Source organism: Oreochromis aureus, linkage group 7, assembly GCF_013358895.1.
Source record: "Oreochromis aureus strain Israel breed Guangdong linkage group 7, ZZ_aureus, whole genome shotgun sequence".
Lineage (NCBI taxonomy): Eukaryota > Metazoa > Chordata > Actinopteri > Cichliformes > Cichlidae > Oreochromis > Oreochromis aureus.
This window is the reverse complement of record NC_052948.1, coordinates 12215020-12273718: the sequence shown is the minus strand read 5'-3', so window position 1 is coordinate 12273718 and position 58699 is coordinate 12215020. Positions and strand designations below refer to the sequence as shown.

The window sequence follows — 58699 nt, the reverse complement described above, 5'->3', positions numbered from 1 at the left end:
TTAATGTAGGAATTTAGTAGTTTTTCCTTCCCACTGTCACCAAAGTGCTTGCTCATCGGGGGTCATATGATTGTTGGGTTTTTCTCTGTACCTATGAAGCGCCTTGAGGCGACTTTTGTTGTGATTTGGCGCTATATAAATAAAATTGAATTGAATTGAATTGAATTGAATTTTCAGTCCACCCTGCTCCGTGGATCAGTGAAGTCTTTCCTAAAATGATATGTGTGTTAGTTTCCAGGACATTAAATCAAAATGATGCTCAGTTTTTTTTTCTCTGAGCCTCAGAGACAAAACATCTCACTGATATGAGAATTAGCATGTTGTTTACAAGGGTCAGTAATGACAGAATCTGTTTATAGGAAATGACCATCTGTGCTGATCAAGCTTGAAGGTTATTTCCTTTATTCGATAATCAGAATAAAACAATGTTGGATTTAAACACTGAGAGGTAAAGTTAAGGTCTGCAAAATGACAAATGATTGTATAACATTCTCCAAAATTTCTTGTGGTGTTCAAACAGCAGTTTGATAGTTAATGTACACTCGCCACTTTATTAGGTACAGATTGTTAGTATTGGGTTGGACTGTCTTTTGCCTTCAGGAATGGCTTAATTTTTCAACAAAGTGCTGGAAATCTTCTCTAGAGCTTTTGGACCATATTGACATGATAACATCACACAGCTGCTGCAGATTTGTCAGCTCCACGTCCCAAAGGTGCTCTATTGGATTGATATCTGGTGACTGTGGAGGCCATTTGAGTACAGTGACCTCACTGTCATGTTCAAGAAACCAGTTTGAGATGATTTCAGCTTTGTGACATCGTTCCTTATTCTGAAGCAGGCAGATGAAGATGATACATTTAGTCACAGAGGGATTGATGTGGTTGGCAATGATATTATATGCTGTGGTGTTTAAACAATGCTCAGTTAGAACTAAGTGATATTCCTCACACTATTAAACCCCCGCCAGCATGAACCATACCAACCACACCACCTAAGTTTCCCGTTCTTAGCTGACAGGAGTGACACCTGGCTGGTTTTCTGAGTTACTCTTGCCTTCCTGTGAGCTTGAAGCAGTCAGGACTTTCAACATTTTCAACCAGAGAACTGCTGCTCAATGGATATTATCTTTCATCCTCTGTAAACCCTACAGATGGTTGTGTGGGGAAAATACCAGAAGAGAACATCACCAGTGTACGAATACTTTTGCGTAAACAATCATGCCACATTCAGATTCACCTGGTTTAACTATTTCCCCATTCTGATGCTCAGTTTGAATTTCAGTAGCTCTTGACCATGCGTACATTACTAAATGCACTGAGTTGCTGCCATGGGATTGGCCGAGTAGATATTTGCATTAATAAGAATTTGAACATGTGTACCAAACAAAGTAGACATCTATAAGTCATGCAAAAGTATCATATACTCATATATGAGAATCAAAAACCATCAAATTATTATTATACTTTATTTTACAAATGATTTTAAAGACAAGTGAATTCTCAAAATTGCTTCTGGAAAGGGCCAAACTGACACCTGAAATGAAAACCAGGCCTTTTTTTGGTTTTAGACATGAATATATGAACATTAATTATTTTATGTTCCACATGTACCTATAAATTATATATTATTATTATTACTTCAGATATTATAGTAATGTATATATTTTTTAATGTTATAGTAATATGTTTATTGGCTTCCTGTACTGCAGGAGGACTATTAAAACAATAAAACACATTCATTTTAAACTGTCATGTAAAATCTGAAGCTTACAGGAAATGAAGTCGTTCTTAAAACATCAAACTCCATGTTTTGTACACTGCACACTATTTTTCACATGTGACATCCATCGCATGTAAAGAGAGCAGCGGTCATGTATCACTGTCAGCCTTGCTTGACATTGTGATCTGTGTCTGCACGCAGAAATGTGTGTACATGCGTGTGTGTGTGTGTGAGACAGAGAGAGAGTATTTGTGTGTGTCAAATGGTGTTTTCTGCAACAGCTCACAGTGCTGTCAGCAGAGGATGCTGCTGTGGTGTCCTCGTCCTTCCCTGAGCCGCCTATGAAAAGGCTCCAGTCCTAATTACATGATCCACCAGGCTTCTAATTCGCCATACTCCTCTCAAATGACATTTACTAATTACTCCTTCCCTTTTTAGAAACAGCTTTCTGGATTTTATCCAGCCCCCCTCATGCTCATTGTCATGTAGGAACAAACAAGTTGGCTGTTGTGGCAGTCACAGCCTATTTGATTGAAAGTGAGTAAGCAAACATACAAACAGACATCTTAAATCCCTTTAAAGCATGATGTTTTGTTAAACAATCTGGATTAGCAGAACAGAGGAATTGAATAAAAAGAGAAAGATGTAGGGGGGGAAATCTGCAATGCGGTGATACTGGGACGTAAAGCAGACGCCCTCTTCAAGAAAGGCAAGTGCACTTTCTTCCCAGAGTGCAACAGTCCTTCCCTATATGTCAAAGAATCTAACTGTCATTTGCACAATAAAATTATAAGACGTTAATGATAAAGCATATTTCTGATTAATTATTACAGAAATATAAACAGTCTTACAGTTTTACAATAGATTACAACACTCTCAGGCCGGCAGCTGCTAATTTATTAAATTCCTATTAAATTAAATTTGATCCAGATGTGCTGTGTCTTTCCCCACCAGTGGGTCAAAGATCAAAGAGATTGCTTGAGGTCTTACTCATTCAATGGAGTCTCAAGGTTCATGTAGAAAAACAGTATTAACAGGTACAATATTTCACAACTTGAAAACCCCACGGTTTATTTGATTAATGGTTATGATAACAATTAGTGGATGATTATATAAAGCATTGCAAAAAAGCTTATTTGAGAGCATTAGTGGGTACTTTCAGGTTGCATCAAAGTGGTACTTGAACTAAAAAGAGGAAACCTTTGGGAGTTCTTGGATTACTTAAGGACCTCTTGAGTGGCCCACCAAATAAATGGTTGAATATTTTAATGCTAATTTTCATGAATGGCACCAAGAGTGCAAGCATCGTCTGTGGGCACGTCTTCTTTTGTTTGATTGTTAGGTTTACCGCTTGCTGGATTGCCATACAATACAACACGGCTTTGGACTTGAGCTGGAATGGAGGCTGACACGTCTTGCTGATGGTCTCCAATGTGGCAGGCAGACATTGCTCCCACGGCTGCTCCCTCTCAACTCGGGCTGATTCTGCCGTGTCAAGCCCGGTTAGCTGGTCTGCCACTCACAGCTCATGAGCGGGGGGAATGGGAGAAGCTGAACCCGCGACGGCTCCATTATGTTCTGAGGGTACAGTGGTACTGCAACTCATTGTTTAAACCTTTAAATCACACACATCCAGGGCTTTGCATTTAAAGGAGATACACTTTGGTTTCCATCTTGTCACTGGAGATAGCTGCGGCCATATGTTGTTCACTGACACTCCTATCATTTACAGCTGTTGTGTAACAACAGCAGAGACATGTTGCAGGATCCCCCCCCCCCAAGGCCACCGAGTCGCGGCCACATACAGGAAGTCTGGATCTGTGCACATGCAGATTTCATGACTGCCTGGGTGATTCTTTACCAACCTGAAATACCCCCACCCACCTCACCCCAGTGTCACACTGCTGTCCAGTTGTATAAATTAAAGGATGACCACACAGCTGCCATACTGTTTAGCTAACATCTAACACGGCACAATTGCAGAGACATGCATCACACAGTACCTAACACCCAAAACACCTGAAACCCCAGTGAGCTCTCTCATGAAACTAAAAATATGCAGCTTTTTGCTCTACATGCATGCTTCTATTTTTGCAGGCACCGATGAAACAGTGCATACAATTTGAGTACTCTACTTTAGGCGCAGGACATGAATTATAGAGCAAAGTGGCCAACAATGTGTATTGCAATCCCTTTCTACTGACCTGAGTGCATTGAGAGAGAGACAGAGAGAGAGGGAGAGAGCGAGATGCACAGAAAGCGTCTGTGATGAGTGACCATGAGCTGCTCTTGGAGTGTTGGTGGGCTGTGTGATGGCAGAATCCCAGCTCTTGGCAGCAGCCCAGGCCATTGTGATTTGTGCTCGCTGCTGCCTACAGGGTCGCCACCTGGCTGCTGCTTCCTCCAATCTCCCTGGGTTACACAGAGTGCATTCACAGCAGGTCTGTAATTGAATTTCACACATGTCACGGGCAGCTTAACTGTGTTTTCTGCAAGGCACGTGGACAGCACCTTCAAAAATTTTATCTTGCGGTGCTCGAGAATTATCGTGATGTTGGAGGGTGGATTTTAGCTCCTGTGCCCAATTTGAACTATGTTGGAGCTATAAATTCACTGCTTGTGGTACTAAAAGATGAAAAAAAGGAGAGTTGACCTTAATCTGCCAAAGGTACAGTGTGCAATTTATTTGGATATGTTAATAATCTTCCTTTCATAGATACTGAATCCTTTACCAAACCACTTAAATTTGCAACCTTTGCTAAACCCTTCTTTCTCATACACAACATACGACAATCAGTGCATGGATAGAAGGACATACTGCTCTGCACCAAACGGGTGAGGTGAGGCTTTTGGGCGTTACTGGCAGTTATTTCGGGTAACCTCGGTTCCATTCAACCCCAACAAAATGAATGTATGTCTTTGAATAGAAATAGTGGTTCTTGAAAATGCTTTTATGTCTCCTTTTTTGTTTTTTCAAATACTGATTTTGGCAGAAAGTATACCTAAAAAGAAAAGGCTGAATGTTTGCCAAGTTTTGTTTTGTTCCTCTTCCCCTCAGATTGAACGTGCTGCAGGTGGAGGCCGGATGTGAGCTCTGTGTGAAAGAGAGGTGTGCCTCGAAGGTTTAACTTTGTGCAAAATGTCCCTTTGCTTGAGCGTTTCCAGCTGTCTTTCTAAGGTGTTAGCTGATTTTTTTTAACCTTTCGGCATCTACATTACCAAAGAAAGAAATAAAACAAAGAAAGCCTATCTTAACCATATCTTCCATCTTAACCATTTTTATGAAATGCAGAGTTTGAAATCTTTAGAAATGAAGCACAGACCACTTATGCTGAAATCTCTCTGATACTGACTGTCCAGTAGAGGCATAGGAGAAACTATGAAAGTGTGTGTGTGTGTTAATCTGAGAAAAATTGGGAAAATATGTGGATAATCACAGTTAGTAACAGAAGTAGTGACAACAGTAAAATAAAATTCTGTTTTTAGCTTCATTGACTGATTATAAGAAGAACTGTGGTAACTTCAGGGCAGTGAAACAAAAAGTCGAGAGCATAACCTGTGAAAACAACCCCACAATCCTATATTAAAAAATATAGAATCAAAAGGTTTAAGAAGTATTTTCCCACTTCCTGATTTCTTTTCTTTTTTTTTCTCTATATTTGCCACACCTACATGTTTCAGATCATCAAACAAACTGTAATATTTAAAAAAGATAACCTGAGTAAATACATGATAATTAATATGATAGGATGATATGATTAATATGATATGATAATTAAATGATAATTTGATTTATTAAGGGCAAAAAAGGCTATCCAAGCCTACCTGACCCCAGGTGAAAAAGTAATTAGGACAGTAAAAAGGATTCTTATGATGAACATTAGATCTCCTTTGGGTCTTATTAGCTGCTGCTAAGCTAAACACTCCACCTTGCTCACCATTAAGTTCCATATTTTGCAGTGTGAATCACTGTAAAGCATTTTAAAGAAGTGAAACTCAAAACATAAACGAGTGCTGTCAGTCGAACAAAAAAACGACTGACCTTTGGTTGAAGAATTAGCTCAAAGTCATCTTATGAAAACAAGCTGGATATAAAACAACAACTCAAGAAGTGTGAAGAAAACGTCTTCCAGCTTTGTAAATGTGCATGAGTGTGGACACTTAGCCATAATCTTCATTGTTAATATTGTTTTTATGATTAAGGTCAACAATAACAACATTGGCTTATTTTGAAATTAATTTAAGATACACAGCTTTAGCCATCCTTTCTTCCATCATATATGTTTTCTTTAAACTATGATAAGGATGAGCAAAGATCTCCACCCAGGCTATGGTAGCTACAACATGAGCTGGAGCTGCTGTGGGTCTGCACAGGTTTATAAGTTATTTAACTTCAACACTTGTGTTTGCATGTTCAGCTAAGTGGAACCTTAGGACAGTGGTTGCCATCTCTTTTCCTTACTGTACAACTCTACATAAGAGACCAACACTCGCCTCAAAGTAGGCCAATTACCAGTCACTATGAATACAGACATTAATGCAATGTGGCAGAGCCCAAGAAGCAAAGGCAGGGTGTCTTCCTTCAGCTAATATGAACTCAGAGGGGACATGTAAACAAGTCCTTCCATTACATAATCAGTCCCTTTCTCCTTAAAGCATCTTCTCTTATTTTACACTCACATTCCTCCTCGTATTTTCCGTCTTAGTCACTGATTATTGCGGAGACCAATGTTCAGTTCTGTACTTCCCCTGGCATTCACTGTGTACTCCTGCCACACTGACCATCCATTGCTCACAGGCAAGCACAGATCTTTGCTGTTTACAGCAATGCAAACACTTGATCTACAACTTTGGATAAGAATGAGTAATCTTAATAAGTACAAGGTGGATTGCTATTAAATTTTGTGCAAACAATATTGGAATCAAAGTGAATTTAGAAAGCCCTTAACTTTGTTTTATACAATTTAACTAAGTCTTCTTAAAAGGGAGTTTTTCCTTCCCACGGTTACCAAGTGATTGTTGAAAGGGGCTCATTTGATTGTTGGGGTTCTCTCTCTATTATTGTAGGATATTTTCGATATAAAGCATCTTAAGGCAACTATTGTGATTTGGTGTTATGTAAATAAAATTGAGTTGAACTGATTAACAATGGGAACCGTGCTTATCTATTTCAAACACTTACAAATAATAAAATAAAATACCGCTCTTACCTGAGCTTGGTGACACATGTTTTGAAGAGCAAATTGACTAAAAATGAAATTGTTTTTAAAGGGCTGTTATGGGAAACAAGCAGAATTTGACACAGCAGGTGAACAGCCCAGCATGAGACCCGGGCACAGGAAACAATTGTGGCATAAAAGGGGCGGCAGGCAGAGCTATCGTCTGGAAGGACGCGGGCTATGAAATAGCCTGCAGGGGTTATTGCCAATATGGTCTCCGCAGCACTCAATCACTGTTAAATTAAATCTAAGGATGACAGATGCTGCCAATCAGTGACGGGTTAGTGAGGTCAAATTAAGATCCATTTGCTGACCTTTTCCTTGGCTGCCTCCTTTCACAGTGCCTATCATCGGGGCTATCAATGGGGACTAATGAGTCTTAATGGTCTGATCCTGGCGGAGTGCCATCACTTACACTACAGCACAACGCTCACCAGGCTCAGGCAAGGTTATACAACTGTTGACGAGTGCTCTCAATAAAAACACTATTATCTCAGCTATTGCAGTGCATCAGCAACCCCTTCAACACAATTGGGCCACCCAGCAAGAACCTGCCCTCAAGCATCTTTCCTGTGTAGGGCCCCAGTGTTGTCTGAGTAAAATTCCACACTGACACAAACAGGTTAAGGCGAGAAGTATTTCTATTCTTGTTATTTCTGGCACATTGTGAGAAAAGACCAAATACCAACAATTAATTGGGTTTTAAAAGGACTGTCTGTCCGGACAAAAGCTCGCTCTTCCTTACTGTGGACTGCGGCTGTCGTCTAAAGACTATTAAAAACACATCAGCGAGGCACACTGTTGCACTGGCTTCATTATGAAGAACCTGGGGACTTTTCAGATCACACATTTAAACGGCAAAATGTGTTTTAATTCACACTTTGAAACAGTTCCCCTACACATGCACTATTTCCTCCACCATTGAGTAGCGTTAGCTAAAAATATGAACTGCTGAAATGATTTTTTAAAAATAATTTATACCTGAAGCTGAATGCCACAGATAGGGTCATGGAGTAACACCCTCTGCCCCCTCCAGGTAGCATCACCTGCCTTTATCTTCTTTGCACACAATTTCCAGCAGAATAAACAAAGTAATATAAGACACTGAAACCATCTTATCCTTGGCTCCTAAATCATCATTTTCCTGTGTCCGCCTTGTGGTCGGAGCTCTGTTCGTCACCTGTTCTGCTGACCTGCTATCCATTGACGGCAATCAGTGAGGCGATACTTAGGGCCAGCGCAGTCCTCCTTCTGCGGCAGTTTGTCATGGTAGTAACCAGGCCTCATTGCTTCTTGTCTTCATGTTTATGCTTTCTTTTGACCCTGATGTCCTTGTGCCTTCAGTTTCCTCGTCAAGCCACTGCTTAACTCAGCTGCAGCTTAGTAAGCTACAGCTGAGGCTGGTCACCTCTGAGAGATTCTCTGCCCCTCGGAATCCAAACTACTCACCACTCATGCCTGCCTGTCCTTCTGCCTGCACTCTCCTCTGAATTACTGGAAAGAAAAGAACTTCACTCAATCACGCTCACTCGGCTACCCTACCCGGAACCTCATGCTCTCCACCTGTAAGTAAGCCCCCAAATTCAGAAACCATCTTCTTCCCAGAAATAGTGCACCATGCTCAGAACCTAATCCCTGTATTGACTATTGACTGCCTCTGATCAACTCCACCTGTTAACCCATTCACGGGGCCACTATATTCACCAGCCTCAATCAACGCAATGCTTACCATCTGGTCCGCATCAGGGAGGAGGATGAATGGAAGACCACATTCAAAACACCCCTAAGACACTTTAAATATTTAGTTATGCCATTTGGCCTCACTAACACCCCAGCAGCTTTTCTGGCACTTGTAAATGATGTTCTGAGGGATTTCCGGAATATCTTCATGTTTGTGTAACTAGTTGACATCCTGATTTTCTCCAAGATGCTGAAGGAGCACTGAGTCCACTCTGTATTCCAACTTCTCTCTATAAGAATCAGTCATATGTCAAGGCAGAAAAATGTGAGTTCCATTCTTTTTCAGTCACCTTTCTTGGTTATGGCAGGAGGGCAGGTGAAGACCAACCCAGCAAAGATTTGAGCCATGAGCGAATGGCCCACTCCACGTCACGGAAACACCTTCAACGTTTCCTTGTTTTTGCCAGCTTCTACCAATGTTTTATTCAGATAGCTGCACCAGGAGTTGGGGCTGTACTCTCTCAACATTCATGGACCCAAGGTAAGCTGCAACCTTTTGTCTTTTTCTTGCTAATCAACCTGAGCCTGCAAATATCCTGCCACTTGCAATGTGGGTTCTGTCATCTGGGATGTTGATGATACCATCCACTAGGCCCTTCAGAATCAGCCAGACCCAGGTAACAGCCCACCAAATCACCGCTATCTACCATCTCCTGCCTGTTCAACAGTCATTCATTGGGTTCACACTGCCAAATTCACCTGTCAGCCTGCAGTAAATAAACCAGCTCGCTAATGAGAAGGACAATATAGCTGCCTATTCCACCTGTCCATGAAGAAAAAAATACCACTCACTGGCCATCAGGTTTGCTCCAACCACTAACCATCCCTCATAGATGCTGGTCACACATAGCACTAGACTTTGTCACCAACTACTACCAGCTACTCGTTTCCTCCAGGAAGACCATAATCTTCTCCATAATAGGTTCTCCAAGTTCTCCCATTTCATTGCTTTGGCCAAACTTCCTTCTGCCTCCAAAACTGCCAAGCTCCTTGCTGATCAGGATTTCAGGCTCCACGGCATCCCTACAGAAATAGTCTTTGAGAGAGGTCCTAAGTTCAATTCACAGGTTTGAAAAACCTTCTGCACCAGACTGAAAGCCAAGGTCAGCCTCATGTCTGGATACCACCCACAATCCAATGGTCAAACCAAGAGGCACAACCAAGACCTGGAATCGGCTCTCTGCTGTGTCACCATGCAAAACCTGCCTACCTGGTCTTCACAACTTCACAACTATTTACATAATTCCCTTATCTCTTCTGCAACTGGTCTCTCACCCTTTGACGCCTCCCTAGCTTACCAACAAACCCTGTTGAACAAAATCAACTTTTTGGGATTTACTTACCTAGATTATTGAGCATGCATCAAGACAAACCCTGTTCCCAGAAGCCGAGGATGATCTTGCTGTTCCCTCCGTTCAACACCTACTACAATGCTGTTGGTGCATATGGACCTGGGCTCCCGAAACGTTAATGGAGGACGTCGATCGACAGTGGCGCTATGCAGATCGGCTAAGGACCCCTGCTCCCAAGTACAGGAGCAGGTGTCCTCTTATCCCTCTCACCTCCTTCCTTTACAGAATGTCTATCTGAATTAAAATCCTGGTTTAGCTCTAATTTTCTAAATGAGGATAAAACTGAAATCCTTCTTATTGGAACCAAATCCAAATTTTCGAAGGTGAACCATTTCTCACTCACTATCGATAACTCCACAGTTTTCACTTCTCCTCAGGTTAAGAGCCTTGGTGTCATCCTAGACAGTTCACTTTCCTATAAATCTCACATCAATAATCTCATCCGTTCTGCCTATTTCCATCTACATAACATTAACAGATTACGCTCTTCTCTTTCCACCCAGTCTACGTCCATTCTTGTCCACAGTCTTGTTACCTCCCGTATTGACTACTGCAACTCTCTCTTGCATGGTCTCCCCCAAAAATCCCTCCATAAGCTTCAACTCGTTCAGAACTCTGCTGCTCGCATTATCACCAGAACCCCCTCCTACCAGCACATTACCCCTGTTCTTCAGGAACTTCACTGGCTCCCTGTGAAATTCCGGATAATATACAAACTTCTGCTCACCTTCAAGGCCATTCATGACCTTGCACCTTCTTACCTTTCTGATTTGTTAAGCTCTACCTTTTCTGCCCGCTCACTTCGATCTTCTTCTTCTATCCAGCTTGCTGTGCTTTCCTTCCGCCTCAGCACCATGGGAAGCAGAGCTTTTAGCTGCTCTGCTCCCAGCCTGTGGAACTTTCTACCCCCAGACATAAGAAACACTGGTTCTCTCCCCCAGTTTAAATCTCAACTCAGAACCCATCTGTTCAAATCTGCATATTCACTGTGAACCCACTGTTTGTTAATTTTATCTTGTGCTTTTGTTTTATTGTTCTTCATTTTGTCATTTTTCCATTATGTGTTTTATCTTATTGTAAAGTGTCCTTGGGTGGCTTGAAATGTGCTATATAAATAAAATTTATTATTATTATTATTATTATCTTATTATTAAGACAAAAGGTTTGGCTCACCACTAAACACATCCCCTTCAAATCACTCTCCTGGAAGCTCACTCCTATCTACATTGGACCATATGAAATCAAAGCCTTCATCAGCCCTATGGCAGTTAAATTTAAATACCCTGCATCCATGCACATTCACCCTACATTCCATATCTCTCAAGTCAAGCCATTGCACTGAAGTCCTCTTGTTGTCCTATTTATGCATTGCTTAAATAGGAAACTAAATAAACTCAACAGACATTTATTGGGTACACTTCACCATTCTTGAAGATTGTTTTTTTTTTTTCAAAAAAAGTTTCAAAAAGCTCTCTGTAACCTCGGTTCCTCTTCTTAGCTGACATGAGTGGCACCTGCTGTGGTCTTCTGCTGCTGAAGCCCATCTGCTTCAGTGTTCAATGTGTTGAGCATTCAGAGATGCTTTTCTGCACATTAATGTTGCCTTCCTGTCAGCTTCAAGGCCATTCTCTCACTCAGAAAACGGTTGCTCAGTGGATATTTTCTCTTTTCTGACCACTCGCTGTAAATCCTAGAGATGGTTTTGTGGAAAAATCTCAGCAGATCCGCAGGTTCTGAAATATTTAGACCACCCTGCCTGGCACCAATAACCATGTAATGTTCAGAGTCACTTAAATCATCTTTCTTCCCCATTTTGATGCTTGCTTCAGCAGGTCATCTTGACCATGCCTATATGGCTAAATGCACTACCATGTGATTGGCTGATTAGATATTTGCATCAACAAGCAGTTGAACAGGTGTAACTAACAAAGTCACCAGTGAGTGTAGCTTTTTACCACAGTGACTTTGATGTGATTAATTCTTCTTCTTTTTCTCATTCTTCTCTTTCGATATCTTCCCTCTCTGACTGATCCCAGCAGCGGTAATTGTGGAAGTAGAAACCTTGCTGTTTGCTTTCACCTCAGATGGCTGGTTATCTTTAGCTTCTTCTTGACTTTGAAACACTGTTATGAACAAATTTGGACACTTGACAGAGCTTTTATGTGTCCTAATGCAAATGTGCAAGCTCACCAAGGCTTGCAAAGAGTGATTGAGCCACGAACCGTGAAAATGTCAGGCCCTATTAATAACAATGCCGGTTCAAGCATACAGATCATAATGTCTGCACTTCATATTGTATAGTTAGATGGCCAACATTAGATGTCTATTTATTTCGCAGAGTGAGTGCATTTTTTTTTCAGATTGAAGCTGCAGCCCTGGGATTAATAAGCCTCTCTCGGTCTGCCTCAGTTAGACTCAAAGCCACAAAGCCACAAGCAAGCTGAGCAGCAGCCGCCTGCAGTGCATAACAACGGCTCCAAATCTGATAGAAATGGACAAGTCAGTGTGAGGGTGTAAAAAAAATCTGCTTCCATTTACATGTTCATGCACTGTGGCAGAAAAAAATGGGTAGTTTTGCACAGTTACAAATGACTGAATGATGGAATCAAAGCTTAAAAAAAGAAATTAAAAAAAGCTGAAAATGTACCTCGTGATTAATTATACTGTCAATCCCAACCACAGAAATTAGGTTTGGCATTACATAGGACAAAGCTGAGAAACTGGAAAGCAGAATTAGTAGCTGAAATCATAACAGAGCGTTTAAATATTAGACAATTAATCTTTTGTAGGCTAATTAATTTCATAATCTTTACAACATGCATTGAAAATATTGAGTATGTGTGCTTGTAAAACCCCCAAGGCTGTGGTCAGTGGATGTGGTACTGAGCATCTAAACACAAGAATCAATACTGCAGCTACAGACTGTAAACATTGATTTTTTTAAGGTTATAAATTAAGTAATTATATTAGATCTTTCTTTTTGCATGATGCACTAACCAAAACTCAGTGCTTCTTGAATATACTGGAAAAACAGACCTGCATTTTTGGAAGTAGTCACATCACATCTTGCCAGGTCAGATCTTTTCAGCTTTTCAAACTGGATTTCGTCCAATGGCTCTGATGCACAGCAATGCCATCTCGGTTCACTGGATATCTCCTTGCAGTATTTGGATGCATGCATGTATTTACTTGGGTTTGCACCGTGCACACCGTGCCCCAGGGCTAATTAGACTCACACAATTCTGAGGTCTTCTATTGTCACCTTTTGGAAGACCCCTCTGACACAATGGCATTAGAAAATAATTTGGTGAGAACTGAGAACAATCAGGCTTGTTGCTGACGATGCACATATGCATAGAAAGTTTAAAAAAAAAGTGCACAGTGTGTAAGAGTATTTACACGCAGCTCAGGGTTAATCATTAAGGCTGTTTATTAGTATGTGTGAAAGGCAAACGCATGCTAACATGCGTTGACACAAGCAGTGGGGACCATGTAAGATACAGAGGAGCAGAAAGCGACACAGAGAAGGAAGCACAGTTGACTTCCTCTGTCGTTACTCACACCTGCAGTAGGATGCAATCTCCATAGCAACAAGACTTGGCAACACTGTGCAGAGTTGATATTTGAGGTTGTGATCTTTAATACCCCTTTTCTCTCCTTTTTTTCCCATTTTTTTTATTAATGCAGTATGTTGTAGAAATGCATTTGTCCCTGTGCTTTTTCCCCCACCACCTTTGGTCTTGATGCATAAGAATTAGCCCTATGCTGATTTGCTGCTGTCATTAACCTATCATCCATAAAGGGTCATTAAAATGGAACAATTGCCTCAGATGAAGCTGTTTGACTGTTTAACATACAGGGATATGTAGATTAAATTAGCATGATGTGCTGGTTAAATGATATGATTTAATATAGTGTAATATAGTTTGCAACAAGTTAAACTTTGCTGATCCCAACCTTGAGTAGTGAGATGACCAGTCAATAGAGAAGGTATAATTAATATTTTCTATTTCATTTTCCCTCTTTTATGTATTTGCTACACATAATTTGAAATAGATTTCAAAATGCTTTATGCCATTGGAAAAAGTGCTCTATTTCATGAGTCTTACCAAGTAGTTAATTATTAGTTGCTGGATAGTCTGTAGCTGGTGTTTCCTCCTTTGTAGTCATGTGCAAAACCTGTGTGATTTCAAGATCTTTGCATATGAAATGTGACACTGTTAAAATGAACAACACTCAAAACACAAACCATATTCACACCTTGAAACCATCTATAACTTATCTGAAAGGAATACAAAAGCCGCTGCTGAGCTGAGAGCCTCAGGGGTGGCTGTCTTATTTCACAGTGACCTTGGATGTCCACTTCTTTTGAATTTGTTACTTCTCAGTTTGTTTCTTTTATTCCTCTTAAATATTCATGTAGTAACCTACATTTGCTTCCCTTAAGAAGTGCAGCCTCATCATGTGCTAATAATGAGCCTGGTGGCCACACAGTCCCAATCAGTTAATGGTTAACTTGACACTGCCATCTAGTGGTTGTGTAAAAGGAGCTTTTAATTAATTTTTTTTTTCATTTAAAGGATTTATCATTGGAAACTTTTTTATTTCCTTTTTTTTTCTCAGTCATGTAAAATCTAAATGACAAAAGAGATTTCCTCAGTGTGCGTTGGCATCTACAACTTTACCACAAACAGTTATGAATACACACTAAATTATATTTTATAATGTTGTACTTTTAGGAGTGTTGAATGCATTTATAACTGGCTTTGTGAAGGACTTTCAAATGTGCATTAATAGACAATAAAATTAATTTAATACAAAATTCATCAAATATTTGGTATTAACTATTCAGTCTTTATGAACACGTTATAAATGCTTGCAAACAAGCACTTTAAAAATATCCATGCATGTGTTACATATATTACATATTTATATCTATAAATGATCAAAAGGAGTGTTCAGCCTTTATGTTTGAATCATTCTCACAAGGACGTCATTATATCTGGTGCCACCATCCAAATGGAGTGAAGAATGCATTGATTAGAATCTGGTGCTTAAAGGCCAAAGGTTTCTATGACCTGCTAAACATGGTTTTGCCCATTATACATATATATGTATATATATATATATATATACATATACATATACATATAGATAGATAGATAGATAGATAGATAGATAGATAGATAGATAGATAGATAGATAGATAGATAGATAGATAGATGCCTAAAACATAAAGTTATGAAATCATGATGTCTAAAGGGATTAAATTCACTGTGACATTAACATTTTCTGCAAAAACTCTTGTCTGGCTAACTCAAAAGCATGGGGGTATCCATATTGCACTGTTGGCGTTGATTGAGTGTGTCCTCTTGGGCAACTGTGCAGATTGTTTTAATAAAATTTACTATATTACTCCTAATCTTTAGAACAGCTGCACAAAATAGAGTTGGTGCATTTAAAACTGTCTGTGTTCACATTCAATGAAAATATAAACTGCAATATGATTGCATTTTATGTTGCACACACCCATTTTAATGTTTTGGAAAAAAGAACACAAGTGTTGGCAAATGCATGAATAAAAATTATATTTGCTACACTCTGTTTATATTCTTAGTGATAATGGTGTTTGCAGCTATATTATGTTTTCTTAGTTGGACGCAGAGAGAATATAACAGAATAGAAATTATATCTGAGAATGATTTTTTATTCAGTTTTACAAAAGGTGATTATTTCATTTGACACAACACCTTAAATCACCTTAAAGAGATATTCCACTCTTCTGTCCACCTTCACCCTGAGCTTAGGTTTCTAGAGATCCAGAGAGTCAGTGACAGGTCAGTGCATGCACACCTGTGTTAAATGCATCTATATTTAGCCATCATCTGTAAAAAGAAAAAACACTGGAGAAAATCTCTGATTTCAAAAGAAAAAAAAAAGCTGTCACAGGAAATATAATGGTGATGTTTTTTTCTCTACAATTTGAATTGACGGCAAAATAAAAGCAGTGAAAAAAAGGATCTTGTCAGAATCTTGAGACATAGCAAATATCTTACATAATATGACATTTTTGGATAAAACGATTAGAAGTTTACCTCATGTAGGGCAGAATCCAGATATCTAAATATTTTTTTAATATCAAAATGCATTCCCAGTGGTGGCTTGGCATAGTGTAATTAATGAAGTCATTAACCTTCCTCTTTTCCCGGCATCTGAAAATGCATACCATTTCCTGTAAAAGCCATTGTGTTGTCATGGACACAGACAGAAAAAAAAGGTTGGAAAAAAAAAACGATAAGGAAAACATCATCTGTGTCCATGGCAACTGAGTCAAGTTTAGTGCTGCCAAAAATGGTTTAGGCAAAAAAATCTTCTCAGAGATGTGAGATATGTGCATCAGACTGGACCTTGCATGCTACAGCAAGCTACAAGTAAACAAAGTGAACACGTGCAATGTTTTAAAATTACCAGACTCAAAAGCACCTATTCTACAGCCAACAGAAAGGTCAGATTAAAGCTCTTAATGGTGATAATATTGCAATCAGTGCTGCTGATTAATAATGAGGAATGAATACATGCCTATTGTAAAAATCTCCTGCTAGTTCTCAGTCATAGAAAATAGCTTCTTTTCCCTGAAAACAGAGCAAGGCATCCTCAGGAAGCCTCTAATCCCCTTTAGAAATCTTAGTCAACTACTAAAAATAGAAAGCATCCATGGTGCCCTCTGCTGGAGATTAATTCAAGCTGCTGATGTGAACTGTACTCTATTTTGGAGCATCAGGCAGTGCTGCAGGGCTCTTCGCAGTGACTGTTCACTCTTCCATGTAAACAAGACTTTGCTGATTGGGGCTGGCAATTCTAATTTTACTGCAGGACTGATCTACTGTTGCTGTCCTCTGACAATGCTGAAAGCCAGTTTGCTCACCATAACCTGATTTTCTCTGGTGCATGACTTTATCGTCCTACTGTCTCGTCCCTACTTCCTTCCTCTCAGGGTTCAAGGTTGTAGGAATTACCTGGTGTCCCAAGAAAAAGCCCAATCAAGCCTGCTTGTTTTATTTAAGCTAATCATCTGTTTTTTTGTTTTTTAATGAGAAAGGAGGTCCAAGACAACCACTGGGATTTGTCCTCTTCTTTGCTCAGATAAATAGTGATAATTGGCTGATCATGGTAGAATAACGAGGAAAGCCTAATTTATTTCACCATACGTGGTGGAAATCTTTTCAAAAGAATCATGTGGGGAAAAACACTTCATCAATCAGAATAGGATTAAAAACTTACAGTGTGACCTATGGGAACATTTTTACAAAGATTAATGGTATTTTTTTTTATCCTTTTTTATTTGTTCAAAATAAGCTACGTTCTTGTATCATGTGTGCTGACCTCTGTGCCACCAACACCTCTGTCCTGTCATTGCAACAATGTAGCAACTTTTGAAAAGTTTTGTCGACCTACAGCATCGCACTGTCTCTTTTTGGTAACCATATGCATCGCAGTGAACCAGTGGATGCTGCTGTAAGCTGATTCTGGGCCTAAGTGTGTACAGGCTTTTGAGTAAGAGAGATAAAGCTTGGGACTTAGTGAGAAACAGTAAAGGTAAAACCAGACTGGTGTGAGTCTGCGAGAGAGAGAAAGACAAAGAGAAAGAAAAAGAATTTATGTGTTTGTTTGTGTAGACGACACTAAAGCTGCCTGCAGTGAATGTGTATGTGTGTGTCTCTGTGTGTGTGTGTGTGTGTGTGTGTGTGTGTGTGTGTGTGTGTGTGTGTGTGTGTGTATGATGGCCCTGGTGCTGCTGACAGTGGGAATGCAGCGCAGCTAATCCCAGAGGAGAGCAGAGCACTGCAGAGGAGATGCTCGGCAGATCTCCCCTCATCCGTGTGACTGCTGTTGGCGGCTGGTGTGGAGAAGAAATCCGGAACTGGATCAGAAAGTGAGTCAGCCGTGTTTAATTTGCGCGGGACTTTCACGCTGAAGAGAGGAACTAGGCAGAGATAACCAGCACCAAAGCATACAGAGATGTCTGCTGCCCTTCCCCTGCCAACTGCATGCCCCAGGAGTGACTATAGATAACAGCCAAAAGGGTCAAAGCGTGTCACATATTGGCTCACTCACCCCTACTGATCCCGATTTAAAAGACTGAGCTGCGATGACCTGCTGTCAGCTCATTTTAAATAATCTATGTACAAAATGTGGAAGTCATTTTTGATATTTATTCAGAAAATTATTTTTTTTAACACACACATTTCCTCTTTAGTTTTCTCCAAATGTGGCTTTAGGGTTGTTACTGACAACTTGTGCCAATTCTCCATGCGACGATTACACTGACAGCAACTGGATAAAGTTTGGATGAACATAGATGAACCGCCAGCGGTGCACTGCTATACATGACCCTAACACACTTAGTGTCCTCTTAAAGTTAGGGAGTTAAAACTTTCATGTATGAAATGGGTAGGGTTTTTTTTCCCTTTTTATACCTACAATTTTACTCATATAGCTATAACTGATCACATTTCTGTGTAAGTATTAGGAAAAAAAACAGTTAAACACAGATGACATTAAATTACCCAAAGGTCCAACATCCTGACCCTCAGATTACAGAGTAAATGAGTAACTACTGCACCTCTACACTCAGTTGTACATTAGTTGTGATCTTTTTTTGTGAACCTGAGGCCAGTCCCCTTTCACACTATCTGATAATGTCTGAGAAGGCACAAAAATTAGGGATTACAAAGATAATCTGGGTATTCACTTTTAACAGGACAGCACCAGGGATGAGGTGGAGCCAGACGGGCCTTAAAACTGCTGATGAGTGGTGTTCTCAAAGTTACTTCAGCGGTTGGATGCAGATGAATGGCAAACGGACAGAGTGGTAACACGAGTAGTTGAAGCTGGAATGCTGGTTTGGTTCTGATGCAGAGACGCAGCTCTCAGCTTTCCCCCCTGGAGACGTTTGATTATCAGCGTTAAACTGTGGACAAAAAAAATTCATAACAGCTCTGGATTACAGTTACGTGGCAATAAGGGAGACAATGTGAGACCTTTTTGTTGCTTTCACATTTCTTTTCCTTTGTAAGTCCTTCTAGAGGTTTGAGTTGCTTTTGCTTTACTTTTTCATGCGATCCTGTTGTTTTATTACAAAAAAGGCTTTAACATTGTCAAGCACATATCCTTATCACTTTTCCAGCCCAGCTATCTATTAAATGTTTGTTGGACGGAGAACTGATAAGGGTATGAGTCTGACACTTTCCATCACTGATAAGTAGAAGCAATATGCTGCCACTGGGGCCAAAAAGTTCCTCACAGATTTTAACCTTCAGCCGAAATATGCTTTAATAATCAAAAATGTATTTTGACCACATCTTTATGGCTGTCTTGCATTATTTTTATGATTTCTTTAATATTTCACTATTTCTAACCAGTGCTATGATATTCATTTTATGCTTTTTCTTTTTTTTTTTTTCTGCTGGAATAATTTTTCTGTCAAGAAAAATTTGCGAGGGTTTAAAAAAAATGTTTCATTTTGTGGTGGCATTTTGCCTATCAGGCTTGACAGGTTTGTACAAGCAGAGCACAAATGTTGTAGATATAGTAATAACAAAGTGTAATAATTTCAACAGATTGAAGGGAAAAAAGGCTGAAATAGTTGCTTGTTTTAAAAAAAGTGAACGTTTTGCTCTCTGTCAAGATACTGAAACCCAAATTTTCCTCTGGTGTTTCATGTGTTTGTGTGATTAAAAAAAGGTGTGAATGTAACATAAAGCACTCTGAAGGGCTGAAAAGACTAGAAAAGCAATACATAAATCCCCCTGTGTGGCCTCATATGTTCAAAATCACTCTCTGAGGCTTTTACTTTTTAAAATGTTTCTGCACAGATTGTGGAGGATTTTTTTTTGTTAAAAATTCCTTGTTTTGTTTTCAAATACTGACTTCAGTTTTCATGGAAGATGCTACGGAAAGGAGGATCCCTAAAAAGAGAAGCCAAATATGAAGTTTTGATTTCCTTTCCAAAACTTTTCTTTGAATTTGAAAAAAACTGTGTCATAACAATGTGTAATAACACATGTAAATATCATTATTATTATTAACGTATTTAAGGGATATGTTACTCTCATGAACTGAAATACTGGGTTAAGATGGGATACACAAATAAATATCACCTCTAACATCAGTGAGCTGTGAGTCTATGTGAAACTTTTGATTTTAAAGAACACGATCGCACTTGTGTTGCAGTGTAGATTACAAAGAGTGCGACTGCATGAGCCAACACAAGAGGGTATTCTTGCTCTACTTTGGCTGAGCAGCTGCAGTTGTCACATATCTGTGGAGGGAATCTTCTACACACAGGACACACCAATGATACACCCACAGCTCTACATTTAATGACATCCCTGAGAAGAGAGAAAGCAATCAGCATCAGATTAGCCAAACCTAACAAAATGACTATCGAGCATGTCAAATGTGAAGGTCAGCAAATGCTGCCTGAAGCTGATCTGCGGAGCTGTGCAGACTTTGGATGCACAGATTATTAACCTGTGCTTCAAGCATCCTCACCTGTCGCGTAAAGGACCCTTCTGCTTTTGTGGTGCCTGTTCAACCTGATTGGTTTGAGAAATCTTTAAAGGAACAGTCGTTCTCGATGGTCAAGACACGGCTTTTGGGTGTTTTCATGTCATCTCTGTGAGCTCCACAGAGCGAAAATTAAAGTGTGAGACCCCTTCTAACAGGAGAAACAAAGATGACGCCCTTCATTTAGGACATCACAGTGACACAAAGCAGTCTCTGCTTATGTTATGAAATATTATATTTTATACACTTTATTTTTGGACTGTGTTTATAGTTGCATAATTATAGCTCGAGTTTGGATTGTGAAGTTTCTCCAAATCGTTGTATTGTATTAAAAGCTAATAAAAGCATAGGCTCAAATAAAAAAAATAAAAAGGTGCTATGTCATGAAAAACAGTAACATGTTATCAAAATGAAATAGAAATCATGAAAGGCTGGGAAGCACTCCCATACAATTTCCAATTTTCCTAGCAACACACTGTGCCACGTTTCCGAAAAAGTATGCTGATATGATCTGGGAAAGCCTTGTATTTTTTAACACTTCCAAAAAGATTTATATTTCTAAAAAATAAATAAATAAATAAATAAATAAACTGTTTACTGACGCCAGCGTGTGCCAGAAAGGGTCACGCAGAGTTTCTCTATGAAAGAGTTTATCACAAGACAAAGAATCTTCCCTGAAAGCAACAAATCAAGAGTAGTTTGAATAAATACCAGCATGTGACCGCCCCTGTTTCTGATGCTCTTCGTTTCCATCTGCATGCTCTCAGTATGTTGTAGCTGCATGCTTGCTTCTAATTAAAGATTAACTGTTTGACGACGACATGGGGAAAGGTATTGGGAGAGAGGTGTTCTGTGATCTGAAATAGTCAATACATCTAAAGCTCTCTCTTTAATTAGACACAAAGACGAAAACCCATCACCATGACGACACAATGAAGAGATAGAGGCGAATGAAGACGGGTTGGTCTCTAAGAAGCAGAAAGGGCACTGCATATTGCCATACATCAGGCTCCATATTTTTCTTTTCAAACTCGGCTTCATTTTTTAGATTTGCTGCTAATGTATTTTAGACGTGAAATCGGCTGTGGGCTCAGCGTGACACTTGATGTCCGTTTGAATAGAATGCTGTTCTCCCTTAGTCAAGATGTAAAACAGCTAATGAGATATGATTACGTCTGGGATATAGAAGAGCTGAAAAATAGCCTGCTCACTATTTTATTATGGAGAAAAAGAGGAGAGAGAAAGCAAGAGAGAGATGAAGCACACCTTTAAGCGAGTGAAGTGAGAAACACACAGCCCAAACTAACAGCTGACCTGTTTGGACCTCCACGCCACCATCTGTTGCCATGTGGCAACTGTTTACCAATGGATCCAGCACCTCAGATGCTTCTCAGACCTGCACCATCTGTACACCGGCAAACCACGGGGGACCGGCCGACCGACGGGCCTTCTTGAAACAAAATGGGTTCAGGACACCTGGGTGAAGGAGCCCGGCAGCTTTGTCTTGGCGTGCCACACTGCATGTTAGGACTAGTTTGTTTCCATGTGCTTGATGAGGAGCTCAGCAGCTACTACGGCTTGACATGGAGCAAAGCGACTGCCGACACTAATTGCTGTGAGCTCCTGATGATGATCTATGAAGATGAAGATGAATCTGCGGAGCAATCAAACTGATAGTAGAATAAACACCAGACTAGAATGACTTTATTCACTTTAAATACAACTGGAGGCCCGTGTAGCTCCATATTCATTTCTGTGATTTGTTCCAGTTTCTTCTGGATGCACGCAGCGGTCCCCTGTTGGCTCGTGACTCTGCTGACAAGATGTAAAAAGGTGGCTCATGACATACCATGAGTGTATCACCACATATGCTGCTGTACAAACGGTGCCAAATGTTCTTATTATATACCGCTGTTTGCCACAAGCCCATGAACTGTGATAAGGCGATGAAAACAAATTCACACCCAATGATGAGCCAGCACAAAGGCCCTACTGAAACGACAGTTCTCTCTGATTCCCACTAGTTAAGGAAACAAACCAGGATGCAGGGCATTTACCGCTTATCTTCATGACCTTTCTAAAACCACAGCTCCATGTGACATACACGGGACAGGTGGACAAGTTCTGTAAGTCTGCAAACTGGCACAGTTCTCACAGTGTAACACAACACAAAAAATGTGAAATATACTGTTTCAGCAGTGCTACAGAGGTGTGTGTCTGCTGTAATTAGCAAACTGAATTTGGGTAAATAGAATTCAGGTTTTCCTTTTACGCCTGCCACAGATAATGAGAAATGCTGTAACATCATTTGACAGTAGCACAAGTGAAGCAGAGTAGTAAAGTTGTCAGACATTACAAAGCAGTCTGTCCCTGATGTCAGCGAACACGCTTTGCTATCCTTACATCTGCAAGAGGAAACATAGTTTCAGCGCATAGTGCGTCTTAGTTTAATTAGTTATAATGATTCGAACTGGCAAACTACACTCTAAGACAGGCTGTCCACTGGGTTGGCGGTGCAAGCTCCACAGTCCCTCTACGTGATTGACAAAGACACTGAACCCCAAGCTGCTCTGGTGTGTAAATGCATGCGTGTGAATGAAAAACATTTTGCAAAGCACTTTCCTGAACCTAGCTAGGGTTAAAAGGCGCCACATAAGAGCAGACCATTTACTGTTCGTTAGAGTTAATTAGAGATTCATAAGAGGACATGAGTCACAACCTCTTTTCCAGACATCAAAAAAACGGGCAGCCTAATGGTCACTAAAAGGACGCAGTTGTTATAAACACTTAACGTGTAGGAACATGGCTGTCACGTGCACACTCGCTCCAAACCATAAAGTTATTTAATGAACGGCATTTCAAAACCCAGCTGTGTAAAAATAATGACCGCGCTTCATACTGTGCACTCGCTTGATAGCACACTGAACCTACTAGCTGTTTAAGAAGGCAGTTTGCTGATGACATTTACTGATAACAACTGGCAACAATTAATAAATGAATAATGAAAATAGGTTAAATGAATTCTTCTATAGCATTTTTCTAGTCAACTTGCCTCACTGACCCATTCATAGAAGCACTCTTTCGACACCTAAGTGTTTTCAATCAACTTCTATTCACACTCAAAAGAATGCAATGGAAAGTAAATTAGGATTCAATTTCTTGCCCAAGGATACTTTGGCTTGCAGACTGGTGCAGCCAAGAATCGAACCACCAACCTCCTAAATATTTGGTGACCTCCTCTACCTGAGCGACAGCCACCCAACACAATCAGAAACTGCAGATAGTGTGCCAGCTGATGGTTATGTGGCTGCAAGTGTCCGTGTTAACTTTTGTGAGTCATGAACCCAAGTGTAGGGGAGGGAATTTAATGATTCTGACTTTATTATCGATATCACTTATCAGTTTGATTCCTTATCATTTCTCATTGGCTCCATTTTGAAAGTCACCACTATGTCTAAGCAGTAAAAACATTACATTAAATTAAATTAATTGCAAATGTTTGTGCATGTTGGAAGTATTTTCCCTCCTTGTTTTTGATCAGTGTTGGGGACATCACTCAAAAAAGTATTACACAGAGCACTTTTCTCAAAAGTAAAGCAGTACATGTAGTAGTTACACACTGTTACACATTATTTTCACATTTCTGTGTAAAATGAACTGAAATGCATTGTCTCATAATTACCATTTAACAACATAAACCTATAGACTATAGTCCCACACACCAGAGGTGGCAAAAATACAGATATCCTGTAGTACAGATACCAGTGTTAGAAAATACTTCTCCATCTCTGAGTGAAGTTAGCTCTCTTTCTTTACTCTCCCTGTGAAATACAGCAGCTGGACCTTTAGCTAGCAACACACTGTGCCACAAATTGTACACAAACTCTTACTCCTGTTATACTCATTCACGTTTACAATCTTTCTCTTAGTATTTAGGTATAAACACAAAGCCAGAAACACAAAGCATAAATAAAATCCGTTAAAAAAAAGAAAGTGATCAGCACAGTGATTCTGCTTTAGAAACATGAACAGGTAGAAACGGAGGCTGCGGCCTGACTGATTATCTGTTTCTCACCTGTTCAGGGTGTGGCTGCTGGCCTGGGATCGGCAATCACTCAGCACTCTGGGTTCTTGACTAGCTTAGCATTAGCATGCTGTCTGCGCAGGTGCATGCAAAGAGCGAAGTTGTGTTAGCAGTATAAGTATAGTTGTTTCTGTCCTGGAAGCAGTTTGCACTTTACCATCATGCTCTTATCCATTTGTGAAATAAAAATTAATGTCAATATCTACAATGTAGACTGCACCACCATTTTCCTCCACAGCTGATTGTACATCAGCTGATTGTAGCACATGTGCAAGTGGAACTGACTGACAGGCAACCAGGCTAATGACCGGTTCTTCAGTCCCATCCCGACCTAAGTGTACGTTATACGTGACCATAGTGAAGACATCACTGTTAGACGCTCAGTTGGGATTCATGGGAATTTTCACTACATTTGTATCCTTGTTTATTTTTTTGTATTTTTTGGTCACTTGGGTCAGATTGTTGGAGTTCAAGTTTTAAGGTTGGTGTTATGACACAGTGAAGAAGCACAGTAATTGCTGCAGGAGCAGGCCAGCGGTATAATACTACTCGAGTTGTTTTATTTAAAACAGGTTCTTTTCTTTTATAGGATGGCTGATAGGATGCATTCCTATCAGCCAAAAACATGTCCAAGATATCAAATATAGATGTTACGTTAAAAAAAAAAAGCACAAGAATAGTGAAAAACACTAAAACTGCATCAGAAATGTACAACTGAATGTTTATGACTACAGCACCCAAACTCAAATTAAATTCCATTCATATCCTTAGCTTGCTACAGCTTGCTGTCCCGCGTTATTGTCTATATATTCTGTTTTACACCAACAATAAAAGAGCACAACGGCTCTGTGTTTAATTTAATCAAAAATGAGCTGATTAGGAGGAAACCAGCTGCAGTTCCAGTAACAAAAGTGCTTGATGTCACAGCTGGGTGTCAAACATCTCTGAGGGATCAGTGTCAGCACAACACAGGACCATCACCTCTCTCGCTTCTCAAAATTAACTAGCCTATAAATATAGACTCTCCATAATTTACCATCAGGTCTAAAAGACTCTCATTTCTTTTAGTCAATACTGACTAATGCATCTCATCAATAAAGTAGCATGTGTTCAATTTTTGCAGCATTTAAACTCCTGCTGTTAAGAATCCTTTCTGGATCTTAGATCTACAGCCCCGCATTCTTAATGCTCCTGTTTTTACTTTTTTTCTTACCCAATACCTGCGGTAGCACAAAATAATTATCATCAGCCCTGAAAAATATATCAACACTCAATGATTGTGGATTAAAAAATACTTGGAAAAACAGCAGACTTGCACAAAAAAACAGCAATGATTGAAAAAAATAAAAAAATCTCTTGTCTTTTTGAGGATTTTTTTTTACCTTTTGGAAAAATGAGCATTGTCTATTGGAGCCGATAGATTGCTGACATATGCAGAGAAACAGACAACAGTTTTCCTCTATGAAGGTTTTTCTCTTGTAAAATCATTGATAAAAAATCATTTGGAAATAGATATGTATGTATGCTATGTGTACCTTGCCTCTCACCCTATGGTACCTGGGATAGGCTCCAGCCTCCTGCAACCTTGAATTGGGTAAGTGGAGGAGAATGGATAGATGGATGATTATGTTAAGTTGTAATTGCTCTCATTTAGGCCCTCTATGTGGTGCAGTTATTTTCTCCTTTCAAACAACTTCCAACTGCCAAGATGGAGATAAAACTGCAACAAGACAGAGTCAGTCTGCTACCAGTCTGCAGTCAGTGTGTGGCTGAATGAGTTCATGTTGGTATTTGACATGCAGTTTGTTGCTCTTTGTTGCAAATCTGTTGTTTAAAAACACAGAATTTCACATAAACTACTTACAGTCAGAGTCCAGCCAGAACCTCATAAATTTGAAACAGAACTTCAGAAATTCCTCCACAAATAGCAACGTAGTTGCTGCAGGATTTAACTGCGAATTGTCTAGCATGATGTATAACATCAGCGCAGACTGACCCACACTGATTGCAACGTGTTGGCAGTCTGTCTATTTTTTAAATTACATAAAAATCATCTGCAGACCTTCACCAATCAACAGGCTTAGTTGGGGTACGATTGTGCAATTGCCTCTCAATCGATAGTGGGTGCTGCAGCTACTTGCAATCGCAACTGACTTTTCCCAGTTGCGAGAAGCTGAAATAAGGAACACTAACTGCTGGGAGCTTGAAACTTACCATATAGGCATAAGAGAAGTATGCATCTATAAATCTGATGCTTGGCAGGAGTCTCAATGAAAAAAATTACAGAAATATCAAAATATTTCATATTAAACATTAAATACCAGTTTCTTTTAATTTCCCAATTTACAATTTTGAAAATTCTGTTGTGGTTATGTATGAACACACACATTGTCTAGATCAATAATAGCTAATGATTTGTTGCGTTTTCCGATCCAACAGTTATCGTGGACGCTGTAATATCCTTGTGTAAAATGTCTCTAGATGACTATTTGTGCGAGAGAGGGGTAATGATAGCTTTGGCAAGCTAACACATCATTAACCAACAATAGATGGCTGATAGATGTTTTTTTTTCTCTTTTTTCTTTTTTTCCCTGAGATTGTCACCATGACAATTGACTGTAACACAATACAGTAAGTGGTTTTTTTTTTCTATTTTAAAGCCTGCATACACGCCCGGGTTTCTGTTTGCAGAAACAGATTGTTTTGCTTGGCTGCTGGCTCTGTGTGTTTCTTGGTGGTCTTGCCTGGATGCGTGGTGCTGCATGGTCATCTCCCCTCAGAGACATGATCAGAACGATGCTTCTCTCTAATGATGCTGGGCTGACTCACCTCCCAGTTGACAGACAGTGCTTTATTAGTTTCTTCAGGATAAACGTCTGCCTTTCCAGCCTTTCCAAAGCCACATCTCAGGGGTCACTGACGCCACCGTTTCTTTATTTGGTTTATTTATAAACCCTGTCCCTGTGCCTCACTGAGCTTCACCACACACCTGGCTGTGCATGGCTGATCACATTGATCAAGTCAAACCTCTAATAAGAACAAGCACTAAACAACAACAGCAGCACCAGCAGCATACACCCAGCACTTCAAATCCAGCGTCTTATTTCTTTTTTTTTTTTAATGTCTGTACACAAAACGTCAATAATAGCTGTTTATTAAAAATGTCAGTGGCACATTTCTTGAGTGTTATATGCAAGGCCACATTTTTGACTAAAGCCGGCCTGTCCCACAGCTCTAGAAGCACTCATCCGGAAGGATGCTACAGCATTTCATTTAACTTCCACTAAATTACGGGTCCAGGTAAAAACGTGTGGTTAAAACAAAAACAAAGGCGAAGATGTGATTCTTCTATTTTAGCTGTGTCCATTGTTTCCTGAAGTGCACAATAACACGCAGCAGGTTTCTGTCTGACTGTCAGAGCCAGAGGGGGAAGAAAAAACAGCAAAGGTGAAGTTTGGTGACATCAAAGTGCTACAAAATGATCAGAGAGACGTGGGATGGGTCAACAAAACATAGGCAGTTACTCATCTAAACACCACTGACTGCTCAAATGGAAACACGATGCATCATACTGTTTGTGAAAATCCTGATTATGGAAGTTTCAGTAGTTAAGTGAAAGTCACAGGCCATACTAATAATCCTAGACACAGCTGTCCCCTGATTCTGCAACTTTATAACAGAGCTTCACATCTGATGCACCAGATGGTTTGTTCCATAGAAAACCTGTGATCGCGCAACTCTAACAAGGTAAGCTGAGTTTCAGCTTGGTTTATTTATACATCTTGTTCAGTTTATTTATAGCATAGTTTTTGGTGTCAGCAGGCAGCTGTTTTCTGAGTTAACGCTGTTACGCAGCCTGCTCAGCACCAAAAAGAAGACAGACGCAGACACTACTGGTTAACATATTGGAGCATTGAGTAGCTAAAGCGCCTTATATTTCCCTTTGGAGCTAGTGGAGAGGAAAAACAACTGCAAAAATAAATAATTAATTCACGACTTACCAGCAGTGACAGAGTCTCTAACCTTAACCTTAAAATTTACATGAAGGAAAAAACAAAAGACAAACATATTTAATTCCTCTAAAATCTAAAAACACAAACGCATATTCACTGCATACACCAAACACATGATTTTTTCTTTTGGATGACCCCATTCAGTTCTAGCCACAGTCCCTTAAGGATTGTGTTCTCTAGTCGGCTGTCCTGGATTGGGAATCACATTAATCATCCCTAAAAATACACAAAGACATTACTCTTGCTGGTGTTCCTTCTGCTGGTGTGAAAAGTTATTTTTGTAATCAGCACAAATACACCCAACTCTGCGGACCTGATTTTTATTTATTTATTTATTTATTTTGCGTGAAGAATGAATATGAGTCCCCTTTTCTTTCTAACTTCATGTTTCAGCAGCTTCTTCCTTTGACTGCGAGGACAGTTGCGTGCTGGAGAGAAGAGTTGTGCATTGAAATACACGAACTGTTCGCAGCTCGCACCAGAAACCTCTTTGTGCTGACTAGTTTGCACTAGGAACATTTCAGTTGAGGCATTTGGGCTTTAAATGAGCAATTAGATCAATAGCATCAGTAGAAGCAGCAGGAGGAGCAGGAACCCAGCATGGCTACTTACATATTTATTTAGGGCACATCCCCTCCATCTGTGCCTGTATTAACATGGACACTGTAAACCGGTGACAGGAACAGACACATCTCGTTGCCGTCAAGGAGCAACACTTATGATACAGATTTTTAGCTGACACATAAAACAGCTTTTAACCAGTGATGCATCAAAACATTTATGGGTTTTTTTTTTTGCCAATTCTGCCAACCTTCTGGTGCACATAGTGCAGCACTCAAATTCACAGCAGATGTGAATGCAGTTAATTCTGCAGTAGCACCAAAGTGGAGCTCCTATGATGTGATAAATCACAGGTTGGAAGCTGTTTTGTTGTAACTGCCCTCAAATGTACTCCCTTATATCTACTAAAACCCCGATCCTTTGTCCAGATGTACACCTCTCAAAACTGTGCATAGTTTAAATGCCTGTGCAAGCATGCTTGTGGAGATATTTTGGACATACAGGAGTGTATGCAAGGCTAAATAAATGACTGAGATTATCTTCTGTGTTCTGTAATGTCTTAACTGCTGTATCATTTCCTTGGAAACACAGTTCATTGTCCTCTCACTCAGATCAGATCTGTTGCTGTGATATCACAGCTGCTACCGATTATGCTCTGTGACCATTTTGTCAAGGCACACTCGCACAATGAAATGCGATGAAATGAAACCTTTGATCAGCACTAATTAAATCAGGTTCCCTCTCCATTTAGCATTCATCGAGTCCTACTGAATAGAGAACAACATCGCAGGCTTAGTCAGAGGACAGCACACAGCTAATGTGTTCCCAGCAGTGAAAAGATCATGACATTCAATTTTTATTAAAATGGACTGATTAAAGACACCGAGTTCTAACGTAAACACAAACACTGACAAAGATATTGACATATACACTCATGATTTTGGCCAGATTCATCAAAACTCACATGAGGAGGCGGCACAACAGGCGAGAAGATGATAAACATGACTCACTACATTGTGATACTGACACAGTCGTGCCATGGAAAACATCCCAGCAGCATCCTGGGTGTCTCCAGCTCCAAGGGATGTGTGCCATTTGAAGTGTGGCTTAGAAGAAAAAGGAGATTGGGAATCCCCCAAAATAACTGCGTCTTTGTTATGTTTAAAATTAGAATTTGATGAGTCATAAAGGATACAACGTGAAAAAAGCAGAACAGACAGAGATGCATATGATATCGAAGAGACCTTTATTTTGAGAAGAATATCTTCATTTTACATTTCTCCTTCTCTCCTTCTGCTAGTTTTGATGTCAAAGCAGAGAAGAGGCTGATCCAACACTTGCCCTGTCTGACCCTGCAGACTGAGGCAGTACTCCACACTGAGCACACAGGAAGTCTTTATCTGGACATTTGCACCTCTGAAAGCCTTCCAAACCAAGATACAATGCCGTCATCCTACCACACAAGATATTGTTCTCAAAATGTGCCAGCTGGAGTGCCGTCTTTGAGTTCACAGCCAAACTAAACTGACTCCACTTTACACAAAGGCTGGGAGCGCCTGGAGCAATAAAAAGGGCTTACACCGGTTCATCCTCCAGCTGCTCAAAGACTGAGTCATTAAAACAAATATAAACCTACACAGATCAATATTTTTATTGACATTGAATCAAATAGAGTTCACTCAGTTTAGTTTTATTAACACAGTGCAAACTAACAACAACAGTCACTTCAACTTATTCATAATGTAAGTTACGTACTCTACAATATTAGAGAAAACCCTGATCCCCTATGGGCAGCACGTGGTGACAGTGGTAAGAAAAAACTCCTTTTAAACAGGAAGAAACCTCTGGCAGAAACTGGCACATGAAGGGGCAGGCATCAAATCGGAAACTATAGAGAGACAAGGACAAAACAGAAGCTATGGGTGAGACAAATGACTTTGTATCATGATTTATTTACATGCAGACAGGTGAACTGTCACTGAACAAGTAAAAAGCAGTGATTGATGAAGCTTTACTATTTCATGAAAAACATTTAGCTCATTTTGATGATTTTGAATTTGATGGCAGCAACGCACATAATAAATGAAAGTTGGGAAGGGGGCAACAAAAGGCTGGAAAAGTAAGTGGTACTAAATAGAAACAGCTGGAGGAGCATTTTGCAACTCATTAGGTTAATTAGCAACAGGTCGGTAGCATGATTGGATAGAAAAGGAGCATCTTAGAGAGGCAGAGTAAAGATGAGCACAAATTGTGGAACAATTTCAGAATAAGGAGCCTCAACATAAAATTGGGAAGACTTTGAACATCTCCTCATCCAGTACATAATATCATTTAAAGATTCAGAGAATCTAGAGAAATCTTTCTGTGCACCAGTCAATCACTGGTCTAACTGAGCTCAAGATATCTGAACATGCTTTCTTCACATCGCATCGGTGCACGATAATTGTGCACCTTCTGATCCAATGAAAAAGGACTCAAAGCCCTCGATTGACAAGCGTGCTCCGTTTAGTTTAACATTACAGATCATACATGCAATTGATTTAGGCCAACTTAAGATTTAAGCAGGGAGCATTGAAAAATGGTTAACTATTAATTGCATTTTATGCTTTTGAAGTCCTTGTAGGTGGAAGTTGGAAAGACACAGAGTAAATGGTGATATTCTGGTTTCACTGAATCCCAGGCTGCTGCGTCTGCTTAGAGAGGTGATCTCCCTCTGGGATGTGGAGTGCTGTGAGGCAAAGATAACTGGTTCTTATCTCGATCTGCTCAGTCAGGTATGAGAGCTCCTGGCCCAGGGGAACACTAGCAATGGGTCTCACGAGCACAGTGGGAACCAGAATGCAGATGAATTTTCCTTACCTTTAAGAGAGAGTCGAGCATTATAATTATATTGAGTATCGTCAGTCTTTCTTACAAGCAGGCTAGCAGCCAGATCACCCTGGTGGCGTATTATAGTCATGCCTGTTTTGAATTGAAATCAGACAGGAAAACTGATTATAAACCTGCAGAGTTGTGATTCAAGCAGAGAGAGCCTCGCTCACTGTGCCTCCTCTGATACAAGTCCTGCCTAGTCTGTGTGAGCAAACAGCAGGACACAAACACGGGCAGCTCAGCCAAGTGTGTCAGCTAAATCAGTCGGATTCAGAAAGTGAGAGATGCACAGGTGGTACTATGCTTTCAGCACAGTTATGCTGATCTAATACTTTAACAAGACTTCTTGTTTGCAGGGTTACGTAGTCATTTATATATATAACAATCATAAAGGTGAACTTACCTTTTCGATAAAGCAATACATCGTTCTTGGTACAGAAGGAGTTAAGCTGAATGTAATAACTACAGTTCACACGACTGCGTTCAGCTAAATCTGGTTAGTCAGGATGGGTCCAGATCGGATGGAGGTCTGGCAAATCAGAAAAATGTGAGCGTAGTAAAGCTAAATCTATATGCTTTATGTTTTTGAGCTGACACACATGGAAGAGACTGACACAACACAATCTGAAGGAAAGCGTGCAATTTAGAAACAATACCAATTAAACAATCACAAAAATCTAGACAAAATCACTCTTATAAATAGCAGAAAACTACATTTTGTATTTGACTTCAGAACACAGCTTGACAAGTCGATTTCCCATTAGGTAGTTGATATAAAAAAAGACTGTAAAATGATAGGATGAATTGTAATAATGAGTATAGAATATTGAATATATTATGTTATATAGAATTATAGATTGGTAGCATCATGATAGAAATAGATAATGATGAAAACAGACTGAAAAGCTTTGTGGAATATAATGATCCGCATGAAAAATAACACCTAGCTTAAAAAAAACGTCACTGTTGTCTGTTAAACGGTCGACTAGCCTGCCAGATAAAGATTTAGTGTGCACCATTACCAGCTATATCAAATAGAGTATGACAAAAACACCATGATGTCCTATTGCATCCAGTAGCACTTTGCAGTTTGCAAGCCAGCATGCTTGTCTGGTTATTCTGACCACCGTCTGCACAGTGGAAGATACATCACAGCATTTAAAGCAGACACCAAAAAAGCACAGACAGATGACAAACTCATTTGGAGGATGATTATAGCACGTTCATGTGTAAAACTGTGCCTTTGAATTGCATCTTTTTTTCTGTGTACTTTCATGACTGACCGATGAGCAAGAGGGTGAGAGGCAGTGTTAAAGCCGTAGTGAGCACCAGTTCTTTCGATGCAAGCAACAGTAGTAGCCCTACTTTGTATAAAGAACTTGTGTATATATGACAATGGATTCATTGTCACTGAACATAAATTAAATTATAACCCTTAAAAGGACAGACTTGGTCCCGTGGTCAGATTGAAATTTGTCCTAGTAGGTGGAAAACAACGTTCTCTATGAACTTAGATAAAAATATATCTTGAAAATGGACCTAAAGTTAGATGAGACAGACAGATTAGGTTTGGTTTTTATGAAAAGGCTGCACTATGGCATGTTTTAAGGCACTTGGGACATTTCCTGAACCAAGATTACTATTGATTACTGCAACAATACTTGGCCTGATTGTATCAAAGGCCTCTTTATAGACGCATGGAAGCAGAATGTCCAGTGTGCAGGAAGTAGGCTTCAAATGCAGGATGTTATCTTTTAACGTTAGACAGGAGGGATAGATGGGCCAAGAGCGTGAAGTATACAAGCAGATCTAATTCCCGATCGCTAGAAAAATGTAAGAAGAGCTATAGGACATTTCCAGTGACAAATCAGTGTGTCAGCTATTAGTGGGATTAATGACACAACAAATTGCAATAAATAGATCACTGAAATATTTATATTTTTTTAGCTTTCATTGCATTAAAATAGGAAGTTAGGCGTATGGTGGGGGTGTGGTTTGCAGCTCCGCTACAGAGGAGTGGTGGGGCAGTGGGTTTGGTGGGCATTGCCAGAAAGCTGGCAGAGCAGCTGGGACTGATTTGTGTGATCAGTCCTGCTATTTCAGTGGCCAGCTGGGACCAAAGGAGAAGGTTGCGCCATGAACAAGTCGGCTGAAAAGCTGCACAGAGTGATCTTGGAAAAGGCTCCAAATTAAACATAAAGTAGTACTTTCACTGGGTTTAACAGGGTGTACACATGGCCCTTCGTGTCAAAGTGCACTTTGACACGTCATCCCGCGACTGGGTTTCAACACCATGGTATTGAAACCCAGTCGCGGGATGACCAGATCTGCAATCAGTGCAGCCAGTGGAAGCACTGGCAATGATGCTGGCGGAGATGGCCGCCATGAACCAGGAGCAGGCGTCAGTGGATCAAGATCAATGGCTACTGTCTGTGAGCCAGACGAGAGTGTTGGAGGACTTGGTTGCTCTGTCTGCCTTCCCCACCGCACCACTGCAGCTCCCCCTGTAGTGATGCTCCACCAGATGGTGGAGGGAGATGACCCCCGGGCATTCCTACAGGTCTTCTGGGACACAGCAGAGGCATGCCGGTGGCCTGAAGATGAATGGGAGCTGTGGCTACTGCCTCTGTTGTCATTTTGAGGACGTATGACCGATGAACATAGACTGCCTGGGCTCCGAGGAGTACCACTGACTCTTTCAGGAGTTCTGAATGGGGGGGGGGCTCTTCGCCTACGCCAGGTGGCTAAGCAATATAGCGGCCAGGTGGCTACAGCCTGGCCACACAAAGGCGGAGGATTGGCTGCTGCATCTGATCATCCTTGAGCGGTGGAACAGGTCTGCTGCCACCGGCCAGCCTTGACGTGGCTGTGTCACTGGCCAAGAACCCCCTGGTAAGGCAGCCGTCCAAATGCTGAGGTAGGAGGCAGGTGCGTTGGAGGTGTGGTAGGCCGGGACACTGGCATCAGGAGGGCCAGCTGACGGAGGTCCGACCTCTTACCCCGGACCAGGAGGGATGTATAGCTTACCAGTAAGGTACCAAGGGGGTATATGCAGGCAATGGTGAACTCAGGCTACACACAGACCCTGGTCCACCAAACCCTGGTTGACTACCGCAAGGTGAATGAGGTGTCACAGTTTGATGCTTATCCCCATACCCTGGGTCAACGAGCTTCTGGACCGGTTAGGCAGTGCTCATTTTTTCATGACAATGGATTTTACCAAGTGCTACTGGCAGATTTCCTTGTCTGCAGAATCCAAGGAAAAAACAGCCTTCTCCACTTCATAAGGGTTGTACCAATTTGTCATGCTATCATTCAGTTTGTTTGACCACCTGGTTGTATACATCATCTATCATCTATTTGCTAGTATTTTGTAATGCTGATCTAAATGTAAACATACTAACAAGAAAAAAAGATTGTGCCTGTGTAACTGCCACAAGTTGATTACCCAGCAGGGCCTAAGCTTTGTCTCTGACATGTCATGCTTCACCTGAGGTATTTCTGGTCTTTTAATGTGACGTGTCAGAGTAGTGATGAGTTGCCTAATACAAGACACTTACCTACAGTGGATGTAAGCACTCCTGTTTTCAGTGTTTCAAGCTTTGTGCTTTCAATACACTGGTGCAAAATTACAACTGCATGACATCCAAAAACCTCATCATGCAATTACTCAGCAGTGTACACACAGAGCTCTGCAACATCCTGTACCAGATCATGTAGAATTTCCAAGATTCTGAACATCTTTTCTTTTAATATATATAAATACAATTTTTCCTATATTCTATATATTCGAGATTTCTTTTTTGTTTTATACCTTTAGATTTAGATTTATTTATTTATACTGTATAAGATCGACAGTGAGTCCCTACACTAAAATTTTATCATGAAAACTAACTGATACATGCTCTGAATGACAGCAAAGATATTCTATTCTTTATTCCACACACAGCTGTTGATGTGACTTAGATGTAAGGTGTGTTAGAATGTCTGTATCTTCTAAAATGTTGTTTATGTATCACTGATCGTAATTCGGGATTTTGCAGGAAATCCATATTAAAAATATCCTTGCAGAAAAGAACAAGCCTATACCGACTCATTCCCCCCACACACTCTTGTACCAGAACATATCTGTTCACATGTTGCTACCTCTGATTGAGCTTAATTGCCATGCTGTTTCTGGGGAAAAAAATACATGCGTAAAACCTGTGCATGTACTGTTTATTTTTTTTAAATAGATAACTTGCTCCCTCATCATGTCCGCTTGTTTGCGACAGGCTAATTTTTGCTCCTCTTGGTAGATTGCTTTAGTCATTAATGAAATCAACTGGTCGCATCTGTTCTTCCAAATTAGAGCATTGTTAGTAGATCACCTGCAGAACTTTCCTCTCTCATCTGTACATTTTTTCGTAATTGTGGCATCACCTTCTCAGACATTTTCAAATTGGAGTATCTGTTTGCCAGACTTTCTAAAGGAGTTTTAAAGTATTAAATCTGACAGTTTTCACTGTCTTACAGCTCCTTTTTTTCACAGCACCCAGCAATAATTACTGACTTGTGTTTGTCCTCATATACTGCCAGCTCATATATTGCCAGCTCATCCCACCTTCTAGCACAGCTGATTAAACCCAGCTGCAATAAGCTTGTGCCATCTTAGACTTGCCAGATTCTTGTAGCAGAACTAAAAGGACAGTTAGCTATTTAAAAATGAAACTCAATTTGCCATCCTTTTATTGCTGGACAAAGATTAAGGCTAAGCACAAATTCTTTACACAGTATAGGATTTTGTGAAAAGTGCATCCTTTGAAAAGTTCACACACTATTTTTGCTTTTTTTTCTAAAAAGAATCTGCAGCTCCAGCAAAGGTTTGGGAAAAGTTTCAGGAAGCTGGTCTTTAGTTTTTTTGTGTAAACGGAAAAGCAAACAGTCAAACAAATGGTGCATCTCTTTCCACCACCTTTATCCTACTATGGTAAATGGTAAATGGCCTGTATTTATATAGCGCTTTACTGGTCCCTAAGGACCTCAAAGCACTTTACATATCCAGTCATCCACCCATTCGTGATGGTAAGCTACATTGTAGCCACAGCCACCCTGGGGCACACTGACAGAGGCGAGGTTGCCGGACACTGGCACCACCAGGCCCTCTGACCACCACCAGTAGGCAACGGGTGAAGTGTCTTGCCCAAGGACACAACGACCGAGACTGTCCAAGCCGGGGCTCGAACCGGCAACCTTCCAATTACAGGGCAAACGCCCAACTCTTGAGCCACGATCGCTATGTCCTTCTGGATTTATAGTCTTCAAATTCATCCACATTAGTCATGGGTGAACCCCTGGATTGACTCTTCAATTAAGGAGGCGGTCATCCTGCATTTCTGCCATGTTTCTAAGGCTTTTTATCTACTCTAAGATCTGTCACCTGACAATTATCTTTCTTTCTTTTTTTTTTATCCGAGGCCAGGCTGATCCTGTTCAGTCCTGTCATGTCTGATTCTGCTCATCTGCAGACACCCTCAAGGATAGAAAGGAGTGATTTGACGTCACCACCAACAACATAGACAGAAAAAGCTCTTTCTTCACCTTGTGCTGCAGAGGAGGTGTATTTTGGTCAGAGTGCCTCATGGTGTCAAAGACGTCACAGTCTCAGGGGTGTGAACCGCGAGCAGAGTGAAGTTCTCTAACTCACTGTCAGAACATCCACTCATCCACACTGATGTACCCACATACTCTGACGAGCCCAAACCTCTGACAGATGCAGCTATGAAACAGTCTGTGATGAATTCATAGTGGAAAACTCAGTTTTTCACAGAAATTCATTTAACCCCACATCAAGATTTCCTTTTACCTTATTCTGAAAAGGATGACGATACTCCTACAAAAGTAAAACACTGTACATGATACTAAAGATTAGAAAAGATATTTAAGACACGATTACCTCAGTGTAATGGTAGGTAGGCCATATTCCTGGACTTATATTGATGGCTTTATTTTTCTGTTGTCTTTCATTAGATAACTTATGGGAGGGAGAGTTTCTGCTCTCTACCCAGTGGGAGGCAAGACACACTGTTAAGCTTTTGATTTGGTGGTGTTAACAGAGGTGTGACAGATCCTACCAAAACATCAATTTTGCCACTAATTACTTTTGTAGTTAGTGAGGCAGCTATACAGAATTTGAAACTCTACCTGAAACTGCACCTAATGAAATTCTCCTAACACTTGTTGATTTAGAGGGCGAAAGGAAAAGAAAGCCACGAAACACGAGGGGAAAGTGAGAGTTTTTTGCGAGCGTTCGCCTTTCACATTTTTTAACCATGATAACAAAACTGTCATCCGTAGCTATATATCATGACCACTTTTTACTGACAGACCATTAAGGTGCCTCCTGTTCCAGTATCCAATTAAAGGCTTCACAACAACTACTAATAAGTGGAGTGTAGAGTTGATAAGCAACCAATTCTGAAGCTTCAAGCCCTCTGCTTCATTAGGAGGATGTTGAGCTAAAATAGAAAATTCAACACGGCGGACATCAAAGTGCCCACTCTGCAAAATGAGTAACAAACTCCTTATTAGATATGCACCAATCTCCTAGGATACAGCCAACGTACACAATGATCACCCAGCAAAATTGTTGCCTGTATAATGCTCTTGAATAATGTTCAACTCAATTACTGCTTGCCAGAAGGGCAGGTGTTGGTTTGCAATGCGAGATGAGAAAGAACAGAAGGACTGGTGAAGGAGAAGGAGGCAGAGGAGGAGTGGAACCATTTCAAGATTTCAAGTATGAGAAAGTAGCACTTTTCAATATGAAAAGATCAAAGTGTCTGAAAATGTGTTATACTTCATGGGCTATAATCATGAGTGGACGAGGGGAAAGAAAAAAAAAATCACTCGCAGCATATGTGAGGGGTGGCAGGTTTTTAAGCTGCACTGGAGGCATTTCCCTAAATCTGCCAAGGTAGGAGGGAGACAAGAAGCAGTCCAGTGCAAAGCTGCAGCAGGGTTCGTGCGAGTTAATGCTGTCGCAGCCCACACATTCGCTTGATACAATCGCTGAGACACCAAATGCCATGAGAATGTCAAACTCAGTCTTTAAAGAGACAACCACCACAGAAGAAGAAGCACAACATCAGCACAACAACAGGCGATGTATGTGCTAGAAAAAAACATACATACAGGCTTCTGTGTCAAAATGGAAATGGAGTTATCAGGAAGGAATGGATAAGTGAGATACATATATATATGTATATATATATATATATATATATATATATATATATATATATATATATATATATATATATATATATATATATATATATATATATATATATATATATATATATATATATATATATAAGTTTAGGGGTTTATTTTAGAAAAGGCAAATGGTTATTTTATACACAGGAATTCCTGTGTTCAGATCATGGACGTAATTGTTATGGCAGAATTGTTCTGACTTTGGGCTTAATTGAAATTTCTGTAGAGGCAGCTCTCCAGTCGTATCTGTATCCTTTATGTCATTTCCTTTATTGTTTATGTGTCTGTTTGCAAAATTTGATGCTTCCATCTGCAGCTGGCTAACTTAGTCTTCCACAAAGACTAAAAACAGGATCAACAGCTACACAAATCAAAGTGCAAAAACAGCAAATCAACAGTTTTGGAGGGTGTTATGTATCAGACTATTTCTTGGCTGAGCAGTTTCCCAGCAACCAGTGGTGACTCCGGGAGATTATTGTTCCCTACCAAGTATTCCCAATAAAACAGCAGTTTGCTTCTTTTTTTTTCTTTTCTTTTTTTACAATTAGGTATTGTAACAAAAGTAGCAGCTTTTCAGATGTGACTTTTGTTGCCACTGGAGAGCGCCAGGTAAACTGTTTCCAGTTAATTATTTATTTACAGAATAACAGAATTAACAGGCTGTTATGGGGGTCAAGGTTTCCCCATTTCCTTATCCTTTTCAGTTATCCAAAACAATTCACACCCTAATGCTAACCTTAACTTTAACTCACGTTACAGTTGGCATTAGTTGGCTAATGCTAGTGTTCAGGATTACTTATGTATACATAAAAAGATATAATGTTCTTCAAGTGATGTGCTTAAAAGCTGCCCAATCAGATGCTCTTGAACAATCTGGGTTCATTTTTGTCACAATCATAGACTGTATATAAAAGATGTATATAAACACTGTGATGTAAGCCAATGATTAATGTAGTTATGAAGCTTCAAACTGGCAGAGGTCGGTATTTCATAAACTTACACCACAAGTCAGGGGAGGCTCTGATTGACGCTTGTCTTATGGTACCACGGTTGTGGCCATTTGCATAGGTATGTGCTTATGGAGAGCCATCAGAGAGATGTATTCAACCTACAAAAAACCCACAGTCTTCCAAAAACCGAACAGCATGTAACTGTTGAATGCTAAATGCTGATTGGCTGTGATAGTGAAGTTTAAAAAGAACAGGACAAGCGTAAAAAAAAAAAAAAAAACATCAGACATGAAATAATACAGTATTAAAAGTACAGAGAGTGGCAACAATGGAAACTTTTCACTGTTTTTAACATTCAGTTTCACTTCATCACTTTACATGTTAGAACTTCTCTCTTCCCTGGGGCTGGCAACACCACAAACAAGACTACAAAAAAAGTCCTGGTTTGGACACTGCCTCCATCTAGCATCAGATGCTCTCTGCAGGTAGAAGGGCTGACAGTTGTACCCTATGGTCTGCCAGTGGATTGCAAGCAGACAGCCATGTTCAGCCTACAAGAAATCAAAGGATAACACATATTTATTGCCTAGCAGCTTGTCAGTAACACAGTAAAGCATGCCCTGCTTTATCCTTGTTTTTGTTTTGTTGTTCTTGTTGTTATTTTAATGTAATGTGACCATATTTATGTACAAGAAGAAAACCAGTCACTGAGATCAGGAATGTGTTTACTGAGGTCACAGATAAGGTAGCTCAGTAGCTCTGCTAGAAGTCAGAAAAAGTGCAGGTTGAATGCATTGGCTAGTTCCAGTCATCTTTTATATACAGTCTATGGTTATGAGACATTTGTAACCTATTTACAGTCTATGTGCTGAACTCATGAAAGTGATGGAATTATAAAAGACATTTTAAACAGAATAAATGTAACTTTAACAACACTTAAGAATATTTATTTGTTATAATTACATCTTTGCCACAATACCAACAGGATTTGCTCAATTATTTAAATTAGTGTTCTGCAATGAGTTGTCGCCTGACATTTCAGAGGAGGATGAAAATTAAACAGTAATCACAGCAAAGAATAAATATGTGCTGACATGTTGCACTGTATATTTTTTAGACTTTCCTGTATCACTTGGCTGTATCTGACTTTCACATTTTACTGGCTTTGACAACAGAAACTTTTGTTTTCAGTGTAATAAAACATTTGAGCATATTTCTATTTGCAGTTTACAAAAAACAATTTCCTTTTTTGTTTTCTCAAAACTGAAGCATTATTTGAAATTAAGGTTAGACATGAAGTGCTCTGTTCCTCCCATTTTTCTCCTGGAAAAATTGTGATCAGACTCTAAATTTGAAAACTGCTGATAACTTTTATGTGTCCTTTGTCAGAATATATAAATAGTTTTCGAGCTACTGTAGTCTGATGAGTAAAAAATGTCACAATTCAGACAGAAGAAAAGGTTATATTTAGAACGGAGGGGAGGGAGAGCAGCAGCTGTGGTGTAAGATATCTGAAAATGGAAAGTGCTCCCAGGGGTGATGGCGCTTATTCTCTTCACTTTAATTATTTATTTCTCCTGTATATACTGCCGACAACAGCATCATCAGGGCAAAGATCACCTTCTGTGAGGGCCACTGACGTCCTTTTGGCTCCCAGTGATAACAAATGTGTCTAAACTAGTCAGCTTTGGCCTTTGATCCTTGGTTCATCATGATTCTCTGAAGTCTGTCTATAATACAGACCCATATATTTTTTTTTCTCAACAGCATAAAATGTGAAATATACATAATAACATCTGAATAACAATTTCAGTTTGTGTTTGACAAAAAAACATCTTAGAACTTCCTATTCTTAGAAACAAGTTTGACAATTAGAAGAACAGCTTTTACTCGTCTACATATAAACCAATATTTTACACAATTCTTTTAGTCATTTCTGGTGAAGAAATGACAATATTTGTCCAGACTGTTAATGCCTCTTGAACAGGAGGAGCATATTCTTTTGAGCTGGTGACTACGGCATGAGCTGCTTTATGAAACTGCCTTCTCCATGTGCCTTGTAAACAACACTTCCTCTGGGACTGAGAAGGCAATCACAGGTGAGAAATCACTGCCAACATTGACAGCTGAAGTCCTGACACGTCAAGCCTTTGGATGGGTAATAAAGTGATTAGTCTTAGAGTCAGAAAAAAAGAAAAGAAAAGAAAAAAAAGGGAGCAGGGGTCAAAGGATTAATGATCGATTGTGGTGGTGGTGACTTACTCATGAGTGGAAAATAGATCCAAAAATAACTGCATAAAAAATGCCATATAATCCTGTCTGTCCGTGGAGGAATGTGTCTGATTTACCTGTTCTTTGCAGGGCTGAGAACATCACTGTTCTCATTAGAAACTGCTTCTGTGCTGTCTCATAGCAACCTAAAAATAGAAATGTCCCTATTAGGCTGTATAGCTGCGATGGCTGCTACAAGTTTTGGCTTCTTTAATTGTACTGTAAATATATAGGTGCAAAATATTTTTGCTCTCTCTCATAATTTGTTGAGTATTGAAACATGACAATGAGAGAAAGAAGCGCTGCAGATATGCATAAACAGTCCAGGCTTAAATTATTAACTAATGCTTTGTATCAAAGTGTCACTGCTTATAAAATATGATTTCTGATTTTATTCTAATAAAAAAAAGAAAGATAGCTGATGAATATATCCTATTGGAATTCCCTGCAAGAAGCAACATGATGGTGGTCCAGACACATTTTACAGCTGAATTGTTTTCGCTGTGCCCTTTCATACATGGCAGACAGACAACCTGCCTTTATTCCTGTTCCACCCTGCAGAAAGATTAAATCGTATTTATAGCGCAGACTTACTATCTGAGGAAAATTCAAAAAGCAGCCTAAGCACTAGGCACTGGGAGAAAAAGCAGTCTTCTCATCTTCATCACGTGTAGGCCAAACTGTGCCCACCGCTTTCATTTTCAAACTGCTCTTTTGACATAATTAAAATAACACGCGCGCGCAGATCATTTGCATGTCTTTAGGAGGCAGCACTCGTTTTGTTTGTGTCCTGCAGATATAAAGATCAAGACAGAGGTTTTTCATCAGACGCAATTTATTTTGGTCGACTCTGACGTCAAGAGAATACACGTTTCATTCAACAAGCAAGAAAGTAAGTTATTTATAACCCGCAGCATCTCCAGGTTGTGATCCTTGAGTGCGCAGTGAAAGGAATACTCCCCATTGGACTGATGTGGTGTGCCTCCATAACAAAAGCCACACAGCTCATGCGTTATGGTGCCAGAGAGGCACGGCACACTGTAACCTAAACCAAGACGCATTGATGGGAACAGTCACGGCTGCAAAACAAAACAAAACAAAAAAGAAAATAGGATTATTGTGGAGAACTTCAACAAACTTTCTGTTTTGAATCTTTAATTTCGCCCTCGCAGATGGCAGAGCACTGGTTACTTTGAACATGGAAAATCTCCTCTCTGACCAGGTAAGGAAACAACTGTCGCACAAACAATATTACACGTGAAGGTTAATTAATTCAACTTTACCTCGCTATCTTGTATCGATGAAAGCGGGGGCTGTTAAATTAGATCGACCGCTTGCGTTGCATGTGAAATCAAATGTATGTCTAATGTTGGCAAATTAATATTCAAACTGCAGATAAAATGTTTCAGTTTGGGATTTGAAGCAGAATAAGACGACGAACACTGCAATCTGTAATGGAGCGCGTCTTTCTAGCCAAGTTACCCAAAATGAGAACCGCGGACAGCGACTCTTTGAGCTCAGTGTGACGTTATTTAATGTCGCCAGTTAAATGGCTTGAACAGATGTTTGGATCACTATTTGAAATTTAGATAACAAACATCGCATTTACGCGCAGCCTCTCGCATATTCATCCCAGAAAGGAGAAAAAATTATGTTTATGCTTACTTGTAGTGGGTACCGGAGGCTTTTGTGTCAGTATCAGAATGTTGGGTGGGGGGCGAGGGGCACTGCTGTCTAGATAGAGATTTAGAAAAAAATATACTTTGATTATGACATCATGACACATCTATCAGTAGTGTTTATGACTCTAACAGGTGTGTTACCACGCTGACTTCTGCGTGGATATACTTGATTTTTGAGGAAGGGCATCAGCATTTTAGGAAAACTGACAGTTTTTTGTACAACACTGATTCCATTTCAATAATTAAACAAACAATATATGCACTATATTTCACTGATCTGTCAGAGTAAGTTTTATTTTTATTTTGTTTTAGGTTGTAACAGACTGCCACCTGCTGGCAGTGATAACAAATAGAAAAGCAGACAAACAAAGTGGGTATTAATCACTCATTTTACTATGTAAGCTGAACTAATTCCACAAATTTGTTCAAAGGGCTGCAAGCTGTGAGTTCAGTACTGAGAAGATCTGTGACTGGCTGGGAAATGGCAGATATTCTGGAACTGCGGACAGATGGAAACTCACTCCTGAAGGCAGTGTGGCTCAGACGCTTGAGACTCACCAGGCTCTTGTTGGAAGGAGGTGCCTACATCAACGAGAGCAATGAACGTGGGGAGACACCTCTCATGGTGGCCTGCATGTCCACACACACTGACCAGCAGAGTGTAAGTAAGGCAAAGCTCGTAAAATATCTGCTGGACAACCAAGCGGACCCTAACATACAGGACAAAGGAGGTAGGACAGCGTTAATGCACGCCTGCATTCACAAGGCTGGACACGAAGTGGTGGATCACCTACTGAGCAATGGTGCTGATCCCAGCCTGGAAGACAGGAGCGGGGCCTCAGCGCTGGTCTACGCCATAAACGCAGATGACAAGGAGACACTTAAACTGCTCTTGGATGCATGCAAAGCTAAAGGCAAGGAGGTGATCATAATCACCACAGACAAGTCACCATCTGGCACTAAGACTACCAAACAGTATCTAAATGTCCCTCCATCACCAGAGCTGGTTGAGAGATCTTCCCCGGCGTACTGCACCTCTCCCTCTGATATTAACGTCACAGCATCGCCCTCACCTGAGCAAGAGCAACAAAACACAGTCTTCAGTTTCCAGACAAAGCTAAAAACCTCCAGCTCAGCTTCGAAGCTTGCCAATGGGCCCACATCGCCGACGCGGCGGCCTGCAAACCCCAAACGTGCACGTTTGCCTCAACTGAAGCGGCTGCAATCAGAGCCTTGGGGGTTGATTGCACCCTCTGTTCTGGCTGCCGCTGCCGCCACCGCCGCCCATGATGAGAGTAAGAAAGCTAGTTCTGATGAGGATGTTGTTGCAGGGGTAAACGGACTCTCTCTGAGTAAGAGGTCGGCTTTATCTCGACAGAACAGTGTAGACGGGAAGGACAGCTTATTCCCACTAGTGGGAGAACAGCCCTGCAAAATGACCACCTCATTATCAGTTCCTCCAACATCTAAACCATCATATGAGAGAACGCTAGGCCAACACCAGCCACTGGCACGGCGCAGCACGGTGCCTACAGAGCAGGAGAGCAGCAGCTGCAGCAGTGGACTAGCCAGTCTGAGAGACACAATGCATAGGAGACACCTGGGGAATGATCACTATGACTCAGACTCACAGCTCTATTCAGACTCTGCCATGTTAGATTCTCCTAAGGTCCCGGTGGAGCGCAGAAAACTAAACACCTCTCCACTTGTGATGTTAACCAGCTCCAGAGAATCTCTAGACAGCAATGCCAGCACATCCTCTCCCAGCACAGCACGCAGGCGTGCACCTGGCCTCCTGGAGAGAAGAGGCTCAGGCACACTTCTGCTGGATCACATCTCCCACACCAGGCCAGGCCACCTCCCCCCTCTTAACATAAACCCAAACCCTCCCATTCCCGATATCGGGGCTAGTAACAAGCCCTCCTCACCTCTGGCCACAGGTATTAGATCTATAGCTCCAGTAGCACCAAACACACCAAAGAGAGGTGGCCTCAAGTTGAAGAAGAAACTTGTGAGAAGGCACTCTATGCAAGTGGAACAGATGAAACAGCTTTCTGATTTTGAAGAGCATTAGTTAGTTATGAAGTTTATGCAGCAAATATTGTGGAAGTAGAGATGTTAACACCATAGATTGTGAGGAAGTACATCCATAGTCTACACGAGTCATTTGTGTCATTTGTGTAGACTCACAGCCATCTAGTTGTTGAATTATGTGTAATTAAAAAATATAGATAGGATATATAGATACATTAAAACTGAGCAATATAGGTAGATTTCCTCCCCGTGTCACACTCAACCTTAAGGATAACTATCTTTTGACTTCACAACATCTGCTGTATATGTTTTACAGTTTTGAATGTAAATGCCAAGATATGGTACTTTTCCTCTGAACTAGCTGATCATGTAACATTAAAGGAACACACAGGGTACATTTGTAGCTGGTGGCAGATAGGGTGCACTTTGTGCATATGTAATTAGCACCATAATGGACATTCTGTCTCACAAAAAAAAACAGAAAAAGAAAAAAAAATGTGATGCACTTGTCTGAGATGTAGCTTTGGGTAAGATGAAATTGGACTGTTTGTAGCAATTCTGTACAAAGTGCCTTTAAAAAGAAACCGAAAAAAGTGATGAGCAGATACAAATTTTGTATAAAGAAATTTTTAATTCATGGTGATGTAACCAACATGAGTTTTGTCTCAGCACTGCTGGTCTCACAAGGATCAAAATGAAGACTCGTGATGAATACATAGGATGTGGATAAACGGTATGCCTTAAAAGACAGGTATAACAATGGGCTATGTATAACAGCACTTTAATGCCCAAGAGAAAGAAACTGAATACCAGTATTAGCAGTGTTACAAAAAGCTAAAGCACATTCATATATAATTCTTATATGATAAACCCAAGCAACAATAAATGACATTTTAACCCTTAGTCCACACAGATATTGGTGAAATCCATCAATTAAAATGTCATTTCAAGCTAATGGCAATCAATGCTAAAGATCATACAGCTTCCATGTAACTGACCTGTGAAGCATTGCTTCTGTTTAAGAAAAAACTTAATTTAATTCATAGTATTTTTCCAAGTAGTTTGTTGTATATTCTAAATAAATGTCTATCACTTGTGAATTTCTGTCTTTTGTTCATTTGTTATCCTTAATTAGGAGCTCAGCTGCTACTAGCCACGCAGATGTTCACTAGAAAGAGTACCAGTTCTTTCCTCAGGCCACTTGGCAGTCCAGTGGCACCACGATGATGACAATCATCATCAAAATCATCATCATCGTCGCTGTGACTACATCAGACCAACCATAGAGGCACTCAGCTCCCACAGCTTCTTGGCAGCTTCATCATCCAGACCCTGAGGGGCTGCTGTTTTAGGGGCGCAGTCGCTGTAATCAGTGCAGATTTTAGTGTTAAACACACAACTTGATCTGTTCATACTGAGTTGATTAAGTCACAAGAACAAGTTAATCAGTCAGATAAAACAGTCAAGATATGCAATCAGAGGATAATTTACAAAGCAACAATGTCTTAATATTTTATACTGTTTTCTTAAAGATAATTATAGGAATTTAGATATTTATTAGTTATGTCATTACCAATATAATTTCATACAAAGACCAAAAGAGTCAGTTTTCTCTTTATATACAAAAATAACATCAAGTAGAGCCAAACCGATATTTGTTATGTGGCGATATATCGGTATGGGTAACAACTAAAACCTCCAATTATGTTATAAATGTTGATGTTACACAGATATTCCACCAGATGGCCACCCGCAACTTCCCTGTTGGCATCAATCGGAGTGTAAATGAGTAACTCATGCTTTGTGGTGACAACAAAGCAACATTCCAAATATGGGTATCGGTCTGAAAAGTCCAATATCAGTCAGGTTCTAGTATCAGCAGTTTAAATTAAGATTAAAGCATATGCTTTGTAATTGCTAAAAAAAAAAACTATTAAGGAAAATCTTAAAATGTTCTAATTTCAAACAAGAACACTCAGAAAACATGACTTCCTTTAAAGGGCAAAGGCTATACTAAACCTTTGATGTTTTATTATCATTACTATTATTTTATTACAACATGTTGATCTCAGCCTGTTATGGGTTCATTCTGACATCGTAGGGTGTCATAGGGAAAAAAAAATAAGAGGTGTGATGTAGAGCACTCTTCATGTTCCCGTTCATATGGCACCTAATACTTATTATATTTGCATTTTTTTTCCAAGGTCAATTTTGAGCCTCAACAATAAAGGTCAAGGTCAAATGCTTAGCCAACCCAGGTACTCATGCCCAACAAGACCTTGTATATTGTTTGAAGGCAATCCATAAAAAATTGGGGGTTTTTACTGACTTTCGCATTTGGTACGACCTTGACTTGATTTTCACCAAAATTAAATCAGGTCAAGCTGTTATTGGTATCACACTAAATTTGAAAATGATATCTTGAAAACTGTGGATGTTAGACTGCTAACAAACAGACAGACAAACAAACAAACAGATTACATACTTGCTCACTTCAGATGGAGAATTAATAAATACACAGACTGTGGAGAAACATCAAGACAATCTATTTTTAGGGAAGGCCTTGTGTCACGATCCTGGGTCTTTTCACCCAGCGTCTTGGAGTTTTAGGTTATGTTCATGTTTATGTTTAAGCCCTCTAGGTTTTCAGTTCATTTTTCATCATGCCTAGGTTGTTATAGTTCTTCGTTATTAGATTCCCCTTGTGTCTTCCAACCCCTGTTTATTCTCCCTTGCCCTTCATGTGTTTCATGTCTGTTTTGTTGTCAAGTTCATGTAGTCATGTCTGCGTTTCATTATGTTTCCTATTTTATTTTCTAAGAGGTTCTGTTTTGTTTTACTCTTTCCCTGTGGCGTTATGTCCATGTTGTGTCTACTGTGCCTTTCTGTCCCATGTTTCAGGTCCCTATGTTCTGTCTCCTCGGTTGCTGTTAAGTTGCATGTCTAGAGTTCAGTCAGTGTTTCCTGTTTTACTTTGAAGGTCCGTGTCTCATGTGAGTGATTCTAGTTTTGCTTCCCTTGTCTCGTCCAGCCTGATTACTCCCAGCTGTGCTCTCCTTCTGTGTCTAATTCCCTCGTTATCCCTCTGTGTATTTAAGCCCTGTGTTTTCTCTTTGTCAGTGTTGTAGTCTCCCTCATGGCTGTGTTTTCCTGTGTGTTAGTGATCCATGTCCCAGTTTAGTTTTGTTATATTTTTTGTGCTAGCCTGCAATAAAGCAGTGTTTTGAGTTCACTTTTGTCTCGGTGAGTTTTGCGTTTGGGTCCTTCTGCCTGCACACAGCCGAAACATGACACCTTGCTTATTTTAGCAAAACAGTTCTAGATGTGAGCATGGCTCTTTAGTAGATAAATGCTAAACAGTGTTTGTTACACAGTGTGTTAGGTACACAATAAATACAATGAATAAATAGTCAATGGTCATTGTGATGTGAAGAGTTAATGGAAAGTGATCCTCATCAGGCCTCAGATACTTTAAAATGTGCTGCCGGCATATATATATATATATATATATATGTGTGTGTGTGTGCATGCAATCAGTTCTTGCCATTTTTAAAATCTTGAACACATGCAGCACCACTTAAATGTCAGTCATTCACTGGTAAATGGCTGGAATGCCTGATAAGGTAATGTCAGCAGTAATGAAAGGAAATACTGGAAATCTGCAAAAGGTGGAAAGCTGTCACTGTATTGCAGCTGGTTTGTGGCGTTTATATTGACTGTGATTTTGTCTAGGCACGTTTTTTTCTGGGCATGCACACTGAAGCAGCGACCCTGCTGACATGATGATTCCTTTATTTATCATACGATCTTGACTTCTTGTCTCAAAAAGATTCCTTGTATCAAAATCTCGTTTTAAAATTGTGCTAATCCACATTTTTATATTAGTGCTAAATCGCTACTGTAGTATGCTCACAATGTAAAAGGGGTCGCTTGTAGTTGCAAATGAGTCACTCACCAAACACCCCTCACCTCTACAAGGCCTTTAAGTCTCTTTAGATAATTGCTCTGATTTTCCAACCCACAGTTCTGGTCTCATCAGCTAAGCTTTCACCTGTAGCACACAGCTATTTCCTGCATAAAAGCCTCGATGAGCCTGCTCTACACTGCTCTACAAGCCCAGAAACAAACAGATGACAGTTAATAGACCAGATTAGATGGTGGTCAGAATTTAGGACTCAGCAGCTAAAAACACAGAATTGTCCCCCAGGAGTAAGACCAGAGTTAAAATGAGAGTGAATAATTATTTAACATTCACGAAAAGGTTAAGTACACGACCCCAAATGAACGTTAATGTGTCTGCTCGTTATGTTTTAGATGTGTCCGTCTAATTCACTGGATTTGAATCAGTGTTCACGCTGACATCATTTACTGGACTTGGACAACATTTTTCATGCATAGAGGAATTATCATGCTGTGGAAAAATCCACAGCATGTTAACACATTAGGTTTTTAAACAGTTGTGTTAACTGGACTTAATTATATTCAACAAATCACAAGAACATTTATTTTACTGTACGCAGATCAACTGTGCTCACTGTTGTCACCTTTAAAAGGCCCATTGAGAGGTTGGAGAATCCTACTAGACATGACTGACTGGCACTGAGTAGTTTCTTCATCAGTGTTATTAGAAAATTTCTGCTTTTACTATCAGGTACTTGTAGTTTTTTAAAGTACAAAAGCAATCCCTAACTCACGTTCCCTATCATCAAAATGAATCCAATGACTCCCATTCAATGACGTATTCAGAGTATAAATTTGAAGAAAATAAAGAACTGGTATCACTGGTATTCATTTCCTGTGTCTGCACATCCACTGAGGGAAGATATTGCATTAGACTGCACTGAGAAAGAAGAGTCCAGCTGTTTCATTACTAATATGCTTCATTACACATTCACAATACCAGTCTCAGTAGAGTATGTTAGTGTTGTTCTCAATATGATCCATTTCCCCCACATGGCCGAGCCGAGCAATATCCCTTTTGGCTGTCTATCAATAAAGAGCCCATCTGTTGAATTACACAGACTGACCTGTAATAGAGTCCACTCTCATTTTGCAGGCTTTCCTCCACAGCGCAGTAGATGGTGGTCTGAGCTCCTTCTGTCGGATTCTTGACGAAAAACACTAAGGGCATATAGAAAACCCTCTTCCACAGGGGCACTGTGGGCCAGAAGTGTCGGCCAAGCTCGGTGTGGATTACACCAGGGTGGAGGCTATATGCTGTTACACCAGTACCTGCAAAATGACAAGATGCAGGACACAAGTCATTACAAGGACATGAAATCCCATTCAATGTGTAACGACACATAGAAATATAGATATAAAATAAATGCAGCACCTTGCAGCCTGTTGGCCAGCTCTCTTGTAAAGAGGACATTAGCTAGTTTACTTTGAGCATAGCTTCTCCAAGGCTGGTAATCTTTGTCCTGATTTATGTCATCAAAATAGATTTGACCTGTTGAGAGCAAGCACTTCATCCTTATTCACAGATATGGTATTTAACATTAAATGAATATAAAAGGATGACATTCCTGAGAGATCTAATTCTCTTTATATGAACTGGAAAAAAAGAGGAAAAACTGCACCTCTCTCATGCGCTAAGCTGGAGACATTCACAATGCGGCTCGGCGATGACTTCTTCAGGAGATCCAACAGACAGTTCGTTAAAAGGAAGTGGCCCAGGTGGTTCACACCAAATTGCATTTCAAAGCCATCTTCAGTCTTCCATTTTGGACAGCTCATTATGCCTAAAGGTAGGAATATCAAAGGAAATGTATTTACCGCCTGTTAAACACGAATGCACAGTCACAAAGCTGGCATAATATGCTACATCACACCATAGTGGGTCTGATGTGATTTATACATCCACCTGCATTATTGATGAGAACATCCAGGCGCTCCTCACTTGCTAGGACATCTTTGGCAAGTTGGCGTATTGACTGTAGAGATGCCAAATCCAACTTTCTGACAATCACGCTGTCATTTCCACTTCTCTTTTTCACTTCTTCTGCAGCTTTATTAGCTTTTTCCATGTCCCTACAAGCCAGAATAACCCTCGCGCCTGCAATGCGGGAGCAAAATCATTACGCCTGAACAGATATTAGATTATAAAATCGGATATATTAATCCAGGCAAATCACCAACCTCTTCTAGCCATGTCAACAGCAGTTTCTTTGCCAATCCCAGTGTTGGCTCCAGTGATCAGGACTGTCTTTCCATCTAAGCGGGCTTTGCTGTGACACACACCACCTGCTATCCACTTCTTCAAACCAAAAAGTCCCACTCCTGTAAAAATGTCCACACAGTGACAGCTCTAAATCTCCACTGATCAGAGCCATCTTCACCTTCTAGAAAAACAAAAAAACAAAAAAAACAAAACAAAACAAAACAAAACACAACTGCACAGATTCAACAGATGTTTTAGGACCAAGATTTTCTCAAATGTAAATTTCTGACACCTTCTTCCACACCCTGAAGATAATACACTCAAATGAGTTTAACAGAAAAAGCTTTACAGCGTCTTAAAATCATCTGAGAAATAATTAAAACTGTTTTTTTCTTTGTCCAAATGTGCATAAATATCTTCTTTTTTTTTAAAAAAAAAACATTGTTTCTCTATTTTACATAACTACAAATTGAATAAGTTTGGGTTTGGGGATGGTGATTGGGTAAAAAAGCATGTTAAAATCATTGTGAGCCTCTTTGAGTCACCAGGATTCCAAATTCTGAAATACTCAAAAAATGTGGTCTGATCTTTATTTAAGTCAGAATGAGAGACAAATACAAACTCAGTAAACTAGCAACACAGAAAAAAAGATAGATTTTATGTCTAACCACACAATGAACCCACTTACTAAAAAAACTAAGTGGGTTTCCGTGCTAATAATTTCCCACGTCTTTGACTAATTAGTACAGACACTGTGGTAACTGAAAAGGGCTGGCAAACTTTCTTCCCACTGATGGCACAGGATGGCACTTTTACTCAGGTCTCATTAACACAGATAGAGCGGGCCTAAAGTTCTTGTCATTGGTATAAATTTACCATTATTTGTTTCACCGTTCGTTTTTTCTTTTTTAAATCATTTATTTTCTTCTTGTTCTTGTTTTCTGTCTTGATTGGTTTTTGGCAGTGTATCTGTGATGTTAGGTATTATGACAGGGGCCCCAAAACTAAACGGAAAACTAAAACACAATGTGGGAAAACATTTTAGTTAAATAATAATAATAATAAAAACAAGCTTTTGAAAAAAAATGCTGAAACAATTTTGTGAACATGGAAAACTAAACTAACTAAACTAACCAAACTGCAAAAACAGAGGAAATATCCTCATGTGTTATCACTAGGCTTGCTTGATGATGTTTATAAGATTGTGAGTCCACTGTCTTCAAGAAGTGATGCTTTTTAATAGTAATAAATGAGCTGAATTGTCTAAATCTTGTCTTCAAGATATGTCCTTCATAAAATGAAACTAATAAAACGAATAAAAACTCAAAAATCAACACTTTCAAACAATAAAAATACCGGCAAACCTGTAGACACACCTATGGCATCAATTCGAGAATCCTAGGCGACTTCCTTCTCAAATTAATAACATTTTCAGAAAACTAGACCGCTGACCTTTAGGTTGAGTTCACTGAGATTTAAACTCATCTGAGGTATTTAGTAGATGCACCTATGTTATTAATTTGAAGCATTTACAAACTTAGGCGCCTGGCAGGGTGATGACAATCCCCCATCAGCCTTTTACAGCTGAGGGGGTAAAACTAAACTGAAATGAGCAAACCTACTGGAAACGAACTGAAATTAAACAGAATTAAAAACAAAAGTCGAAACGAAATAAAAAATACTAACAAATTAGTAACTATAAAGCTATGATAACTCTGGTTGGACCTAAAGTTTACTGGAGGAGATCTTCAGTCGTGATCTTTGAAGCAGCTAGAGTTAAAATGAAAAAATCTGGTATTATAAAACATTAAATACTGATATGCGTATTATAGATTAGGAGATGCGATTATAGATGCGTATTATAGAAGGAAACTTATTGGCATCAAAGGTGACCGTGAAAATATCAGGTTCCCTACTGTTTTTTTGTAATAAATAAAACAAGCTTGCAAACTACCTACCTACCGCACTAAAAAACTACCTACCGCACTAAAAAACAAAATATAAAAAATATAGGCACATCAAACATGTGAAGGCTCATTCAAACTGCTCTGTAAAGCGCCAGGCACACCTACAACAGTGTGTTAGTGAATATTTAGTTTAGATGTTAATAAGTTGTAGCTTAAGAAATTCACTTTAACTATATTCTTATAAACGTGATGCAAATTCAAAGGCACTTGTCATTTTAACGAGCACGTGGGTCCGTGCGCAAAAGACCTACGTGTTTATGCAACGTCAAGTAAACGTCACAGTCTGTAAAAGAGCATGAGCTAATACAGCCATCTGTGTGCTGTTTACAGTCTACGAGTATGATCAGACCATTAATGTAAATCAGTGATTAGCAATTATACGAGTTACTTTGTTTTTCTTTTAACACACAACACCTGCTATTGTGAAAAAGAACCTGCGTCGGGTCACTTCATACCTGCTACTGTGACCAACGCAGTAGTTTTAGCATACTGGGAAACAAATGAGCGTGCAGCCGAGGAGGTCCGCATTGTCCCTGCTGACCCTGTTACTGTTTATGAATCTGTTTCTGTTAAAGTCCGGTTGAAAAAACCCCGGCGAACTTTCCTGCAAGCGAGACCTTACTGCCTGCTAAAAGTTAAACCGCTTTCATAACAGCTACATAACAAGTGGAACCTTTGCCCAGGAAGTACCGCCCATCGCCACCCTACACGCGAATCCTATTGGTTCATTTTTGTCAATAGCGTTAACAATATTTTTAAGCAATTTTTTAAGCTATTGCCAAAGTAAACAGCTAGTAAAGTACACTTTTGCTATTTTAGAACTCTTTTTTAGATTTTTTTAAATTCTGAAAACGTTCAATGCTATTAAACTATAAACAAACAAACAATATAACACAATGCAATCAAACTGTAGTGGTATCTTCAGGATTTACTATATACATCTCTGCTGAAACTATTATCATCTCACAACTGTATTTTCCATTTTCTTGTTTCATCTGCTCCCTCTAGGGGTCACCACGGCGGATCATCTGCCTCCATCTCACCTTATTGCCAGCATCCTCCTCTGACACCAACCTTCTGCATATCTATCAGGTTGTTAAACATCCTCTTCACTCTTGCTGCTATCTTTCTCTCTCACATCACCTCAGACACTTGTCTCCACCGACACCCACCCTGCCCACACTCTCTTCTTCATCTCTCTTGTGCACTGTCCACTGCTTTGGATGGTTCACCCCAGGTATTTAAACTCATCTACTTTCACTACTTCTGCTTCTTGCATCTTCACCTTTCCACCGGTCTCCTTCTCATTCACACACATGTATTATGTCTTGCTTGAACTTTATTTCTTCTTCTCATCAAAGCATACCTCCACCTCTCCAGGCTTTCACCTGTTCACCTCTCACTACAGAACACAATGTCATTTGTGAATATCATAGTCCATGGAGTCTCTTTCCTGAAAGGGTGTAAAAACCAGAAAGGGTGTAAATCAGACATGATGATCCACATTTTTCTATGGCAGTATTAAAATTAAATAATAAAATTAAAACAAATAAGCTGTTTTTTACACTGAATGTCAGCTGTTTGTTTTTTTTAATACATTTTTGTTATAAAATAAAGCCAACTCCATCTCTTAAAGCAAGGCTGCATTTCTATTTCAGCTTTATTTAGGTATCATCAACTCATAAAATATGCAAGGTCAAGGTATGCTGGGCTCAAGACCTAATATATGCAGTTATTATGCAGTAAAGCACAGCTGGTATGCAATAAAGCACTCGTGATTTAGGCTTAATAAAAAGACAAATCTATTATCTACAAGGAATACTCACAAATCGTCCAGCAGAGGTCGCTGTAGGCTTGGTGTATTTTTACCTGATTCCAGCCGATGAGCCACATACATCATATTAGCCTTTAAACTAAGCCTGTATTTCATTTCTGTTTTAGTCACAGTTGCCAGTCAAGCACATCAAGACGTGTTTTGAAGCTATATAAAACACCTAAGAATCACATGATATCCCAAACTCCTACGAGTACATTAAGAACCGTCTGTGCTGTTGAGTGAGCAGACAAAAGAGGAAACCCACCAGAAGCACCGAGGTGACAGTAATAATCAGAGATGGGACCAAGTCATTGTTTTGCAAGTCTCAAGTAAGTCTCAAGTCTTTATCCTCAAGTCACAAGTCAAGTCTCAAGTAATGTCAGGCAAGTCAGAGACAAGTCTCAAGTCACTGGTGCAAAAGTCCGAGTAAAGTCACAAGTCTGAAACTTTGAATTTCAAGTCCTTTCCAGTCTTTAAAAAAAAAACGAAAAAAAGAATGTTACAGTTATATGCTAAATGTAAATATTAGACCATGTGATTTTTAAATCTGTGTTTTTCTCAACACATGACGAAATAGTGAACGTAGAAAATATACACAAATTGTGAAATTGCACCTCTATAAAATGCAGCTCAGTCAAACTTAACTCCATGAATAATTTGCACCGACAATTCTGAGATAAGCTGCATGTTATTCTTGGATGCGCTTGTAGGACCGGCTTTAAAATCGCATGACAAAAATATCATACACATTAAAACCAAACAGTATCATCAACGTAGCCTGGACAACATTTACTAGTTAGATGAAGTCAGCTATCTCATCGTAGCAAAAGAGAAGCACCACCTACCGTTCTTTATGCAACTTCAACTGTCGGACAAAGTTGGAAGTTGTTCCATCTCTGTCTGTGATTCTCTTCTTGCATGTTTTGCATATTGCATTTCGTTTTTTTGGTGACTACTTCATAGTTTATGTACCTGAAAAAAATAACTCATAATTATTAAAAAATAATAATAATAAAAAAAATCTGGTTAATTTGATTGGCTGTGCTACAGCTCACGCACACATACATACGGAGTATGGTTTGAATAAATGAATGAACGAATTGAATTAATGGTGCCCACTTTCTATATAATATGCGTGTTAAATTTTAGATTTGGGGTGAAATATCAAGTCTTTTCAAGTAAACCGGTTCAAGTCCAATTCAAGTCCCAGGTCATTGGTGTAAAACTCCAAGTCAAGTCACAAGTCTTATTTTTTCAAGTCAAGTCTAAAGTCATAAAATTAATGACTGGAGTCTGACTCAAGTCCAAGTCATGTGACTCGAGTCCACACCTCTGGTAATAATACCATCAGCCTACACTACCAGATCTCAATTAAAGCCTAATCAGAGCTGCAGTGGAGCAACTGACACTGGAATAAAATTTTACTGTGTCAGATCAATAAGACATGCTTTCTCTGAACTTTAAAGCATAACACAATGAGTCTAGACAGGGACTATATAGAGAGATTTGACCTTGTAGTTCTCGTGACATCTGAGAGTGAATGTTTTCACTGTGGAGAGCTGCGGAGTGTCTGTGAACCGGGGAAGCACAGGCCACAAAGTACATGTGAAAACCTAGAAGTGTTCTGAAGTTGCTGTATAAAGTGAGAGGATTATCTAACAGCCACCTGACTGCAGTGACCATGTTCTTTATTGCGGCCTCTTATTGCATATGCAGGTCAAAGTTTTGTATTTCAGGGACGACTGAATGGCATTCTTATTGCATTGACCTTCTCGACAATGTTATTACACACAGTTTAAGCCATGCTGTTTGGGTAAATACATTACTGTTAAAGCTTTAGAGTTTTTTTCAACCAGTGGAGGCCTGCTATAATCTGAAGAGCACTTTAGAGGTGACCTGGCTGTCTCTTTTACTGGCTCACTGCTAAGCCCGTCATGTGACTCCTCTGCAGACCTATCTCCGAGTATGGCAACCTTCCCCTGCTAAAATTAGAGGGCCCTCTGCTGAGACATTGTGGAATGTGTCTTTCCTGTACCCATCCTGCAGACAAATCAGGACCTTAATACATTTTCACAATGACTGTGTTTTTACCTTATGTCATGACTGCTAAATTACCAATGATTTGTGATAAATATTGTCAAATAGAAAATATCAAAGATAAATCTGTCAGGATTGAGTTTGTTTAAGGTGTTATGTATCTCAGTCATTGCGATTTTTATTAATGGTGTAGTACTTGCCTTAAAATCAAGCAGATTTATTCTGATTTATTTATTTGGACTCTAATATGAAGATATGATCAAGCATGTATTCTACATAATAAATTACATTAACTAGATCTGAATGAATATTGGGTGACTGTAAATACGCAGATCTTCAGAAATTAAATTAATATATTTAGAAAACAAGTAATATTTCTACAATGAGCATTAG

At 39.7% G+C, this 58699-nt stretch overlaps 2 protein-coding genes across 3 annotated transcripts; one reads left to right on the top strand and one right to left on the bottom strand.

Moving 5' to 3' along the window:
* The first annotated feature begins 43520 nt into the window (after window positions 1-43520).
* On the top strand, window positions 43521-46363 carry ankrd34c (ankyrin repeat domain 34C). The gene is made up of 2 exons (XM_031747452.2): window positions 43521-43829; window positions 44721-46363. The coding sequence occupies exon 2, from the start codon at window positions 44771-44773 to the stop codon at window positions 46361-46363; it is 1593 nt and encodes a 530-aa protein (XP_031603312.1). The 5' UTR covers window positions 43521-43829; window positions 44721-44770.
* Window positions 46364-46940: 577 nt separating this feature from the next.
* Window positions 46941-55123, bottom strand: LOC116326232 (retinol dehydrogenase 11-like). 2 transcript variants are annotated; one of them, XM_031747424.2, is made up of 7 exons: window positions 54909-55123; window positions 52465-52605; window positions 52190-52381; window positions 51906-52067; window positions 51659-51775; window positions 51351-51555; window positions 46941-47686 (listed from the first exon to the last, which is right to left on the bottom strand). In XM_031747424.2, exons 1-7 carry the CDS (start codon window positions 54979-54981, stop codon window positions 47590-47592), a joined length of 987 nt encoding a protein of 328 aa, XP_031603284.1. In that variant the 5' UTR covers window positions 54982-55123; the 3' UTR covers window positions 46941-47589. The 2 variants fall into 2 exon arrangements, with proteins under 2 accessions (XP_031603284.1, XP_031603285.1); XM_031747425.2 differs by lacking the exon at window positions 51659-51775.
* Window positions 55124-58699: the final 3576 nt, after the last annotated feature.

What these genes read in the sequence shown, in the direction of transcription:
- ankrd34c (XM_031747452.2), top strand. Translation starts at nt 44,771, where the DNA reads ATGGCAGATATTCTGGAACTGCGGACAGATGGAAACTCACTCCTGAAG.
- LOC116326232 (XM_031747424.2), bottom strand. Translation starts at nt 54,981, where the DNA reads ATGCGGACCTCCTCGGCTGCACGCTCATTTGTTTCCCAGTATGCTAAA. An exon ending in TGCGTTGGTCACAGTAGCAG is followed by an intron (nt 52,606 to 54,908) that starts GTATGAAGTGAC and finishes ACATTTTTACAG; the next exon opens with GAGTGGGACTTTTTGGTTTG. An exon ending in GCTGGCCAACAGGCTGCAAG is followed by an intron (nt 51,556 to 51,658) that starts GTGCTGCATTTA and finishes GTCATTTTGCAG; the next exon opens with GTACTGGTGTAACAGCATAT.